General features: G+C 31.7%; 12 protein-coding genes across 12 annotated transcripts; 3 read left to right on the forward strand and 9 right to left on the reverse strand.

Moving 5' to 3' along the window:
- Nucleotides 1–6,439: 6,439 nt before the first annotated feature.
- Nucleotides 6,440–6,628, reverse strand: K444DRAFT_504244 (uncharacterized protein; the record flags this gene model as incomplete). Its single annotated transcript, XM_024873377.1, has 1 exon — nucleotides 6,440–6,628. A coding segment is annotated over one exon (189 nt), but the record flags the coding sequence as incomplete, so codon positions are not given.
- A 641-nt stretch (nucleotides 6,629–7,269) lies between these two features.
- Nucleotides 7,270–12,475, reverse strand: K444DRAFT_620653 (uncharacterized protein). Its single transcript, XM_024881753.1, has one exon. The coding sequence runs from the start codon at nucleotides 12,263–12,265 to the stop codon at nucleotides 7,586–7,588; it is 4,680 nt and encodes a 1,559-aa protein (XP_024728468.1). The 5' UTR covers nucleotides 12,266–12,475; the 3' UTR covers nucleotides 7,270–7,585.
- Nucleotides 12,476–13,061: 586 nt separating this feature from the next.
- Nucleotides 13,062–15,327, forward strand: K444DRAFT_669328 (HET-domain-containing protein; the record flags this gene model as incomplete). Its single annotated transcript, XM_024887513.1, has 3 exons — nucleotides 13,062–13,350; nucleotides 13,398–14,357; nucleotides 14,456–15,327. The coding sequence occupies 3 exons, from the start codon at nucleotides 13,062–13,064 to the stop codon at nucleotides 15,325–15,327; spliced, it is 2,121 nt and encodes a 706-aa protein (XP_024728469.1).
- Nucleotides 15,328–16,136: 809 nt separating this feature from the next.
- K444DRAFT_669329 (carbohydrate esterase family 16 protein) lies at nucleotides 16,137–17,553 on the forward strand (the record flags this gene model as incomplete). The annotated part of the gene is made up of 5 exons (XM_024887514.1): nucleotides 16,137–16,243; nucleotides 16,289–16,421; nucleotides 16,473–16,600; nucleotides 16,654–16,945; nucleotides 17,004–17,553. 5 exons carry the CDS (start codon nucleotides 16,137–16,139, stop codon nucleotides 17,361–17,363), a joined length of 1,020 nt encoding a protein of 339 aa, XP_024728470.1. The 3' UTR covers nucleotides 17,364–17,553.
- Nucleotides 17,554–17,563: 10 nt separating this feature from the next.
- K444DRAFT_620655 (NAD dependent epimerase/dehydratase) lies at nucleotides 17,564–18,819 on the reverse strand. The gene is made up of 2 exons (XM_024881754.1): nucleotides 18,216–18,819; nucleotides 17,564–18,089 (listed from the first exon to the last, which is right to left on the reverse strand). Exons 1-2 carry the CDS (start codon nucleotides 18,688–18,690, stop codon nucleotides 17,623–17,625), a joined length of 942 nt encoding a protein of 313 aa, XP_024728471.1. The 5' UTR covers nucleotides 18,691–18,819; the 3' UTR covers nucleotides 17,564–17,622.
- An 11,793-nt stretch (nucleotides 18,820–30,612) lies between these two features.
- K444DRAFT_669330 (uncharacterized protein) lies at nucleotides 30,613–33,163 on the reverse strand. The gene is made up of 7 exons (XM_024887515.1): nucleotides 32,905–33,163; nucleotides 32,780–32,851; nucleotides 32,621–32,691; nucleotides 32,200–32,552; nucleotides 31,654–32,069; nucleotides 31,471–31,581; nucleotides 30,613–31,412 (listed from the first exon to the last, which is right to left on the reverse strand). The coding sequence occupies exons 1-7, from the start codon at nucleotides 33,031–33,033 to the stop codon at nucleotides 30,798–30,800; spliced, it is 1,767 nt and encodes a 588-aa protein (XP_024728472.1). The 5' UTR covers nucleotides 33,034–33,163; the 3' UTR covers nucleotides 30,613–30,797.
- A 1,710-nt stretch (nucleotides 33,164–34,873) lies between these two features.
- On the reverse strand, nucleotides 34,874–36,747 carry K444DRAFT_544572 (kinase-like protein; the record flags this gene model as incomplete). Its single annotated transcript, XM_024876060.1, has 2 exons — nucleotides 34,874–35,857; nucleotides 35,908–36,747. 2 exons carry the CDS (start codon nucleotides 36,745–36,747, stop codon nucleotides 34,874–34,876), a joined length of 1,824 nt encoding a protein of 607 aa, XP_024728473.1.
- A 225-nt stretch (nucleotides 36,748–36,972) lies between these two features.
- Nucleotides 36,973–37,860, reverse strand: K444DRAFT_480037 (HET-domain-containing protein; the record flags this gene model as incomplete). The annotated part of the gene is made up of 1 exon (XM_024872984.1): nucleotides 36,973–37,860. A coding segment is annotated over one exon (888 nt), but the record flags the coding sequence as incomplete, so codon positions are not given.
- A 4,115-nt stretch (nucleotides 37,861–41,975) lies between these two features.
- On the forward strand, nucleotides 41,976–42,271 carry K444DRAFT_545582 (uncharacterized protein; the record flags this gene model as incomplete). The annotated part of the gene is made up of 2 exons (XM_024876143.1): nucleotides 41,976–42,136; nucleotides 42,187–42,271. 2 exons carry the CDS (start codon nucleotides 41,976–41,978, stop codon nucleotides 42,269–42,271), a joined length of 246 nt encoding a protein of 81 aa, XP_024728475.1.
- Nucleotides 42,272–42,617: 346 nt separating this feature from the next.
- Nucleotides 42,618–44,187, reverse strand: K444DRAFT_545092 (uncharacterized protein; the record flags this gene model as incomplete). The annotated part of the gene is made up of 4 exons (XM_024876112.1): nucleotides 42,618–42,696; nucleotides 42,765–43,513; nucleotides 43,566–43,649; nucleotides 43,711–44,187. 4 exons carry the CDS (start codon nucleotides 44,185–44,187, stop codon nucleotides 42,618–42,620), a joined length of 1,389 nt encoding a protein of 462 aa, XP_024728476.1.
- Nucleotides 44,188–44,637: 450 nt separating this feature from the next.
- On the reverse strand, nucleotides 44,638–45,378 carry K444DRAFT_472169 (HET-domain-containing protein; the record flags this gene model as incomplete). The annotated part of the gene is made up of 1 exon (XM_024872891.1): nucleotides 44,638–45,378. A coding segment is annotated over one exon (741 nt), but the record flags the coding sequence as incomplete, so codon positions are not given.
- A 1,936-nt stretch (nucleotides 45,379–47,314) lies between these two features.
- Nucleotides 47,315–47,596, reverse strand: K444DRAFT_544980 (uncharacterized protein; the record flags this gene model as incomplete). Its single annotated transcript, XM_024876096.1, has 1 exon — nucleotides 47,315–47,596. A coding segment is annotated over one exon (282 nt), but the record flags the coding sequence as incomplete, so codon positions are not given.
- Nucleotides 47,597–72,089: the final 24,493 nt, after the last annotated feature.

Here is a 72,089-nt window from a genome sequence, read left to right on the forward strand (position 1 = left end):
CTTATAAAAAAAGCTAAATACTAGGTAAGAAAAAAAGAGCTAGACCTTAATACTCTCAAAATAGTCAAGCTACTAGACTATTCCTGCTATTTTATTAGAATAGCTATTTTCTAATTAAGTACTAAAGATCCCGGTAACTTAATTAGATTAGTTACTATTAATAAGATTAACTATATACTTGAAAAATAGAATTATAAACCAAAGAGATATTTACTATTACCCGTAATAATTAGATAACTAATACTATAGTCCGCCGGATATTATACTTAAACTAGTAACCTAATATATTTCCTGGATATAAATAAATCCGATATTCTTAGTAATATATTATCTTTTAATCCTAAAAAACTTTAAAAGCTTCGGGTATTTCTTCCTATATAGCTATATAATATAGCTAGGGCATTTTCTAAGAAAGCGGCAGATAAGCTTCCCTAGTCTTAACTCTTTAATTACAAGCTCCGTTTTAATAAACCAGATCCCTTAATAAAAACGGCCTATCTCTATAAGATAAGCTTTAGTAAACTCAAAAAAATGAGAGAATATCTTATTAAGAACCTGAAAAAGGGTTTTATTAAGCTATTTGAATCCCTTTTCTTATTACTAGTCTTATTTATTAAAAAGAAAAACAGTAGCCTATAATTTTATATTAATTATTAATAACTAAATACTATAATAAAAAAGAACTACTACTCCCTATTACTTATTACTAAGACTCTTAACTAATTAACTAAATTATTAGTATTTACTAAATTAGATATTTAATATATTTTTAATCGAATTTATATAGAACTAGTTTCTATAGTATAAATAGCTTTTAGGACGAGATATAAATTCTTTAAACCGGTAATTCTGCTATTTGAACTTTATAATAGTCTAGTAACTTTCTAGTAATATATTAATATTATCCTAATAGATTATTTAGATAACTTTTACTTGGCCTATATTAATAATATACTAATCTTTTCTAAGAATAAGAAGAAGTATTAATAATATGTTAGAACGGTTCTATAAAAGCTCTAGAATACCGGATTATAAGTTAATATTTATAAATACGAATTTAAAGTCTCTAAAATAATATTCTTAGGATTTATTATCTCGGATTAGGATATATAGGTAAAACCTACTAAAACCTCTATTATCCGAAACTAGTATTAACCTATAATAAAAAGAGAGATATAGTTATTTTTAGGCTTTTATAACTTCTACTATAGGTTTATCTAAGCCTATAGATATATCTCTCGCTTCCTAAACCGTCTAACTAAAAGAGATATTCTGCCAAAGTTTATACTTAATAAAACTTAGCTAGATATCTTTAATTAGCTTAAGAATCTGCTTTTCTTTACCCCTATATTTCTTTATTTTAAATATAATAGGGAAACCTGCCTGGAAACTAATTATTTAAACCTAGCTATTATAGGTATACTTTCTTAAAAAAGCCCAGAGAACAGATAATAATACCCAGTCTTATTTTATTCTAAAGCTCTTTAAGGAGCCAAAAGCTATTATAAAATTCATAATAAGGAATTCCTTATTATTATCTAAGGACTCCGGGAATAGTAGGCAGAACTAATTAGCTTACCTAATTTTCTAATTATTACTAACTATAAAGCTCTCGAATATTTCGGTACTAAAAGGCTCTTAAATAAATAATAAATCTAATAGATAGGTTTTCTATTATAATTCTATTACTAGATTATTTATTAGCCGGATAAAGATAATATTATTACTAATATCTTATCCCGAAAGAACAAGCTTATACTAACCTAGAAATAGGCTAAGGAGGCTGAGAAAACTAGACAAGTTATCCTATTAGACCTAATTCTCGCTTTTACCAAAATAAAAGATATAGCTCAGGCTTCTACCAAGGTAAAAAAAAATAGACGAACTATTAGTTATAATTAAAGTCCTATAAGCTAATTAGACGGATCTAGCCCTAGAGAACAAATATAAGAAAGCCCGGGAAAATATAAATCTATAGGAAATATTAAATAATTATATATTTTGTAATAAAAGACTTATTATATTAGACGGATATAATAATCTATAAACTAGGCTCTTATAATAAATTCACGGTATAATAACTACTATATATCCCGGTTGAAATAAGACAAAAATCCTAGTTTAAAGACTTTACTAGTAGCCTATTCTTTCTATAGATATTAACTACTTTATAGCAAATTATTATAAATATTAAAAGTCATATAAGCTAAGAGATAAAATATTAGGCCTATTATATTTATTACTAGTTCTCCTGAGAATATGAGACGATTTGTCTATAGACTTCTATATCCCTGGCTTTATAAGTAAAAGATATAATAATATATTTATTATAGTTAATAAATTATCTAAATAATATATAAGCCTACTAATAACCAAGAATACTATAGCCAGAACTATTACTAGCCTATTCTACTACTATATCTAGTAATTCCGAGGTTCTTTTCTTACTATTATAAGTAACCGAGAACCCTAGTTTATTTTAGACTTTATAAATAAACTATTAAGATTAACTAGAACTAAGCTAAAGCTCTCGATTATAGAATATACCCAAACCGATAGATAAATAGAAATTATTAACTAGATTATTAATACCCGATTTCGTCTCTTTATTAATTATTTCCAGAATAATTAGACAGATTTATTCCCGGTACTTAATACTATAGGCACTGCCTGCCTATATAAATTAACTAGCTTATTTCCCTTAATAGTTAACTATAGATATAAACCCTGGCTAAGCTTTAACTAAATATTACTAATAATAGAGTTTAAAATACTAAGAAAGAAACTTAATCGGGAAGAAGTATAATAGTAGGCTAAGAGAATTAATACTACTATTAATTATATCCGAGAATATATAGTAGTAGCTCAGAAGTATTAAGCCAAGTAAGCTAATAAGAAATAATAAGAACTAGATTTTGGTTCAGGAGATATAATCTATATAATTAAAAAGATATAGAAAACGGACTATTTATCTAATAAATTAGACTATTTCCTTACCGAATTATTTAAGATTAATAAAATAGTTAGCTATTTATATTAATTAGATTTTTCCCTATTATATAGGATTTAGCTAATTTTCTATATAAATAAACTTTATAAGAATCCTACTAATCTATTACCTGGCTAAACTAATAAAAAGCCTGGTTTTACTAAAGTTAATAGCAAACTTAAATAAGAAGTCGAAAAGATTCTTTTTTCTAAAATACTTTATAGTAAGCTTTACCATAAAGTTAAATAAAAGAAATAGGATATAGATAATAAATAGTACCTTATATTAACTTTAAGAACTTAGTACTTAAACTATATAAATTTCACAAGTAAAACCCCGGTAAAGCGGGATCTCCTATCCGACTAAATAAATGGATTTAGTATATTAAAGAGGACGAGTTTAATAAAGACTATTTAGATAATAATAAATCTTAATAATAAGGCCTTTATAACTAGAAAAAGAGAAGAAAAACCTAGATATTTCCCGGGTTTTATCTAAACTCTAGTATATTTTCTTTATTTTACTATATTAGTATCTACTTTCTTTTCTAGAAATCTGGGCAAAATATCTTTTTTTACTATACTAGATTATATTTTGCTATCTAGGCAAATTATAAAATAAAAAAAAGAAGTAAATTCTTAAAGCTAAACTAAAAGTAAATACTCGCCTATATTAGTTCGAAATATTATTAAAAATCGAGGGAAACCTTCTTAACTACTTTAATCTTTATAACCTTAATTATTTATACTATTACTACTGCCTTAATAAAACCATTAATAAAGACGAAATAGACAAGAAATCCCGGTAATATATTATCTATAGCCGGACTAAGTAAGATTACTCGCCAGATCCTGGGTAACTTGAGTAGTAGCGGCGGTATCTCAAGTTTAGTAGCTATTACTATTATTAATATAATTACTAGCCAAACTATCTTTATAAATAAAAATAGTAATTTCCTTACCCAAGAATAGATTAATATATAGAATATGGCCCGTACTACTTTTGAGAATATACCTGAAATTACTATAGAGGATATCTTAGCAGAAAGTTCTAAGGATAATGAAATAGAGGTTTTGGTTACTAGTAATAATAAGCCTAATAGTTTAATAGGCGGAATGGACGGTATTAATAAGGGCTTCCTTATTAACCTTACGGAGCCAAATACTAAGAAGGTTAAAAAGAGTAAGGCTAGCTTGTCTAAGAAGTATAAGGCATTAGATAATAGTAAGGATTCTAATAATAAAAAGACTAAGGACGAAAAGACTTCTAGTAATAAAGAAGACTCTGACTATAATAAAGGTGGCCAAACTAGTATTAAGATACCTGTTATGACCAGAAGACGTATAGTACTAAGTACTAGTTATTATATAAAGTACTAGTCTGAAACCAAGAGCTAGAAAATAATCCTGAATACCGAGTTAAAGGAGTAATACCCTATAGACATTAATAAATTAGTATATAACGCCGTTTAGGAAGTCGGAAAACTCCTTAGAAGCTTCTATAAGACCAAGATTATATAGCTCAAGACCCGGGGATTTGATAATAAAGTAGTTCAAGTGGCCGCCCTTAATAAATAAATCTCTATTATAGAAGGATAACTTGAGAATGTATATATTAAGCTTGAGAAGGCCCAGAAGTTAATTAAGTAGCTCAGAGACAGTATAATTAAGCCAAATATCGCTACCCTAGCTAAGAAGAAAGGCAAGCAAGCTATTATATTAAAGCCTATATTAATGAATGGACTTGATTTGCTACCCCTATTCAAAGATCGCCCGATAATAATAGTCCTAATATCGGCCATAGCCTATACGGCACTTCCAGACCATATTATTAATATAGGTACAGGCATAATACGAGTAACGGATACTGAGGACTAGCCAGAACGTACTAGGAACTAGGTTATTCTAGCGGAGTCAAGATTATGCTTTGATTATAAGTAAGCTATGGGGATTAGACGGAATAGGGTTAATGGCCGTTGTTTTCTTTTTTTTCTTTTCTATATTGCGGCTGAATAATTCCCTAAATAAGGGCATTTAGATTTCTCTTTGGAGGGGGGGAATAATGTAATGGCTGGCGTAAGGGCATGATCTGCTAAGGATAGGATATTGGAAACAGGCATAAAATAAAGCTAAGCCGGAATTACTTGGACGGAATAATACTAAAGGTCGAGGCATCCTCCCTACTTTGTTTTATAGCTTAGTATTTTCTAATACATGAGATTCTTTAAACTTTGAGCCTTTGACTATTGTATTAATCTCGCCGTTACAAGTAAAGTAACTAATATATATTCCTGACTTGTTTATATTTAGAATTTTCTTTTCTTTTATAATATAAAGCTTTTCCAGAATATTATAATATTTCTGTAACCATATTCTAATATTCTCTTTTATATAAAATTTGAGTTATATATATATAATTGGCTTTGTTTTAATTATATAAAGTATCTTGTAATTCCGTATCTATATACTAAACTAGCTAGCTAAAGGTAATAGTTTTAGAGGAGATTTAGCCTATTTATATTAGCTAAATAGTTCGATTTAGAAGATATACTTATAGCTTTTAAATATATAATTATAGCTTAAATTATCTAATATATAGCCCCTAAACCAGCCTCTTACTACTCGTAATAATACTACCTGATTTCCTGCTCCTATATCTTGTTCAGGATCTTATTATTACTATTATATGTATTATAGAGTTCTTGGGAGTTCCTCTTCTTATTATACTTACAGAATACTGATTTTCGTAAAGAAGCTTCCTTAATATAATATATTCTTGTAGTAGTAATTACTGAATTATTATTATTCTCAAGGCACTATTTGCGGGTCTTATTAAAGATATGGTAGTAATTAGCTTCTGTAGTATATAGATAATAGAAATACTCCCAGAATATCTTCCTAATTCTAGTAGAATTAAATAATAGTATATCTATTTTTGGAATCTTTATATATAAATTAAATAATAAATTGGTTAATAAGTTGGGCTAAATACGCAATTGCAAGACGCGTTTTTTGGTAAGGATCATATGTAAATTTTAGGGCCCGTATTTTCTCGATGGGATACTTGGTTAAACGAGACACTTGCTTATCCCGACCACAAGCGAAGCGCGTGGGAGAGGCACCGGCTATTAGTGGACCACACTTTTTAATATGCTCTTCTCAGAATAGAGAAACGTAGAAATAAAATTACGAAGTGGAATACCTTTAACTCTAAAGAATGAGCAACATGAGATTGTTGTACTGGTGCGTGTATTCTCGAAAATATGCTGTGCACGCACCCTCCCCTCCCCCCTCCCCCCGGCAAGAGATAAATGCTTACAGCAAAGCCTATCTTGTAGGGTATCCAGTACAGTGTTTCTCAGTGGATTGCATTGCTTGGCGTCTGTGAAGATGAAAAGGTCGATTTTCCTGAGGATGAGACACAACTCTTTCTGTCAAACACCAACTCTCTCTTATTATACAGCCAAGCAACAAACATTAACACTGTCTTTGGGGCGTCTTTAGGCAAGTCCATCTTGTTCTCAGTGCCTTCGACGCAACCGTCATTGAAAGCTTTCTCGAAGAAGTGCGAGACGGAGCATATCAGATTACTGTGCACTTGGAAAGCCTGTTTTTCTGGACCAACGAATATTTGGACGATTTCGAAGCCAAGAGCATCCCTATAGGAAGTTGGTTCGATTGGGACAGTTAAATCCTAGAAGAAATGGATATACTAACTTACAATACTTGTGCGCTGGGTCTGAGCCTGAGGTCTTCATAGTGAATGCTTCGTTGCGTATTTGAGACTTAACTCGGTCCCGACGTTGAGGGTGTGCAAGAGATCGATTATACAATGCAAGGGCTCGATGACCTTCGACGGCAGAACGGTGCCGGTGTGGTGACAATTGCAGTCAGGGAATGGCGTTGGTTGAGGTAAAGAGGTTGTTTCCAAGACGGAACGAGCGAGCTGAGCCATCCTTCTGTCCTCCCCGAGACTTTGAAAACTCCCCGCCTGCAGTTAAAAGTTTTCCAGCGTAAATTTCTAATGTGAATGGAACAGATTCCGCCAAAGGTGGCGATGTCAAACTATAGAATGGTGTATTCCCTGGGTTTCCTACACATTTCCTCCCGGCCAGTATGTTTAAATTAGGACTGCGGTTTCTCCAACGCAAATGAATGAATCAGAACCCTTATAGACATAACATTTAGAGGTAGTTGCCGTCCTGAGCCTTACCTAGGATGGTGATTGTCCTCCCTTCACCTTTCCAGAAAATCCATTTATCTAACTTATCCCAGATTGCACGGTCAAATAAACCTTTATTTCAAGTGTCATATATAAGTTTCTATTAGTTGCCAGTTTTGTTCAAATACTGGTAGACATGATTTTCTACCAGACGATGGCGGACGGGGAAATATCACGCCTGTTGCCGGTTGTTAGGTACCTTGCTATTTGACACGCTGACCAGGTTTTCTCATAGCGCGAAGGAAAAGTCTGTATCTAGTAGTAGATATGTAAAATCATTTCCCCCTAAACAGACGCCAAACCCCATCCACATATATGTTTTCCTCCCGATCCAACTCTCAAACCAACAAAAGAAAAGCCATCACAGCACATTTATCACGAATTGTTCCCTTTCACCACACTCCCGCTCGTCTCCTTCCCACTACTCGCATTACTATGGCTCCTAAACCTACTACTCCCCAGCCTTCTAAACTCACCCCTGCCATGCGCGAGACTCCCGCCCGCGCCGAGATGTAGACCACCAGGACTCAGCACGCCACTCCCCTCCAAACTCCTGCCCCCACCACCATGCCCCTCCTCCCTCGCCCTCCGCTCATGGCTATCAACCATCTCATCAAACAACTTCTGCGTGCCCACAACCCGGGCACCGATAACGCCCAACATACTCCCATTCCGCCTCGTCTCCCGCACCCCGCCATCAAGTTCCCTTTCAACCAAGCCCTCTAACTCCTTGACCCCTTGCTCGATCCTTGGGAGCTCGAAGTCGGAAATACCCATCAGTCGTGTGTTGCTGTCGTGTAACGATTCGTCGATTTGCTCGAGTGCGGCGTCGATCTCTCGTGATGTTTTGGCGGAGCCGTCAAGGACTACGCTCTTGATTTGGGCGCCGGTCTCGAGGACAGCACGGTCTACCCGCGAGATGGCGGCGGAGTTTATACGCACGGCGGGAGTGACGGTGTTGAGTTCTGTGGAGATGGAATCTAGGGTGGTGGAGAGGGCGGAAAGTGTGTTCGTGGTGGATGCAGCGCTTGAGGCGAGGGAGGAGTTGATGGTTTCGAGGAGAGGAGTGTGGGATTGCAAGAGGTTCTGCGTTTTGGTTGAGGTTTGGGTTGATTGGGTGAGTGTGGTGTCGATGGATTGAATTGAGCTTTGTAGTTTTGTCATGCCCGTTGTTGTGGTATCGTTGGTTTGGGTGACCTTTGCGTCGATCGAGGAAATCAAGGCGTCACGACCTCTTGAAAGTTGCGTGAGCTCGTCGAGGGTGGTAGTGATGGATATGAGTTCCTTCTCCGTTGTTGCCACAGCAGTGTTCAGTTTGCTGAGGTTAATGGCTTGGATGTCGTGGCTGAGCTTTGGAAACTGCTCTGTGTGGAGGCCAGTCATATCTGCGGCTATTCTTGACGCCATGGTGTGGACATCAGACAGTTTGCTGTGGGATAATCCAATAGCCTGTTCGTTTGCTTGGACCACAGTATCGACAACTTTCATAGCTTCTCGCAGCTCATTTGTTGAGGTCGCTAAGCTGGTCTCCAGACGGCTGAGATCAGCCGCCAGAGCATCACTTTCTGTTTTCTTCGACAATTCGGCTTGCGAAACTGCGGACTGTACCTCTTGAAGTGATTTGGAAATTGCAGTTTCACTATCCTTGATCTTTCCACCAACGCCGCCCAGGCTATCATTCATTGTAAGGAGTGCATCCATGTTTTTCCTCTCAGTCTCCTTGATCGTCCCAATCTCGCTCAAGATCAAGGAGGTTGTTGGATCATCTTTGACGATCTGAATATGACTATTCATCTCCATGATTGTGCGTGCATAAGACATCATCGCATGCTCGATTGACTTTGTACCAACAAGAATTTCGGGGGTTACAGAAGCGAGATTAACGTCAATATCTTCAACCAGTGCTTTCAGGTTCGCAATACGCTCGAGAACTGGCGCTGGAGATAAAGACTCTCTGAGAGATTTAATTGAGTGCGAAGTTGCGGTCAAAGAGCTGGAGGTATTCTCGCCATTGTCGATGACGGATTTGAGCTGTGCTTGAAGTGCAGCCTCGGCAGCTTTGGCGCCGTCTTTCACATCCTGGACCAAGGCTCTGACTTCTGCCAATTCTGAAGACAACCTTGCTTCCTCCGACAAGACTCTGAGTCCTAGGATGCCTTCCATGATCGCAGTCCCTTCGGTTCTAGCCGACGATGAATGCTCCTCCATCAAAGCCTTATTCGATCTGATCTCCTCGAGCACTTCGGCCACGCTTTCCCGGACATTGTTGTTCTCGGCCATCACTTCATTTGTGAGAGACTCTTGAGCTCCCAGGAGCGGTTTCAGAGACTTGAGTTCGCTCTGTACATCGTCTGTACTGGTGGTAATGAGATCACGTGCCTCTGATATTTGCTTCGACAGCGAAGAGATGGATTCGCTTGTACTAACGCCTTCTAAAGCACTGCTATGCTTTCTCAAAATTTCTAAAACGGTGCTAATATGGGTTCGCAAAGTTTCGAGGTCTTCTTTCTTGGGAACAGAGTCGTGGAGAGCAACAAGGGCGGAGAACTGAGTCTCGGCGAAAGGGATTGACTTCTCTTGGCCATTGAGAAGTTGAGTGGAAGTAGCATGAAGCTCGTCTAAGGAGGTTGAATGCTGTTTATGTGTAGTGAGAAGTGCATCCAAAGCGGTAGCGTGCGCTGCATTTGAGATCTTTGCCACGTCCAAAGTCGTAGAAATTGAGTCGAGGCGAGCGTGTGACTCCCTGCCAACAGTTCCCAAGTTTGCAAATCCGTCTCCCAAAGCTTTCGTATGAGCATCAGCAGATGCTTTTGCTTCCTCGAATCGAGCTGAATGCTCCGCATGCGAAGCATTTGCTTTCTGCACCTCGGCCAGAATACTGGCATCCTTGTGCCGTATCTCGGACATGGTGCTTTCATGCATTTCCTGAATGCTCTTCTGGATCTCTCCCTGGTTTCCGTGTATTCCTTGGATGCTGCTCAGAATACCACCAAGAGTTCCACCCACATTCTCACTCAGAAGTTTCGTTGCAGCAGCTTGATTCGAATCGGAAGTTTCTGCCGCTGAAGTGATCTTTGCCAGTGTTGCACTGGTCTCAGATCCTTGACTGCTGACCATTGCAATGAGTTTTTGAAACTCCTCGCTCATATTGGCAATCGTGGAACTGAGCGTGTCATCTCCGAAGTCAACTTGAGACCTGATATCATCCAGCTTGGAAACGAGCAGTTTCAGAGTATCTGGGATTTCGGTGCGGAATGCCGCCAATTCCCGTGAGGTGCTTTGCAGTGTCACGGAATGGGATGAGAGGGTAGCTTGGGTTGAGGTGGAGTTGTCCAGGATCTTATCGGCCGTAATTGAGAGAGTTTCAATACCATTTGAGGTTGCTAACTTGGTGTCTTCCAGGCTTGCCAAGATAGAATCAACTTTGGCCACCTCCGGAAGCGACGATATCTTTCCATTGATGATGTCGAACGATTCGGCTTGCGTTGAAAGCTTGCCGTCGATGCTCTCTCGCATCTCTGCAATCCTTGCCTCGATTTCAAACAGTGTTTCGGAATGTGAAGAGAGAGGGGTTGTATCGACCTCCTTCAGAGCCATCTGAACGAGTGCCATGTCTGATGCAAGGTCTCCAAGTCGTTCCGAATGGGATGCGAGAGGGGCTGTATCGATAAGCTTGAGCTGCTCCTCAACTCGAGTCAGGCTTGATACTAGTTCGCCTAATTGTGTCGAATGGGATGTGAGTGCGGATGTATCCAGAGACCTGACGTGCTGCTGTACAGTCCCAACACCGCCAATCAGTTCTGCCATCTTTGACTCAAGCACCTCCAGCTTTTCGGAATGGGATGTGAGAACGGACGTATCAAGAGAATCAACATGCTTCTGGACTGAGCCAATGACACCGATTAGGTCAACCATTTTCAGGTGGAGGGACTCCAGCTTCTCCGCGTGTGACTGAGCAGCTTCGTCATCAAACACTTGTTCTTTGACGGACTCGAGCAGGAAGCCAAGCTTGGTCACATTGGATGCAACAGTGTCGAGGCGAGCATTATTGACAGACAGAAGCTTTGAATCCAGGGAGGCAAGCGTTCCTTGAGTAGCAATCTCATCCTTGATGCCCGACAATGCTCTCTCAATCCCTTCAAGTCTCCGATGATGAGACTCAAGAGACGAAGTATCCAATGAGGAGACCTTGGAACTAAGGGCGTGAATGTCTCGTCGCAGGCTGCTTTCCATGGCGTCTAATTTCGATAACGGCTTGCCCATCTTCTCAATTTTTTCAAATAAATCGTCATTGGAGACTGAGCCCTCGCCCTTCTGGGTAGATTGCAATGTTTCCAGTGCCGACATTCTCTCCTGAATTTTCCGTATTCCTTTTCCAAAGTCTTCGCCAAGTCCAACAATTCGTCGCTGTTGCCCGTCTACCTTCCCGCCCACTTCTCTTTCCAGTTCCCAAAGCCGGTCATTCAGAGTGGTGTTCCGATCCTGGAGCTCGTTCGAGATCTCCCCGAACCGGATGGCTGATCTCAAATCAGCGTTCACCACCTTCTCTTCGAGAGCTTTCATTCGTCCGTCGAAACCTTGGAGCTGTTGCTCAATCCCGCCGATTTTCTCACTGAACACTTCTAGCAAGTGGAGGCATCCATCCTGTCCTGCCGCCAGCTTTTCCAATTCCTTTTCATGGCCAGGGACTTCGATAGAGGTCATGTGATCTATAGCCGGCTGCAACAACGAAGGGAGCTCATCGAGACGTGTTTGAAGCAAGGACTCCAAATTCAAGTTCGCTAACTTCAGCTGGTTCAATTTATCGTGTTGCCTCGTGAAGGCTGGGTCAACCATCGACGCGACGGCTTCCCGGAAGTTGTCGCTACTGAACGCGGCTACGACGGCACCTTCAATGATCTTGGGCAGGGCATGATTGCGAAATTCGGCCTCTGCCTCTGAATCGACCGCAGTCGTAGGCCGAGTAATTGCAGCCGAAGCATCCGTGAGGGTCGAGGTACCTGAAGCCGAGCGTCTTTCCTTCCACCGCCTGATCATCTCATTTCGCATCGACATGCTGGCCTGGGACGTCGTGTCTCTCACAAAAAGAGCTGTCCCTCATAGCCTGTAACAGGAGTTTGCTTTGAGCAGCGGAGAGTCGAAAGTGAATGCTGGGTTGGCCATCATACGGTTTTGAAGATATGCGCGACGTCAGTTTTAAGTGTTTTTCCCTGCCGAATGATGTTTTGTTTTGAGAGCGGAGCCACGAGCCACAAGTGACGCGAGAGTGGTGGGGTGACCCTGAAACGTGGCTCAAATGGCTGCGCAGCGGGCTGTAAATGGGGACCCTCGGCCGGACTCGGTACGGTTTGATATCGAGGAAAGCATTATAGAAATCTTAATCTTGACGAAGAAATCATGCAAAAGTTAGCTGTTTATTATTAGCTTTGTTCCTCAGTCCTGGTTTGTCTTTGACAGGACTCGTTGGCCGGAGATACAAGGGGGATCCGAGTGGTGTTTCGCGTGGTCGACAGCACCATCCCTGCACCAGGCAGCTTAAACTTCCCAAATATCATCTCATCTCTTGATTGACATCAAATAACATTTGTTCGGGAATGAAGATTGAGGAAGACAGAATGCTATATCTGAGTACTGTACGTCATGTCTTGGGGTGGAGCGGCTGAGTGGCCAAGCCCCTTCGCTGTGGCTGGCGGGCGACTCAGCTGAAGCCTCGGTTTCTTCACTTTCGAGAAAGAATGAGCAAAACGAGGCTCGAGTCAAAGCTGTTTCGATTCCTCTCCCTCTATTTTCCCTCGAAGCGGGAACTGGCCGTTGAGAGAGCAAATAGAGAAGTCTCGTCCTCTCATCGGTCATGGATTCCATTCTCTGCCCTGCATGCGAAAATATTTTCGGCCACGACCCACAGCCTTGCATAGAATATCCTCACCACTCGTCCCTCGAAGAATTCCAACTCGCAAGGGACCAAGGATGCCTCCTGTGTAACACTATCTGGGATCAGATTCCAAAGGCGATGGACGAATTTCGGACGAGATGGTCAAGGAAGACGACCTACAACACCTCCCCGCGCTCAGAGTTGATGTTCAACAGCACGGGAACGATGCATGAACCGGATGTGCTTCTTTGGGTAGAAGCGTTAATGGGTAAGACTGCTGGGCCAATTTGAGACATATTTGCTGAATCAGAAAAGGAAGCGATGAACCGACGATCACTCATCAGCCATCCGTGCATAGCAATTCTCCCGAGACGTGGAAGTTAATCCGTACCTGGCTGAAGAATTGCACAGAGAAGCACGGTACAGAAGCTCCAGTTGGGCACAGAATCCTCCCAGACCGCATCATCGACGTTGGGAGTCTGGGTGACAATGCCGTCCATCTACGCCTGCACGGCGACCTCTCCGAAGAAGACCAAAGTTCTCGATATCTGACGCTCAGTCACTGCTGGGGTAATGCCCAGGTAATGAAATTGACACAGGCCGGCCTCTCCTCATTTCAAGCTGGAATCGAGGTTTTAGCGCTCCCGAAAACATTTCAAGACGCCGTTGAAGCAACCCGGCAACTGGGCGAGAGATATATCTGGGTCGACTCACTCTGCATTATTCAAGACTCGGCGCCAGATTGGAGAGACCAATCATCCAAAATGGATAAGATATACATGGATGCGTACTGCAACCTCGCAGCAACTGCATCACCAGACTCGGTCGGCGGGCTTTTCTACTTTCGTAATGCGGCTGCCATTCAATCCCTCCAAATTCCATGCAAGTGGGAATTCGGGAAAGGTGTGAAGGATCGCTATGAAATGATAGATTTCAATCGTTTCCAACGTGGGCAAGGGTCGTTCGACGAACGCTTGCAGTCATTACGCGATGAACTTTATGAACGCTATGCGGATGGACAATGTCAGGTGATGGATTACAATCGACTGCAAAGGGCGGTTGAGAAAGGACCGCTGAATTCCCGGGGATGGGTGTTCCAAGAACGCCTTCTTTCGTCAAGGGTTGTGCATTTTGGAGCAGAGCAGATCGTGTGGGAGTGCGAGCATGTCAGAGCTTGTGAGACGCATCCCGATGTTGCCCCCAACGGGCCCGCTAGTGTTACTCTGTGGACGCACTTTCTGGAGGTTAAGAACCTTGCGGCCAAGCTGAAGGAGGGTAAGGACCGTGGAACAGAGTCGAAAGTTTACCACGGTGGAGAACTATCGTGGAATTATACTCACGAATGAAGTTGACTTTCCCAACGGATGTACTAGTTGCATTGAGTGGATTGGCACAGCTCGTCCAGAATGCAACCGGAGGTGAGTATCTTGCGGGACTTTGGCGAAATGATATCGCTCATCAGTTGCTCTGGGAGCGTATTGGCGCCACAGATCTGCGTGGCATCTCGACTTGCGAGAAGTTCGTCGCTCCCAGCTGGAGTTGGGCTTCTACGGGATGCACGGTGATGTGGGATCCGTTCCAGTTATGGGCAGAAGATATCCACCTCCAGTACCTAGGATCCTCCATCGACATGGCCGGGTATCAGGCTTCCCACCAACGGGAAAAGATTCTTCTACGCCTCAAAGCACGGATCTTCACCGTCCCATGTACAGCCAACAAACACTTTGGACAAGCAGGGAAGGAGTTGATTCCTGCTGACGCACCCTCGGATTGGTTGGCAATTGACCCTTATCCAAAACGTCCTCCAAAGGACAATGTGCTTGAAGTCTTCATCAAAGGCAAGAGGTATCCCGGTTGGCTCACATTCGACGATCCAGAGTACGAACAAATTTTCTTCAAACATCGACGGGAGTTCCCGATCTTATTTGGAGAATTGATATTCATGCCCGCTGCATTTTGCAGCGTTAAAGCGTATGGCCAGAGGTGGTATGGGCTTGTTTTGCAAGAGTGCGAAGGAGCGAAAACGTACAAGCGGCGAGGCCGGCTAGAGATTCAGATCGAACAGGCGGATGTTCTGAAGGCCCTTAAAGATTCTGATGAAGGGGTTCAAGAGCCTTTTGCCATTGATCTCATTCCTTACTATGTCACGAAGCTCAGTATAGAGGCCCGGCAGGGCGATATCGACTTCACTGTGGGTTTCCACGGACTAGACGATGGGAAGGAGCGCGAAATCATCCTTATCTAAAGGGATATCCATAAAGCAAACCAGACCTTTGCATTGGGTCAAAGAATTCTTTTTCCCATCGATGATGGCCCCAAACTTCTGGATCCCCTTGACATCTCAACAAACACTGTCTATTTATCAGATTATTTTTCATGAGAGAACTGGCAACACCAAGCTTGACGATACTTGGAACTTACATTACCGACACCACAGCATGAGTCAAAAGCTGCGGGCTATTAAATTCTTCGCTTTTGCACTATTTCAAAGCGGGTAGTCACTCGCGAATTTTCCCACCCTCCACAACCAGGCATAATTCGACCGCGTCACTACGGTGACTTCTCGCCCAATCTACGACGGCGCTCATCTCCGGTGAGCAAGCTCTACAGACAAGACGGCGGCGCAAAGTTTTACCTCGTAGGCTCAGCAAGGTCTGAGTCGGGCGTTCTAGGTTGCAATACTTCAATAGAAAGTCACGTGCGACTTAGCCAAAATCCAAATTCTTCGATATCAATCACAGAGGAGATATGTAGCTTACTCTTCTGATTAGTAGTCAATACTTTATGGGGGAAACTTGTTGTTTGTCGGGGTCATCAAATATGCCATCTTCCCAGTGTTCCCGGACAGGAATAGCCTTTTCCCCGGCGGGGAAGATCTGGAAGATCGACACTGCCTGCGGAAATGAATTTCTCCGCAGCACATAAACGTCACCCCCGCATTGTAGGCTAAATTATGGATAGAACATACAAGATCAGCTGTAGAACAGGGGATAATTCTTGATAGATTTTCGTGGAGTTTTGAACAGCTGCATTTCAAAACTTAATTGCGCCGTCATGAAGCTTGTTCTTGGTATAGTTCTCTGCTATTGGCTTCAGCTTAGCAAGGCTTTGCCAAGGCATCAACCTTCATCGAGCTTCAAGTGGGGCGAGGTAAACTTTCTGTAAGCGTATTCGTCCGATCCCTTGTACATAATTGACACTGCCAGACTTGCCTTCGGCGACTCCTACACCTATGTACAAGGGACAGCCGGACGTCAGAATTACTCTTTCATTGGAGATGTTCAAAACTATTCATATAGCCCACAAACTCTCTTGACAGATGAGATTGTCCAAAACCAAGTGAGAATCTTGAAAATGGTGGATTTTGATATGCTTATCTGACGCGTGCAGACTGGTACATCAGCTGGTGGACCGAACTGGGTCGAATACCTCACAGGATGTTTCTCTGGGCTCCCTTCAAAATGTAGGAGACAGCTCTGGGACTTTGCGTTCGCCGGATCGGATGTCTCAACAACATTGTAAGACGCCGAGTTCGAGTACATTATGTGAATTTTCTTCTCACATAAAACAGTACTCCTCTTCATCACAACTTTACCGTCTCCTTCGTGAACCAAATCAAACAGTGGTCAATCTATGCCAGACCAGTGATTCCATTAGAGGTCTCCAGAGCACTGGTCGCGATTTTCATCGGCATAAACGATATAAGCGACTCTGCAAAGTACACCTTTCCTCGCAACAATGCCACAGATTTCCCATCTTTCTACAGCGAGATCATAGAAACTGAATTCGAGGCTGTTAAGCAGATATACGAAGCTAGATATCGAAATTTCTTGTTTATGAATCTCCCTCCGTTGGATAGAACGGTACGCTCCATTGAGTCCCCATATCTTTTTTCGTGGCTTCAGAATTGACATGTACCAGCCCAGCAATCAACTGAGCTCTCACCCACTTCCAAACAGCACCATGGTCCATGAATACAATAACATCATTTCCTCATCTGCAACCAAATTTGCTGCTTCCCATCCAGGGACCAAAGCAATGGTCTTTGACACATATTCTTTTCTTTCGGGTATCCTTGACAATCCTTCGGAATACGGCATCAGAAACACGAAATCATACTGTCCAAGATACGACGCGCCGGATATTGCCACCAACTATGCCGCGTATGGATGCTTGCCTATCGAGGAGTATTTCTGGTACAATTCTGGACATATTACTTGGAGAGTGCACGAATATCTTGCAGGGGCGGTGGAGAAGTTTCTTGATGATAAAAGCAGCTAGCTTGGTGGAAACGAGAAATCTTTGGCTATCAATTTTTAGTGATATGATATATTACGGTCTTCGAAACACATGGATTGGATGATTTCGATGGGGTCAATGATACTAGACAATGTTTTCGGAATTCACGGCAAGGTTACGCTACGAAGCAGCTCGGTATATAGAACAATGAAACACAAGACAGTAAGTGGATGAAAAGGATCGTGAAGTTGTTTTTCTGTAATTGGACATCTCCTGTCTATCAGCACCCAAATAAAAATGCTCATCCCTTCACCCCCAACGTCTCCAGCAACTTCCCCTTGTCCTTCAGCAAATACTCCTCCAGGCTCTCCAACGTAATCCCAAACCTTTCCAACTCCTTAGGATCATACTCGTTGTACGTTACCTCCCTCGACAAAAGTTGCTGTTCCAACACTGGGAACTTTCCACTCTCATTCAACTCCCTCGTCTCATCGTCAGTCCTATACCTAACTTTCACCTCGACCCCAGAAACTCTACTCAAAATGGCTGCAACCTCATCGAACGTCAGTCCCTGGCCGGCAAGCTCAATGACCTCTCCATTATATCCATCCTTCCCCAGCAAAGCAGCAGCAGCGAACTTGCCTACATCTCGAGGGCTGAAATGCCGTTTTTTATACGTTGACTCGTAACTCACTGTCAGCTCATGCTCTTCCCGGTAAGTTGGGAAATGGACAGCGCATGCAGGAGCGAGGTACTGGTAATTCAGCCCTAGATAACGGGAGAGTCAGCAAGTGCTCGATCTAGATTGTCTCAAAACTCTGGGGACCTCATCTCGAGGGAGAAACATAAAACCATCAAGAAAGGTATGAAAGAAAATTCTCGCCCAGCACCCACAGTCCGGTCTCAATACTGTCCAGTTCTCAAACCCGGCCTCCATAACAACCCGTTCCACGCCCGCTTTCCGAGCATAGTAGTACTTCAAGAACGGATACTCAGGTTTGGGAGCAGTGAGTTCAGCTGATTCGGCAGCTTTATGCACAGTCGAAACAACAACCGTCTTCACAGTTTTTGCAGCTTTTGCGGCATCGACAATATTCTGTGCTTGGCGTGCTTCGCCATCTGGGTCCTTGAAGTCGGGGAATGTGTTTAGGAAGACACCGTCAACGCCTTCTATTGCGGCGGCGATGGAGGGGGCGTCGTTGAAATCGCCCTTAAAGAGGATGGCGCCGTGGGTTTGAAGAGCGATTGCAGCCGCGGAGGAGGAGTCCCGGACGAGGGCGTGGATTTTGTGCCCTTGTTTGAGGAGCTCACGGGCTGTGGAGCCGCCTTGAGAGCCACTTGCGGAGGTGACGAGGAATGTTTTGGACATTTTGGGGGAAAGGAGATGTGATTTGGTAGGTATGTATTTATGTTCGAAGTGGATGAAAATATTGTCCCCAAGATTCAAGGATAATATCAGGGCAGGAGAGCAGCTTTTATATGTCCCTCAAGAACTGTGCCTCTGACCCCTCCCAAGCACAAACCAATGATAGATGAAGAATAGGACGAAGCGGTGTTCGGTCCTTGGCAACGAACCGGAGAGAGTTGTACCGATCAATTAGTATATATGTTTGACGATAATGCATCATTTTCAGGGCTTCAAGAGAAAATTGTGCAGTGTTATACTCAAGCAACTCGGATGTCTTTTCATCCGGCTTCCGGGTGTGCAAATTAGCCATGTTAAACGAGCCCCCTCCGCCCGACAGAGCCCACACCTGGGTTAGCGGACAAAACGTGGAAGCGAGATTTAATTTTCTAATTTCTGATTTTTTGATTTTTTGATTTCGCGATTTTAGCCAGGCCTAAAGTGTATAGCTTAGCTATCGCCCCGGCAGAATTCCTAATTAGGAAATTAAAGGCAATTTTGGCAATAAATAAATGGTATATCGCTTTTAAACTTATCTTAATAAAGAATTATTAATTTTGCTATTAATAGTACTTATATATAACTTTTGGCTTAAATAATATAATAATAATAAAACTAATTACTTCATTAATAAATAAAATAAGAACTTATATTATTATATAAAATAGTACTAGAATTGGGCCGGATAATATAATATAGAATTAGGCATTTATTATAAATTATTATAGTTATATAATTATAAGTTATAGCTCTTTTAAAATAACTAAATTAATAAGATCTAATAACTTTTCTTTTATATTTCCGAAATTAAGAAATAAGAAAAATAATTACTTAAAAAATTAAAAAGCTAGCTATTTACTTTTTTTTATAATTAATAAAATTATATAAGAGGTAAAATAAAATAATTTAATATTTATAATATAAATATAAATTAGTAATAAACTTTATTTTAATTATTAATTAAATATAGGCTTTTATAAAAGAAAATTAATTATTAATATTTTTTAAATTAATTAAATTTTAATACTTTTTAATATCTTTTATTTTAAGATATATTATATTATTACTCGAATAATTTATTACTAATATTATTAAAAGTATATTATAATAATAAAGTATATTCTAAATTTAATAATATTATTAATCTTTATTAAAATAATAATATAACTTTTTGAAAATTTATTATTATATTATAAAGCTATTATTAAATAAGCTTATATAAATATTATTTAAAAAAAAACCTTATATAGAATTTTAATTAATTTATATGAGGTATTTATTAATAAATAATAAAACTAATTTCTATTTCTTTTATAAGGTTTAGAAAAACCTCTTCTAAATAAGAACTCTTTATAATATATATATATATATATATTTAGTAATTTATAAATCCAAAGCCTATAATATAAATAGTAATATAATATTATATAAGAGAAGTAAATTAAGTAAAGTATAAAAGATAATTAATTACTATATAAGGGAAGCGCTATTTCTAAGATATTGCTTATATCATATTATACTAACATAACCTTTATTATTTATTATCCACGATATAATAATTACCGCCACTGAAGATACTAGTAATATCCTCGTTATAATTAAAAAAACAAAACAAATACTAAGAAAAAGTAGCTAATTAAATAAAAAGAATTACTATAATAAGTTCCGCTATTCTCCCGATTACTCAAGACTAGAGCCTAGCTATTACGGGTATTATATAATTACGCCCCTAAGATTACTAAAGACTAGAGACATAACCAGGTATTATAAATATATTCGTCTAATTACTAAAGACTAGGGATATAAGGTTATAAGTTACTAGTATACTCTAATTACCAAAGACTAGAGGAAGTTTTATATAGTATATATGCAAATTATAAATATAAAGGTATTATAGTAATTTCCTAAAAAGAGGTTTGGGATAACTTAATAAGGTATATATATACTTATTTCTCCTCTCCCGAATTCTCTATAAATAAGCCTTCTTATATTAATATAAAGCCCGGGGAAATATCATATACTTTCTTTATGATTTCATTCTTAAACTTGCCCTTTACTATCTTAATATATCCTGATAGTACTTTAAAACGTTTATGCTTTAGGACAATGACTTTTATATCCTTAACTATCTTAATAGTTTCTTGCTCTATATCTTTAATAGCCTTTTACTCTATATCCTTAATAGCGGTACTATATCGGGCTCATTAACTAGACAATCGCTTCTTAGCTAGGATATTCTTATTATTATTATAGTTATTATTATTACTTTCTTTAGGGATTAAAGGGGAATAGTATGGCTTATTAGGGGTTAATAGGAAATAATATAATATAACTTTAATTATGTTTTAATAATATAGTATAACCTATTAATTTTCCGTAATTATATCTCGCTACTTTACTAAAACCTTATTATCCTGCTTAAGTATAAGTTTATATAAAGTCTAATCGCATATCTTAATAGCAGTCTTATTATTAATACTAAGCTAAATAAATAAGGGTTTATATAGAGAAAGAAGTCCGTCTCTCTTTATAAAAAGAAATATAATACTATTAATAGTAGTATTATAACAAGTCTTTCGGATTTTGCAGATAAGCTCCTTAATATTATTATTATATTCTCTATTCTCTACTATACTAATAAGATTATTCATATTATTAGCTAGTATATTATAGATAGATAGTATATTCTGGCTAACCCGAAATACCTCTTTTATATAAGTGGCGAGTTGCATATTTATATTAAGGATTTATTAAGCCATTTGCTTTGTCTTTTAAAGTAGTTCGTTATTAACCTTGGTCCTAGCCTTTAGGGGTCGGCCTGGTCCCCGCTTCTTGGGGTTCAGTTACTTAATGTTAACGTGACCGCTCTCCTTACATTTGTTTAATCTCGTTACCGGGGTATTATATGTGGGTGCCGGTACCGGATTCATTACGGTGAGAGCATTTATTATAGCGGGAGTGTTTATTATAGCGGGAGCGTTTATTATAGTAGAAGCGTATAAGTATTCGCGGATTCAGTCAAGTTGGGCCTTTATATTAGCGTTTAGCTTATAATACTTGCCGAGGGAAATGTACTTAATGGGGTTACTATAAAGGCTAAAGTACTCTTTAATATCCGCCGACTTGGGTATAAGACCGGACTTTAATTTATTATTAATATAATAGTATAGTACTAATAATAAGAGCTTGGCCGGGATTAGCGAGTTTTATATAATAGCTAGGCTACTATTTATATTTGCGGTTAGGGTATAATTATATTATTATTCGGAATTATATAGGGTTCTAGTTTAATAATAGAAGGAAAGAGTATTAGGATATGCTCGTGAGTTGCAATATATAAGGTAAGTTAGTAAATAGTAAAAATTACTCATATAAATGGCCTTGTTTTCGCAAGGGGTTATAACAGATTACCGAATTGGGCCTAGTTATCTCGTAATAAGAATAGTAATATTATATAGTATTTGCAAGGAAAAGAATATTTAATAATAATATATATCTTACTATTATTATTATTTTCTGGTATAACCATAATAACGAGGGACTGGCTTTATTACTAGTCTAGTCTCGTACTCCTGGACTAGTTCTTTCGCGTTTCCTAATAGCTCGACGGGAAACTACTAGTTATGTTCATTACCCTAACCCAGGTACTTAACGAGATATTCCAGATTCTCCTTGCTACTATAATAAGTATATCTCTTATTAACTATATGTTTTAGCTCCTAGCTTTTCCAGTCTTCATTATCTCTTTTAATGCTTTTTATAGGTTATATACCCTTAACGGGTTCTCTACTAAATAGGTTAGGGCCCTTTAGTACTAGTTATAAGTATACTACCGAGATAACGGGATAAATTTTCTAGCTAATTAGTAATTCCAATTCATATATAAGCTTTCCTACTTAATAGAGGATATAAAACGGTCCTATTCTTTATTCTAATAGTTTCCTATTCGGGTTACTAGAAAGATAGTATCCTTAATAAAGTCTTAAGAATACCTAGTTACTAATATCTATTATAATTAGCTTATATTTCGTATTATAGTACTTCCTAGTTATATTATTTGCGAAGTTAATAGTAATTTTAGTATCCCGTTAATATAGCTTGCAAATAATCTCGGGTAGTTCCTATTAGGTCTCGGCCATAAGTAATATTAGATTTATTACTAGTTTAAAGCCCCTAACGAACTTATTTAAAGATATCTAAATAGCTACTATATATATATTATTTAATCCGGCTTAGAACAGGATTATAAAACTTAACTATTCTAGGAACGGATATATTATAATCTAATATTAAAAGCTAATCTTAATAGTTTAATTCTTTTATTCCGAAATCCTATCTATCTAGGGATATTAAGTAATTAATATAAGTAGTTTTATATCTAGTATTATAAAAGTATGTTTCTAGAAATTAGAGATAAATTTCCTATTATAGTCTAATATTAAGCCCTTAGGAATTCCCTAGTTATAAAGTAATTATATTATTATAAAGATAGTAGCCTATTTCTCTATTCCGTACTTATTATTCCCTAGTATTAATAACGTTTTCTTACTAGCTTTATATAATTATATTATTATATAATTAAAGATATTAAAACCATTAATTTTCTAAAAACTAATAACTAGGATAACGGGAAGTACTAGGATAAAGTTTATTATTATAATATAGTACGGAATCAGGAGTATCCGAATTAGCTATAGTTCTCTATAGGGACATTATCTTAATATTCTATTAAGAAAACAAGCTAGATAATATATAATATAATCTTTAAGGTATTTTATTAATTATAGAATACAGAACTTGTCTAGCTTATATAAGGTTTATTTCATACCGAAATAGAACTTATTATAGGCTAGATATAAGATATCTTTTACTATTTCTTTAGGTATATAAAGTCGGAATTAGTTACTAATAATATAATAAAGAAAGCCTTCTTTTATTTAGAAAAAAATATTAACTTTTAATAGTTTTTCTAATATATTATTCTTTTTTATATCTAGTATCTCTAAGGCTCTTGCGAATTTCGAATTCTCCCAGAGGCTAGTAATAAGCTTTTATTTAAATTCCGGGTTAATTACTATTTCGGTAGTAAATATAATATATTTAAGCTTATTATTATTTGAGATATTAGCCTTCTTAGTAATATTAAGATATAATAGTATATCTGGTATAATATTTAAGTATCCCGAATAATAACGGATATTTAAGTTAAACTAACTAAAATATACCGAAATATAAACTAATCTTATATTAGCTTTTATTATATTAGAAATATTTAAGCTTATTTAATTATAAATTTCTCTTATAGTCCTATAATTAGTAAGAATAATTACTAGGTTCGTACTAGATTAGATTATAAATCGGAGCTTATAATAAGTTTATACTAGATATATAATTTCTAATTCCGTTATATAATATTATTTCTCTATTATACTTAATACCTCATTTATTAAAAAAATTAGCTAAATATATAATACTAATAGCTTCTTAATAATATCTACTAGTACTAATCCGGGTATTAAATAAAAAGCCATAATAGAAAACCCTTATTTCTATAATATATCTAAATTAAATAAAAGGATTTTATTAGGTAAGAAATAAACTAGAAATCTAGGAACTATAAATATATTTTATAGCTTTTCGAATACTATAAGTTCCTGGATTATGAGCTTATATTTCATTCTAATATAATAGCCTTTTTGCTTTTTTCCTATAGTACCGATTTTCCGTCTAGCTTCTAGTAATTAAGTTTTTTGCTTTTATATTAGTTTAATTATATAAGTATAGCTTAGAAAATATACTTATAACTATCCGGTTATTCCAATATACTATTTCAGGGCTTGTAATATAATAGGAAAAGTAAGTTCCTTAAATACTAAAACTCGCTTCTATATTATTACTATTTCAAATATATTTACTAAATAGCCTAATAATTTCACAGACAGGTATCTTATAAAGAACTTTTTTACTAATAGGAATAATTATAATTTAGTAAATAGCTCGAGAATAATATAAAGATATTAGAGGTACTATTTTATTATATCTAAAAAAATAATAATATTATTAATAAAGTTTTTAGTAAAGCTAGTATAGTTATATAGCTACTTATCTATAAATTATTAAATATATTAGATAAAGTTTTAGAAACCTATAAATATAACTTTTAAGTATTTCAAGCCATAATAGCTAATAATTATAAAATAATCTTAATACTTTCTTATAATAAGAAATTAGTAAAAGAATTAGGAGTTATTAATAATAGAAATTACCCTCTTTTCTTATAATACTTTAATTAAATCTAATTATAATAATAATAAGTATATATTCGGGATAGCTAATTTATTTATAATACGGAAGTTAATAATAGAATATTTCTTTATAATAATAAATATTAGTAAAGTAAAGAAAATTAGTCTATAAACCCATTTTATTTAATCTTATTAGTATAATTTGTTAAAAACATTATTAATAATTTTCTTATATTTATAACTTAAGAAAAACTTTTTTAATATAATTTTCTTATTTTACTAGCCTTTAATAAGGGAAATCCTTATATAGTTCTTCTCTAATATATTAATTAGGCCTCTATTAGTCTAATATTCCCGGAATTTAGTAATAATATTATATAAAATATATATTATCTATATATTTCTATTATAAATATATATACTATTCTTATATATAATCTCTAATATATCTTATAGCTTATTAATACTAAACTTGTATTACTTATTTTACTAAGGCTCTTCTAAGTTCGGGTTAGTTTCTTATAGAATTATTAGCTCTGTTTCTTCTTAATTACTCAGGGCTCTAAAAAAGGCTTAGTTCTTAATATTTATTAATTAGCCCAGATTTATATTTACTAAGATTATTATTATAATATCTATATTATTAATTATACTAATAAAGTTAGTATAATTCAGAATTATATCTTTTATATTTATATAGCTTCTTTAGAAGAAATATATTCCGTTTTCGGGAACTAGTATATACTAGACTAGAATTATTACTCTTAATTTCAGGGAAATAATAATTTTTCTAGCTATAAGAATATAATATATTATTTTGGGAATATAATAAAGAACTATAATATTTATAATAAGGTTATTATATATATTTACTATAATTATAGAGTTCTAGTAATTAATAATTAAGGATATCTATTAAAGAAATTTATTACCGAGAAATAGGCCCGGTTCTAGTTAGTCTATAACCTATATTATAATAAAAATCTTGCCTAAATATCTCTAGCTACTTACTATACCGAATATATATATAAGAAAGATTACTTGCTTTATAAATATAACTTTATTTAGGATTTCTTTAAAGAATATAAATTAGGAAATATTATATAAAACTTTTTTATAGCCTTCTAGTTATTTCCGGCTTATAACGGGGCATATATATCCCGTATTAATATAAATTAATTTTATAGGCTTCCCTAGTCCAAATTATATATATATTTTTATATATATATAAGAAATCTTATCTATTTTATATCTGACTTTATAAGAGATTACTTTAATAACCTTTATTATAATAGGCTCTATAGCTTTAGAAGTTATTATAGTTCCGGCTTCTATTTTATTATAAGTATTAGTATAAATATATTTAAATATTTAAGAATAGAATAAGAAAATATTATTATATTTTCTATAAATATAAGACTTAATATTATTAGAGATAGCTAAGTAAAATTTGTCTTATAGAAATTATATATTATTTACCGGGAAGTCTGAGAAAATAAACTTTTCTATAGTAATATATTTATTATTTTCTAATTTCTTTTTATACTTATTTTTATAATCTTCTCGTATATTAATATAATTAGATACTAGATTAGCTTTCTTATTTTAGTAATATTAATAAAACTATTACCTATTATATTCTTACTTAGAATATCCTTTATTAAAGCAAGTCTTATTCTTTTTATCTTTTTTATATATTATAGTAAGGAGATATCTGGGTTTTAGTAATAAGAGAAATCTTATATTCTACTTATAATTAGTACTATTTCTTTATTAAAACTGGTATGGCTATTATTATAGCCGGGATTAGTAAGGGCGAAATCCGGAAGTAATACTCTAATAGTTACTATTTTACGGATATCTGGGATTTATATCTCTAGTATTAAAATATAAGACTAATTAAGTTAAGATATTATAAGAATATCTTATTATAATTATATCTTATTATACTTCCTACTTATTAGCCAAGTTCTTAAGCTATTCTAATACTAGTATTTTCTTATCTAGGGCAGAGATATATAGTTATAGCTCCGGGTCAAGATTATTATATATATAAGAGAGCTATTAATATAGCTTATCTATTTCTATAGCTTTTATATATCTTATAATTATTATTATATATCTGCAAATATTATAATCTTTCTTTATATCTTCTATAGTATATTTTTCGTCTTAGAGCTTTTTTATTACTTTAGGTATAAAGTCTTTAAAGCGGTTTACTAAATGCTTTGCCTATAATATAACTTTTTCTAGTATAAATTAAAAGGCAAGTTTTATTATTTCTTTAATTTTCTCTATATATTATCTCTAAGCTATTCTATATAGGTAAGTATATAAGTTTATATATATAATACTGTTATATTCTTTTTATATATTAAATTAAAAGATATTAATAAAAAGATATATATTTCTTTAGATAATAGCCTTTTCTTAATATTTATAATCTTCTATATTTACGGAATTATTAGGTTTAAAAAAACTAATATCTTCTGAATTCTATCTCAAGGAAATCCCGCTTATATTAATTATATTATATTTATTACCAAAGCTCTGGTTCCTATTATTAAAATTATTATTTTCTCTATTATTTCTATTATTCGCTCTAGCTCTATTACTGCCAAGTGACTGGCATCTCTAGTATCTATTACGTTTATCTAGTACTTATATAATAAATACGGCTATTTTAGTAGCCATTTCTGGGGAAAGAAGGTACTCTTATACTAGGGCTATACTAGCCGTATTACTGCCATTATTATTTATTCTAGGAATCTCTTTAGTCCTATTACTATTCGGTTCCAAAGATTAGCGGCTTAATTAAGGCTCTGTACTAGTTTCGGTATAGTAATTATTATTTTTAATACTTCTTCCGGTTTTAGCTATATCTTTATTCTGCGGCAGGAAGTATTTGTCTATAAAGAGAGCGAATTTCTTAATAGCAGTATTAAATACGGATCTATTAATAGCCAATATACTCAGTGGGGCTAGGTAAGAAAGTTATTATATAGTTACGAGTTCATTAATTAAGGCTAACTAGTTATAGTAACTATTTTATATTATATTCGGGACTATAGCAAGATATTATAGAACCAGGCAATTAATAATATTATTAATAGTTTGTATTCTCTCTATAAATTAATAGCCGGTTACTCGAAACTAATTAAATTAATAAGCGAGGTTAATAAAGTCCTATAGGAAGGTCGAACTCGTTATTAAATACGGCTCGTACTTTTTAGGGTTATTGGATTATAGGCGGAAACACTACTAAAATAAAGAGGTTCCCAGGTTATATCGTAATATATACGAATCCGATAATTACTACTACTTATTATATAAGAGGAATGAATTAAGTAAAGTATAAAAAATAATTAATTACTATATAAGGAAAGTACTACTTCTAAGATATTACTTATGTTATATTATACTAATATAACCTTTATTATTTATTATCTATAATTAGTATATTAAAAAAAATCAAGGCTAGTTAATTATAATTTGATTTAATAGATTTTGACTTGATTTGATTTAATTATAATTATAATTAATTATAATTAACTATAATTATTACGTAATACTAAGAAAACTTGAATTTCTCAAGTAACTTAAATAATTATTAAATAACTAACAGCTATATTAATAAGATATAAACAAAGCTTATAATATATATATAAGAGTATAAAGCTAGTCTAAATCTGGTATAAAAAACTAGTTATCCTCCTTAGAAACCTCTTCTTTATCTTTTTTATTCTTATTTTCTGCTTTTTTTATTCCTCCCTACTTTGAGGGATATTAAGATTAATTAAAGATTATTGAGACATTTTCGAATATATCGAGTAAAAATAAGTAAGTTTATAGTCAAAAGCTTCTTAATTGGAGCTATAGTTATTGAGATATTTATATATAAAATAAGAAGAAAGGAAATAACTTGAGGAAAATCACTTATTTATATATAAAACCTCTAGAATCTAGAAGATTCTTTAATAAGCGTCTAATTAGATATAACCCCCTAATATTAAAGCGCCCATTTATAGAAGGGCCTATTTTTAACTATTTTATTTATAATAATAAGATTTATAAAGTAGCGAGAAATTACGAGAAAATCGAGGAGGTTTTAGCGCTTTCGGCTAGTACCGCTTCGCTTGCCAAGCGGCACGATACCCGATTTAGTAAGGAGCACCTTAAGCAATACCGGATACAGGCTAGCCTAAGCCTTATTTTAGCCTTATTTCGCTTTTCTAATCTCCGAGCGTACGTGCACGGTCACGTGACTAAATAATCAACTATAATTAACTATAGTTAATTATGATTTGATTAAGTAGATTTTGACTTGATTTGATTTGATTCAGAGGCAATAATTAAATCAAGCTAAATCATTTAATACACTATCTATAATATAATATATAATTATAATATTAAAGGGCTATTAATTTCCTTAATTAATACCCGTAATATCCGAGATTTATTATATGCCTTTAAATTATATATATATTATAATTTATATATATTCTAATAATAATTATATATTTTTTAAATTTATACTTAAATAATAAATAAGTTTTAAGTTTTAAATATGATTTTATTTTAATTTGAAAGTTAAAACCTTATTTATTAATATATTTTATTATTTATAAGAAAAGCTTATTTATAATATTATAACTTTTTAATTTCGAAGTAATTATATTATAAATATTATAAATATAATAAGCTATTATTATTTGAAAACGAGATATATATTTATATTAATATTATTTAGATATATATTATAATCTTTAATTAAACTTTATATTTTATTATATAATAATATTTTTTAATTTATATTTAAATAAATTATTACTTTATTTTTAATAAAAAAGTATTAAGAATTAGCGAGTTAAATTCTAGTAATAAGAGCTTTAAAAAAGCTAGTTATTTTAATAATACATAAGTATTTTTATTTTCTTATATATATATTTCGTTTTTATTATTATTAGAAATATTAAATATTAATTATTATATTACTTTTTATTAAAGCTATTAAGTCTAATATTATATAACTAATTCTAATTAGTATATATAAAATTATTTCTAAGTACTAGCTTATATTAGGGGTTATAATTACTAATACTTATAAATACAAAATATTAAAGTTTATATACTTCGAACAGGAATTATGAAGTCGGTTTATTTCATCCCTAGAATGTGGAAAAGCCTCGTAATAACCCTTCGACGCAGTTGCTTCTGACTGCGCGATCTAAATCACCGCCATTACATTGGCCACGGCACTCAGTCCGTGACCTTTGCTGGTGTCGTGCAGCTTGGGAAAGATGGGGCTTGTCCGTCCTACCTCGATGGATGACAGGGGAAGTGGGTATTTCTTGGACGCGATTTAAATGGCAAATATTTGAAACTTAACTAAGCTGCAAAGGCTAGTCCTTATTTGGTGCAGTAACATAGACTCTAATGAGGATAATGGCGATGGGCAGCTCTTGGTGTGTGCCACAGAAACCATATAGATTACGGGCAGTGTAATCTAATTGAAATATTCCAAGCAAATAAATTCTTGAGGCAACTTAGTAGATCAAGAGATTCAAGAAAGATAATGGAATTTTAATACCTGAAAAACACTTATTGAATCAAGAGTTAATACAGAAGATTTAAGTCATGTCTAATTTGATATAAGGCCGATAAACTCCTCTAATAAAAGCCCTGGCGGATGTTCTCCCGAGGAGTAGGTACCGATCTCCTAAACAGACCTTTTGAGAGGTTATTAAAAAGTATCACCTGATACCGAGAGAATAGCCCAAAAACTGGGTTCGGCCCTGACCACAGCCGGTATTGTAATAAATAAAACTAGACAATGCCAGATGGAAGAGAATCCTCGGCGTGAGCTGCATTTTCTCTCCGGAATTCGCTCATACCGTCTGCAGGTCGCACAGTGCTAGATACTCCAAATGTTGAAGCACGGGCTGGCATCGCGTCAACAACTTGGCGGGGGTTTGCGAGGTTGGAAGTGGAAGCCGAAAGTCCAGGCGGGATAATGCGCCGTCGGACTGCTGTCTGATGTCCTGTATGACCACCACCACCGGTGCTCCTTGTAGCGGTCGAGCTAGCTTGTGATCGAATAGTTGTAGAGGAAACCAGCGTTTGGATTGGTTGCGTGATCGTGGTCGTGGTTATAGGTGTTAGTGGGTTTGCTGCCGGAGCTTTGCCAGCATTTCGAGTTCCGCCGCCCGGGCTTTTAGGCCATATTATGTCACGAATGCAGCAAAGAAAAATCCCCAAGGTGACCAAAGTGATAACGACTGCTATGATGAGATAGACCCATAAGTATCCAGAAACCACGGGCAGCTTGGGGGCATTGTTGGAACCTGAATTAGAGGACGAAGTATTATCCTGTTTGATGGGATGGAAGGACAGATCAATCCAGTCGTTAGTCCATCCAAATATAGGCATAGCAAATATGGTCTAGTGTTGCTTGTCAGCAGCCGTCCTTCTGAGGAGACTCGTAAAAGAAAAGTCTTACAGCAATGGCCGTCGCGGGGAGAAAAACCAAAGCTACAAAGGAGATTGCAGCCCCAAATTTTGTGTTTTGCGTGCTTATATTGGCTTCTTGTCTCGCTAGTTCGCTTCTGATCTGAAGCATTATCAACAATCTTTCCAATCGACTAGCTGTGGTTCAAGCTATATTCCATGAGGTAAAACTTACTATATCTGTAGTAAATGATATTCCCTCTACATATATCCTGCATTTTGCGCTCAGACCGTCAAATCTGGACAAGATATCATTAAATCGTTCCGAGAAAAGATTTGTAATTTCAACAAATGTTTCGCGATTTTGTCTAATGGCAATAGGAGTTGGAGTAGCGGTAGTAGCAGCAGGTGTGGTGGCAGCAGGCGTAGCGGCAGCAGGAGGTCTAGCATCAAGATTCTCACCTCCTCTCGAGGTACCATCATTGGTATATTGGGCCAAAAGTGTCGCAATTCCCGGCAAAATAGCTTTGGACAGCTGAAGTTTCGTCGTTTCGGTTTCTTCTTCGACTGTCTTGCTCTCATCTCGAATCGACCGAACTTCTTTTATGAGCTCCCAACTAAATCGATCGTGACCAATACTGACTGCGTCATCTTCGATCTTTTCAAATCAAATTCTCGTAGGCGCGCCTTTGCTTGCCTATTAGATTTTCCAGGCGGTTAAGTTCGAGCTCGGCGCATATCCCTAGCATCAGGAGCGGATGTCCGCTCGCGTCTTGCCAACCTGCAACCAGCCGTTTGACGTTGTTAATCTGGTCGTCAGTGCAACCAACCATGATCGAAAAAGTAAACTGGCATGACTCGAAGTGTGTGGCAGCCACAGCGAATGCCTGATGGCTCTTCGGATTGATCGTGAACGTGTGCATCCAGAGCTTCTCCCTAACTTGTGAGAACTCGCAGGTGCGATATATCGTGATTATGGATGTCAACCGTCTTGTGGCGACCTTTGTAAAGTGTCCGGGTAAGTGAAATGCGTTTGCGACCTTCTCCCAGTGGTCCTTACTCATAGGAAGATCTGTGAATCCAGATGCTATCGTAGACTCGGTGAGTTCCGCGTCCGCAGCTCTTGGGATGAAACTACAGCAAGAATTTTGCGTAAATATACAACGCCGGCAAAGTTTAAAGGATCTAGGAAGGAGGCTTACAGGATACAAAATCCATTTTGTGGAATACTTGCTAATGTTAATGTCGCGTCGTCTGGGACGAATACCTGAGACTAGTACATGACGATGCTTAGACCATAACGTATGTGAAGCAACGATTGCATGACGGAAGCATTTAAAAAGGAGCAGTGGAGGACCTACCGTGAACCAATCGTTCCAATCCTGTACATCCAAAAGCATGATCTCGTTATTAACAATCGTGCCTTGGCCGGCCTATAGTTTCGTAAGCATTTAGACTTGGCAACCATGGCGAGACTCAATCTTACAGCGTTCACCACGCTGTAGCTCTGAACGACCTTGCAACACTGTCCTGCATTTTTAACATCCAACTCGCAATCAAATTCATCAATGCGATTAGGGGCTACGAAGAGGTCGGAATTGGGTACCCAATCCATTCTGATGAGGCAGGGTCCACGGCATTTCAGCCGTACGAAGTACGTCCGGAGAAAACCCAAGCTTAGCGGGTTCTGGGGGTCGGCCCCTTTTGTAACGTTGTCTTCAGTCGAAAGGGTTGGAGGGGCGCTGAAGTGCAGCAAGGCCAGGCTTTCATCATTTCGCCAAACGACGCCGGCCGCTCAGGTAAGGACGCCCTCCGTGCCGAACCGTACAGAAACCGGACGTAGCCCGCTGGAAGTGTCTCCATTAGGAGGGCGGGAAGCAGGGGTCTTCAAGAGCTGAAAAGCAACGACGAATGGGTGCCGCACGATAACCTCGATTGGTCACGGGATAGAGTAGCCAAGCCAATGATCAGGCGGTGGTGACAGGGGCCTGATCACTAACATTCGGGTCTCAGCCAACATCACCTATGACTCCTACCCATGGAGGCTGTGTTAAAACAGCGCAGCCCGAAATCACGTGTGCTGAGGATAACCACGTCACGCATAGATAAAATCGCCTGAGGCGGCCCTCTGATGCCTTTGCTTTTAAACGGCGATTCCTATTCCTGTGGCAAACCCCAACGTCAAAGTTTACCTGGTGTCGCCGCACTCACTTCAGTCAGAGGATTTACCACCCGTTTCACCTTAGAGCAACCAATTTCAGACACCCTTTATTCGCCAAAGCTTCCGAACCCCAACTCAAACCCGCATCGCCACGCATTTTGAGGATGGAAGGATCTTGCGAGCAGCAGGTGATTTTGATGAGATATATCAACCCGAGGAGACTGATGAAGTATCTCAACGAGGAATTGGGGCCAGGCAAATTTACAGTTGATGTAGGTAGACCTGATTTGCTCGTGGGAACGATCGTGGCTCATCTCACGTTCCATAGAACAAGTTCGACCAATACATCATCACGACAAAGGAAGGACTTAGCCCGGTATGTTTGCCGATTAAATATGATCTTGCTAAGCTTACTAAACTGATAGAAACAATTGGAGGAGATCAGAGATCTGGCGCATACATTCCGCAAGCGCGCCAAAGACCTGGCAGCTGCTGAGGCTAGGAACAGAGATGGCGGCCAGGCGCCGAACCTCAACACGATCCATGAAAATCAACCCGCGCCGCCAACGACGACGACGGCATCTGTAGCTGAGCAGGAAGACGTCGCAGAAACAAGTAGAGACTCAGAACCTAAGTTCCAACAGCCGGTCCGAAGGTCCACAGCGTCCAGCCTATCAAGTATTATGAAAAGGTGGAGAGAGAAGTGAGCCTACGTAATCGATGGGAACTCGGAAAGGAATAAAAATTCTCTCTCCGGGAGTAAGAGACGCGAAGTTTATCTTACTGGAAACTAGCCCCTTGCTACTGCACCTTCTCCTCACTTCATTTGAGAGCCGTAAGAATTCCCAACAAAGGATACCTCGTTGCATTGAATGGGTAGGCGTTAGGTTTATATTATGCGAGTAAAACATGAGGGAATGTTACCACGAACGTATCGAGGCATCAATGTAATTTATGAAAACGTTTCTGGGATTCAAGCTCCAATGCATGGAAATGTACCAGTGACTCTATTCCAATCCGGCTCCGAATGTAAAAATATGACAATCTAACCGAGAATGCCGTGTCAAAGGTCCAGTGATGACTACTTGAAATATAGCGGCTCAGGAGCCCTGTCTTCATATCTATCTACTCGTGAGAATTACAGTACCTTGCTCAAAATCGATTATGGCGGCCCAAAGGACTCCATAAGCTAAAAATGTCCTGAGAAACAACCGCGACGACGCACTGTGGCTATTGTTGCTGGCTCCCTTAGCTTGCATTGACTGAGAAAATGCATCGCCCGACGATGTTTCAACTACTTAAAACCTTCCTTGATAGTACCGGGCATCCATTGCGCACGGCGACGGAATACAAGTAGCCTCTCCGCCACATCAGTGCCGGTGATTCGTGATTTTGGCTCCACGTCTAGCATCCGCTCGATGAGAGCCAAGAAGTCTCGGATATACAGGCTGCAATTGTGATTCCTGGACAGGCGCAGACACCAGGCGCTTACTTCAGGCTTAACCCTCGAAATGTGTCCATCCCCTGGGTCATCCAAAGAGCCAATAACCTCAAAGAACGTGTCGGACCTAATTCCAAAAACATCCGCGGTAGCACGAAACTCGGGAAATTCTTCGTTGACAGCATGCGCACCTTCAAGATACCAAGTGATGAATTCTAGGAAGATGCACCCTAGCGCCCATATGTCTGTGGCTCGTGAAACTTTCTCTCTCGTGACAAACTCGGGGGCTGAATAAGTCATTGACCGGGGGATATTAGTGGAGGTCAAATTCGATCGTGAGTCCCTTCGGTGGAAGGCCGCCAGCCCGAAATCCCCAAGAATTAGCTGACCCAAGTTCGCCTCCTTGTCCTTCTGGAGAGGTGGAAACCATAGGATATTTGTCGGTTTTATATCCCCATGCCTTCCAAATACGTGTTGAGGCTCCCCTGGATAATCTTCACTAGAGGTCGAATAGCCCTCGTGGATAGCTGCTACGGCTGTGGCGAGTTGATAACACTGTTCTGAGAGCCACGGAATAATGCTCGGGTCGCCAACATATCTTTTCTCGGCACTCCAAAAAGATCGAAGATCTCCATCTGCCCATGGAAATATCAAGTGATAAGTTGACGGAGAGCCTTCCTGCAAATCGTTTCCAACCTCGTATGTCGCTAGAAGTTGGATGATTTGAGGGGGGTGCGGCCGACGGAAATGAGCCAAAGCCTTCGTTTCCAATTGAAAGCTCGTGTGGTCGACTGCCCGGAGCTGCTTGATGGCAAATAAATGGTTTGGATTGCTGATCTGGGTAGTAATAAGCGGACGCCATTTAGTTCGCGAACATCAAGACTTACTCCATAATCCCCAAAGTCATAATGATCTGGGTGGATTTTTACTCGTCTCACCTCGCTAAATGAACCGTATCTCAATTGCTCTTCTAAGAAATCGGAGTCTATCTCCGATAGACCACTTGTCTGAGACTCGCTGGGTAGGAAAGGCAAGATGTGGTTAGGAGTGAACAAATAGTGCAGCACTTTGTCCCTGCCGCGAATGAAAGGTGCTAGAACGCGCCATTGCGCAAAGAAGAACCTTTCGACGTAGCTTGGCCGGCCAAACACCTCTGAGACAGTTTTCCATTTCTCCCAATGCTCCTTCTCTTCTTCCTTTTGAATGGAACGGGGCAATTTGCCAGAAAGGAGCTGCGGATCTGGCATGGGAAGTAGAGAGTCAACGACCCCAATTCTATAAAGAACCGGTTCAATGAATTTGAGCAGATCTGCGAGCAGCAGAATGACGAAAATTTTCTTGCGGGACTGCAACTCGTCTGAATTTTGGCTTCGAATCAGAGGTGAAGTTAGAAAGACTCGCAGCGTCTGACCAATAATGGCCTCATCTAGGATTTGCTCTATTGTACCTTCTGGGATAAAGGTTCTGCCACTAATGTTCCTTACTTGACGTCTGTAGAGTTCCATTTCGAGGTAGGTGATAGCCTGGCTTGTTGTCGGGCTCTCGAAAACGATCGGATTTCCACTCTCATGTTTCGGTAAGGGAGTCTTGTAAGTCCTTGGACTTAATTCCAGCTGATTTATTTCTGGAACTACCCCCGCGCCTGAGAAACACTCCAAGCCGCGTGCCTGTAGCCGTTCGAAGCTTAGAGGGTTACGCTGGATGAGTGATTCTTCCAACCGATTCATAATATATATGTCTTTTATCTCTGCGTCAATTTTTGGCCCATACTGTGGTAAAGGGAGATTGCAACGGTAGTAGAAATTCGAAGATTTCTTCTGAGGCTCCGAAATGAGGTAGATCATCACGAGATGTTGGGTATCTTTCCCGCAATTTAAGGAAGCTTGAAAGACGTTTGTTCCTTCGGGGATACCCGGAAGTAATGAATCGTCGGGAGTTATTAGCTTCAAAGGAAGAGAAATGTGGAGACCAATGTTCGTCATGGCAGTAGGTCTCCTGATATCCGGAGATACGACCTGGATGTCTCCAAAGCCGTAGAAGTCAGCAGGTGATTTGGCAAGCACGCTCGTCAACATCCCATGATGCTGTATGGTGTCTCGTGTGGCCCAAGCAAGAAGCGATTGATCATCGGTGGTCTGTAATATCTCCAACTGTAAGCGGCTGAACGCTTTCGAGCCTCCTTCCCCGTACAGGAGGGGCATGTTGACCCCAAACAAGCCCATAAGACAATATGCAATATCCTCTCCACGTGTACATTGCCGCAATGACGCCCATGACATTCTAGCAGCCACACTAAACTCAGAGGGTCGGGCAGAACCTAATAGGCAGGACAACGGAATATGGGTCACCTTGGAGATCAAGTGGGCCAGGCCAGTCTTCGTTCCGATGGGCGTCCAATTTGCATCAAAGAAAATAACTTGAGGGGGCGCGATCAACTCTTGAAGAGTCCAGCCCCGAGTAAACCAGCGAGTGCTCTGAATGTGATCATGCAAGCCGCCGCCGTCATTATTAGGAGCGATAACATCGCCGAGGTATGCGTAACACAACGAAGCTTGCGAGTACCAATGGTACATCGAGTTAATGGCTTCGCTCAACTCGGCGCTGCTAGTTTTGTCGATGCAGCATGTGTCGATCCATACCCACTCCAGGCCATCACGGAGAGCCCGTCGGCATGCGGACTGGATCTTGCGGAAGCCAAGTAAATGCGTCGCGCCGCCCCTTTGGAAGTCTTGAAAGCTGACCTCCTCGACGCCCCAGGTGTGGGAGAGAATGGCGTAAGGTGCCTTGTCAAGCCCATAGGACTCTCTGACCTCGAAGGTTTGAACATTTATGAGCCGCATGGTTGAGCTGCCGAGCTCTTGATCGTGAATGAGGATGTCGTGAGGTCAAGGCGAAACGAGCCTGCTTACCGGAATTTTGTAGGCAGCCGGCGAAACTAAGGGCGGTCTGTGAACCGACCAATTACAGCCCGGGGCTACAGCGGCAAGTGAAACTAGTTCCAAAACTCGATTTCAGACAGCCAGCGCATAATTACTCAACAACCACATGTCCAAATTCAAAGGCGAGTACCTCAAAGTGACGTAGCGAAGACTTAGAGCAACTGAACAATGATCCTTATTTGGTGAAGCTAATACTTGCCGATCTGTCTCGACATCACGATAATCGCCGAATTGAGGATGCATGACGCCACCCCGGTCCCGTGTTGGATAGCCAGTGTGACGACCCGTACAAGACATAGGCACCGATAAGTCAGAATGCGACGTTATATCTGGATTTTATAGGAGAATACCCTTTATAGGAGGATCTAAAGGTAAGGAGAGAAGAAGAGAAGACTCAGAAGAGGGGACGAAAGACGACTGGTCAGCTATATGTGACGAGGCACTCAAGACTAACAATATCAAGGCAGTACTCTCATTCTTAGAACAATAGTTACAGAAGCAAGAGGAGGCAAGAATTAAGCTGCCCCTATATCTAACACTGGAAACACTGGTGCGAGAACACGTGACAACCAGCGTTGCAGCCGTCTCCTGGCAGAACCGTCACATCCAACCCCCCTTTGGAAAAGAGCTTGCCCCGAGCGTCAAAGGTACTTGCACCAATCCAGTCTATCTACTCCTTTCATGTTCCTTGAGGTCAATGAAGAACCCAAGCCCTCTAACCATGCATCGTCATTATCGTATGCGTCGTCATCTAAAGCATCTATTGTCACCCGGCCCGTCTTTGGTTTTGTCCCTTGCGCTAGGTAAAATGGGCGTAGAGAGCAATTATTAACCCAGTGATTATGAAAGCCGCATCGTATATACCGACCTTTAGACCTGTATTATTGTCGACGCTTTAGAGAAACCGAGCTAGCGCGTGGTAGCGTCCGAATGGAATCAATAGCATTAATACTAATAACATTCAAATCCGTCAGTTCGCCGAAGTGGTGTCCGTTGCCATTACTGGAACAGGAGTGAGGGGGTGGGGTATAAAAGACGAAGAGCGATCTGCTAGCTATTGCAAGGTATAGACGAAGTCGGTATATGTGAAAGAGAGGTTAAGTTACTATATAAGTCAATTATATAGCATAGAATTAGTATACGAAAAAAATCAATTATATTAATTAATTAATTACAAATATTTATAAATAAGTTAATTAGAATATAATTAATATAATACTTAAATTTTTTGATTAGATTAGAATAATTAATTATGAATACTTTATTTAATATATATATATAATTATATTAAATAATAAACTAGCTTAATTAAATAAGGTTCTTGCTTTAGTATTACCTTAGTATAATAGCGGGATCGAGGCAATAGCCAGGGCTCAAAGATCCAAGAATCTCATATATTAAAAATACTAAGCTAAAGAGAAGAAGGAGAGAGAGAGAAGGAAAGGGAATAAAAGAAGAGAAGTATTAGCTAAAACCAATGAAACGCCGGCTAGCTAGGTAAAACCAGTTATATAATAGCCACTCTCCTTTGGCCCCTAGCCAGTACTATTATATTATTCCCCCGGAAACCAAATCTGAATACCCTTATTCAGATATATAAAGGAAATAGGGTTTTAATAAAATCCCTAAAACGGCCAGCTTTTAATAGTTACTATCTAACTAATAGTTACCTCTATTTTTACCTAAGGCTCTAGAACTAGCCTCAGACCCAAAATCGTCCATAGAACCGTCTATAGAACCGTCTATAGAGCCTAAATCATCTATAGAGTCCAAATCGTTCCCAGAACTGTCTGCAGAACCAAGCCTGTTTAGGAAACCGTCTAGAGAACTAAACTTGTCCAGGAAGCCGTCCAGAGAGCCGAGCTCGTCTAGGAAATCGTCTATAGAACCGTCTATAGAGCCAGAATTATCTACAGAACTATTAGTAGAACCCAAATTATCTATAGAGCCAGACTCTTCCGTTTTTCCGTTATTAGAACAGGATAACTTACTAGCAGGAGAATACTATATATAAGCCTCTAGGGCAGAATTATTCGAATTAGAGAAGTAATATTATATAAGGGGCGGCTATACGAGAGGCGAATAAGGGAGGGGCAAATAAAGAAGAGGCGAATAAGGAAGAGGCAAATAAAGAAAGAGCAAATATAAAATAATTGCTTCTATTTTAAATTAGTAAACTGGAACTAATTACCGGGTTTCTTCCGTTTTAAATCAGGAACCCGAAACCGATTAGTATATCTCTTGTTTTAAATCAGAGAATTACTAATTCTTAAGAGAGAATACTAGTTCTTTTACTCTTATTAATATTAAGAAAAATATGCTATCTGCTCTAGTTAAGGGCTAGATTCCGAGGTTAACTAAATTATAGAGGATAAGGGTATTATCTGCTCTAGTTAAGGGCCGAATTCCGAGATTAACTAGATTATAGAAAATAGAAGTCTTTTTTTTTAAATTAGTAAAGAACCGACTATCGGAATATTATCTATTCTAGTTAAAGGCTAAACTTCGAGATTAACCGGGTTTTAGAGGATATATTTTCCTTCTTTAAGTTCGGGAGAATTATTAAATATTAGAAGCGGTATTTTGCCTTTACTTTCTAAGAATAAGTACAGGTCCTTTACTAGTAGTATTATATTACCTCTATAGGCCAAATTAAGTAAGCTTAGTATAATATAATAATAGGGTTAAGATAATAGCCAGGGCTTAAAGATCTAAGAATCTTATATATTAAAAATACTAAGCTAAAGAGAAAAAGGAAAGAGAGAGAAGGAAAGGGAATAAAAGAAGGGAAGTATTAGCTAAAACTAATAAAACGCCGGCTAGCTAGGTAAAACTAGTTATATAATAGCTATTTCTCTTTAGCCCCTAGCTAGTACTATTATACTTAGCAGGCTTTTTTTCTTAGAAGCAAGATAATACTAGAGCTAGATCCTTATTTAAAAAAGTTAGCTTATTATATATTATAGTTATATATATATTAATTAAGGTATTATAAATAAATTTGATTAATAGCTATTAATCTAATCTAATCTATTTATTTCTTATATTATATAAAATAAGAATATTATAATAAGTAAAGAATTTATTAATATTTGGCTAGTTTTAATTATAAGTTTTATATATAAGAAGAATTAATATTTTACTTAAAAATATATAATTTATTTATTATTTTTTATAATTTAATTAAGTTATTATAAATACGGCATTTAAGGCTTAAAAAGTAAAATAGAAGATTTTTTATAAAAATAATTTAAAATTAAAAGAAAGAGAGCTAGAATATAGAAAGTTATAAGAATATAAATATACTTGTAATATACTAGCTTATATAAGACTTAGTATTCTAAATTTCCTATATATATTTCTATATTACTTATTAAATAATTATATTAAATAACTAGAATATTAAAACCTGAATTATAATATTACTTTTCTCTTTAAAATAAACTTATTCCCGAGCTTTTAAAAATCCTTGTATTATTTCTAAATAAAAGCCTCTAAAAATATTAATAAGGCATTCGAATTATATAGGGTTATTAATAAGATAATTTAATCTAATAAAAGCTTATAAATCTTTTATTTTCTATAATATAGCCAAAGATGCCAAAGCATACTCACCTTCTGGTCATATACCATGGCATGCAACTCCTTCAGTGCGTATAAACAACAAAAGTGCCGTCTTGGTGGTGCAGGGAATTCAGGTTGACGTGGTGGGACGAGTGGGCCAACTTCTTGCACATGAGACCGACGAATCTGCCGGGGCTGGAGCTTTTCGGACTGTCATAAGCGATTGGAAAGACGTTGCTGGAATCTCGAACGATATTAATTCCATGGGCTCTATACAGCAATTGAACTTTTGGTCAACAATTTTATGTGGCATGGAAACTTTTGAGTTTAGGGAAGATCAAATCTTTGAGCTGGACCCGCCGCGAAGAATACAGGGAGCCCTTGAATATTTACCCCCAGCTACCCCGGAGATCGAGTCACGAATTACGACCGTCATTGGTGAGGAGACAGGTATGCTAAGCGGAAGAAGATTCATGATAACCTCCGCTGGTAGAATGGGTGTGGGGCCACAAATAACCAAGCCTGGGGATCTCCTTTGCGTCCTTCTCGGCAGCTATGTTGCTTTTATACTTCGCTCTTGTGGCGACAACTTCTATAAGTTGATTGGGGATTGGTAAGTCCGCCAGAGATCCCTAAGTCAATAAACATACTTAGTTTTGATAGTGATGTGCACGGAATTATGGATGGCGAGATCATCGAGACAGAAAAAGAAGGACAATACGTCTACCAAGACTTTTACTTGATTTAGCTATAGCGCTGTCCCAAACGCCTCAGAGGGAGCGCTTTGAGGAGAAACGGACATTTTCTGGTCTTCAGGTTGGACGATGGGGAGAAGCCATTACACGGCGACGCCGGTCCTTACCCATGAGTTCCTGAGGCATAATAAGAGCTGGTCTTGGAAGGAGGGTTGTAGACCTGGTTGATGCGAGAAATGGTGTTGTCGATACTTCCAGAATTTTTGGGCGTCCGTCTTCTTGGTCCTTTCCCAGATTGGCATTTTCACCAAAGCGCAGAATTGGGGTGCGATTATTTTCAGCTTGATATTGCAGCTTGAAGCTTGATTCATATGATACTTCATAGGATACACATCGAGATCAGTCTCGATTCTGGTCGCCAGGCCAGACATTCTGGTCATCCGGATAGAAGTACATTGTCAGAGCAATCATGAAATATCTGTTTGGCAAGAATTAGTCAAATGATACATCCCTCACTATAGCAGAGAAAAGAATTCCAAAACTCACATCGCAATGCAAACGGCGCCTCCTAAGTAGTTGATCTTCCTATCGTGAACTAGGAGGCTGACCACAAATACACCCAAAAAGAAGCACAATGTCTCCAGAAACCCGAATTCCAACTGCATAGGCTGATCGATAGCCCATCCCAGCAGTACCACCGATGGCATGACGAACAACGTGATTTGCATGACATTGGTGATCACAACGTCGATCGCCCGATCGAGTCTATTATTGTAGGCAGTAATAACAGCTTTGGATGGTGCTGCTGTGCTGCCGACCATGGGAAGAAAAACAAAACCAATAAATCCTTGAGTGATCCGAGTCCTTTGCAGAACGGAGTCGATAGAGCCGACAAGGTTGTCGGCACAAACCGACATCATTCCGATGAGGATTGTGATGAGGAATATAAAAGCAATCATAGCGACAAAATACTTGAGGTCCATCATTTTTGCTGATTGTAGCTCACCTTGCTCTTCGGGCTGTTCAACATCGAAAAAATTGGTTGGCGACTTTTGTTGGAAATACTGGTAAATGCAGAAGAGAACGAGAAGGATGATGGCGACACCGCGAGATAACCCGAGAATAGCATCCGCGGTATCCGCCGCAGACTTTTGTAAGACCGTGTACAAAGTTGCGGGAAGAATCAAGGATGCTAATGCCACAGCCATCAATGAAAGCATCGTCGAGGCAGCTGTAAAGTTGAGAGTCTGCTCTAATTGAAGCATGCCGCTCACACCGAAACAGCATCTAAGGACCTAAAGCTCAATCAATAATAGAACAGTTTAGTCGGGCAGTGGTTAGGCTTACAAGCAAGATATATGAGGTTATGCTCCCCACTATGCTCCACTGTATGATATCCACTTGCCCAATTCTCAATGCCGCAATGCAAATCTGTAAAATAAAACGCTCTGTTAGCGTAAACCAAAGAACCACAAAATGGTTTGAAGCTTACAATCATCTCCATAGCATTTCCGAGTACTGCATTTATTAGCTGGCCAAGAGTAAAACATACGTTTGACGACAGTTTCTTGGTAGCAAATGCCAACAAGGGTGCAAGTGCCATGATACCCAAGAAATTAAGTACGAGCACAAGTGTCGGATCCGAAGGGAGTGAACCAGCTAAGAGCCCCAAGGGAACGAAGATAATAAGAAGTTTGGTGCCGTTGCGGATCAGGAAGGTTTGAACTTTCCGAAAGGTTCTCAAAGGCCACCTTGCGCAACCTTGGACGACCTTCCTCAGCCTTTGACTCCATCGGTCATGCCTAAAGTCTGATTGGTCTTGAAGGACATTGCCAACGGAGCTGGGTAATAGAGGGGCATTCTCGTGGTTAGAAAGTTCTCGTTTGATCCAAATGTCCCATGGCCAAAGGCCATGGAGCGCACGCAGAGCCCAACTCACGCCACCTATTTTGCTAGGGCGAGAGGGCATCGAGTCTGTGGACGGAGTCTCGGAGGTAATTGTAGATCTAGACATCGAGTAGAGCAGAGGATCTGGGCGGTTTCGCGCAATATACATCGGTGTCATTCGAGCCGAATAGTGCCGCTCCCAGATTGTCCTCTCTGCTGTCGCAACCCGATAGAATTGTGAGTGACCAATATATCTCAGAGCAAGGCATATCCGTTCTAAATCATCATTGGGCTGGTCGGAGCTTCTTCGATAGCAGTCCAGAAACCCGTAGTATTCTCTAGATCCGGTGCTACGGTCTACGACAGTGGGCAGCGTGATACTGAGACCGATGTTTGCCATCCAGTGTGAGGAAGAGGAAACTTCCCGACTTCGAACGATGTTGGCGCAATCTCTAAATGCTTCCACCGAAGGTGCGAGTAAGGTTTCAGTAGTGCGAGGAAGTTGTCTTTGTACATGCCCGTCTCCAGCAAAAGACCATGCAAGGATAGTGTGGTCGCTCGATACATCGAGTAACTTCTCCTGAAGCCGTGTGAATGCTTTTTCGCCTTCCCCATATAAGAGAGGCATATTGACGTTGAAGATACCAAGAAGACAATACGCAATGTCTTCTGGCCTCGTAGTCTTCCTTCCCGATGCCCATGACATCCTTTGTGCAATGCTTGCCTTGAAGATCCCTTCGCTGCATTTGAGAATGTTGGCATCGATCTTCGTGATATTTGATACAACATTCCGTAGATCGTCCTTTGTTCCCAAAAAGAACCAGTCCCCTTTATCATCCTCGCCGAAGAAGTCGACGTGCTTCGGGGCAACGAGTTCTTGGAGGGTCCACCCTCTCGTAAACCAGTTGCTAACTCTGAGTTGAGATTCTCGTCGCGTAGGATCCCTATCCTTCACATCACTCAGATATGCATAACACCTGTCCGCATGTTTGTACCACTCATACATCGAATTTATGGCCTCCGAGAGCTCTGAGCTGCTTCGCTTGTCGATGCAGCATGTGTCCACCCACACGAAGTTGTAATTATCAATTGCGGCCTGTTTGCAGAAATTTTCGATCTTTCGGAGTCCTCTCTTGTTATTTGCTGTTGGTGTCCCCATTTCCTCGAAGGCTACTTCTTGGTTCTCTTCCCATGTGTGCGACAAGATAGCATACTTTTGTGGTTTGGATGGGACCTCCTCCAGCTGGAACGTTTTTGTATTGAGCAGCCTCATTATAAGTGCTATAATACGTGCTGTTTGGATTTGAATTTCCGCGAAACTAGTTAGCAGCAAGGTTCGAAAAATTAGGGATCAAGACATACCGGTACGAGAAAAGATACGTAGATCCAACCGCCAGCCTCTTGAAGTGCTCCATATATGATGGATATCTCCTTATCAGAGGAGCTCGATTGCTTTAAGATTGAAATAAAACCCCCCACTCGACTACCCGTCTTTCGAGGGTGGCTGCATTGGAGACTTGGAACTCATGTCGAGTTGCCTTCTCGCTAATTACAAACGCCGCAGAAGCTGGGCAAGGGACTTAAAACCGAAGTCCTACGAACTAATAAACCGCGTGGGATATTGTTTCAAGCTTGTAGCCAAGGCAGATTTGCTTATGGTAGGTATGTTGGTTGTTGGTTGCGCAGCGCCTCGTGGCTTGGCACAGCCTCCACTTCCCGCCCTTAACGTCAAGCGCCCATTACAAATGCCTCTCCCCTGTCCAATGAAAACACTAATGGAAATTAAGAACATCTTTGAGAAACTCCTCTAGGTTACCAAAACATACACCGAAAGAAAAGCAAATACTAGACATGGGGTTACGAAATTATTCGATAATTCCTTATCCCCAGCCTCGGGAGTATGAATGAAGGAACCTTTGGCGAGAATATAAACAATATCCCGTGCGTGATAGACATGCTGCTAGAAGCGGGGAACAGGTTTGATATCACTCGTGGAGAAAGTAAGAGCACGACTGCAGAGAAGACAAGTCAACCTCTTCTTTACACACCTTGCTGCATCGAGATTCTTATTGCTGACCTTCCTCAACTATTTTACACCTGGAGATGCTCCACCGCAAAGCAGAAGTTGGAGTAACTCAGCAGCTCGTTAATTGCCAAATATCCACTTCCCAGGGCGCTCCTTCTTCAATCGCCTGCCACTAACGGTGAAGTACTTCTTCTTGGGATTATCAAGCTTCCAATCGAGAAAATCCACAAGATCACCCTTCTTCCTCTGAAACTCTTTCTCAGGCAACTTCAGCATATTTCTGATGCTAAGCTTGCCGTCCAATAGCCATTCCAACATGCCAAAGTTCATTGCTTCGAGGGTATCCATTGCTTGAGATCGAGTCGCAGTTCTGATCTGGCCCATTTTATTAAAAAGGAAGATTATTCTTTCGAGGCTGTAGTCGTCAATACTTAGTGTTCCGAAAGACGTTGGGACTGAACGGCCACTTCCGGGATACTCGAATAGAATACGGAGCGCCTCATATTCTTTCCACCTCCGTTCATGCGTCGGAGTATGGGGAGGTTATTAGCACCTGCCGAGATCGTAGTGACATCCTTTTACTAGCTGCGATACGGCCACGGAGTCCACGTTAGGGCCACTATTGCAAATGTTTTCGTTCATGCGTCGGTACGAATAACTGAATTCGATCACCGATCCATGTTTAAATAGCATAAATACTATCCTTCCTGCTACCCCAGGCGTTATAGCGGAGCCATAATAATAGCATAAAAGGTGAGGCAGACTCGTAGCCGTGGAAAAGCTGACGGAGGGGGTTTGAAATCATATAGTAGCGGATTAGTACTATAGATAATGTATTAGCTTAGCTATTTTATGCCTTTAAAGAGCTAAGAATACAGGCTAATACAGTGTGTCAAAAAAATATTCAAGGTATTCAAGGTATTCATGAATATTCATGAATATCTTGAATAGAATATGAGTAGCGTAATTCAAAAAATAATAATAAAAAATTAGAGTAGAGTAGAGTAGAATATATATTCATGAATACTGGTGATTACTAGATCACGTGACATCACGTGACCTTAGAAAACTACAGTTTACTTAATAATTATTAAGTAAATAAGGTACCTATTAAGCAGCCCTAGTTAAGCTTAGATAAAACTTATATAAACCTAATTAAATACTAATTTTCTATAATAACAAACTAATTATTCTCTTCCAAATCTTGATTTTTCTCCTTTATTCCTTCTCTTTTATCCTCCTTTTTAGCCTCTTCTAATTCATCTTTAAATAACCCCCAGCTTTTTAAACAACCTATTATCTCAAAAGTACTCTTATTAAGTCTATTTCGTAATTTAGTTATAATAAGAGCACCCTGAGAGAAGAATCTCTTACTAGAAGTCAAAGAAGCCGGGATTCTTAAATATTTCCTAGCTATTAAAGCTAAAACGGGAAATCTAGCGGCATTAGACTTCCAATAATCTAAAGGCTTAGTCTATATATAAATTAGTACTAATATATTAAAAAATATTAAGAGAATATCGGGCAGATATTTAATATAATATAAGTGAATTTTACTTACTTTTTTATTTTCTCTCTTTTCTTCTAAATAAGTTATTAATTCGTCTTCTATATTAGAAGACAAATTAGTAATATATATATCTAAATCGTTAGAGTCGGAATCAGATCTAGCTTGAGATATATTATAATTGTATTTATATATAAATTAAAAAATTAGTTATTAATTAATTAAAAGATAATAAAAGAAATCACTTATATATTATAATTAGTCTTTAATCTATTATATATATCTAAAGATATATTACTAGATAAGCCAATACTAGTTAATTCTTCTTGTTTAATTCGAGAATCAAGAATAAGAACTAAATATAAAGCTTTACTTTTATTATCTAAAACGCTTGTTTTAGGATAATATTTTCGAAGCTTAGCTATACCCTTATTAATAGTATCTGTAAATGCTTTATCTTATTAAAAATTAGTATAATATTATTAATAATATAAGAAGAATTTAGGAAAAAACTTACTTTAAATTTCTTTTTTAAAATTTTTAAGTTTATTATATATTTTATATACCTCAGATATAATATAATATATAATAAGGTAATTTTCGGCTTGTAATTTAGTTATAGCTTTAATAAATATTGAAATTATATTTAAAATATTATTTAAATAAGTAATTTCAATATTAGTTAAAACTAGACTTTTATTTTTAAAAGTCTTTAAATTAGAACTATTAATAACTACTTTAATAGCTTTATATATATATATATATAAAGTTCTTTAATATATAATAAACCAAAGACTACTATATTTTTTAATCTATAAATAATTAGTATTAATTAATAATTAAAAATTAAAAAAATTAATTATTTACTAAGTTAAGGAAATCGAGTATTTTCTATATTAAAAGCTTTAATTTAAGCTTCTAATAGCCGCCCGTTTTCTTGGTTATATTTAAGACCTATAATAGTCTTTCTAACCTTTCTTTAAATTAATAAATCTATAATTATTAATAAATCTCTTATAAATTATATAGGAAATTTACTTATTACTTATTTTCTTTCTTTATCTTCTTCTCTATTTTCAAGTTCTTCTATTTCTTGCTCGTATAAATTAGTAGAATAAGAAGTATTATAATTATTTTTAATAAGAGCTTTTAAAATATCTTAAATTACTAAGTTTAATATATAAGCTATATAAGGAATATCACAGTTCAGGTTCTGACGTTCTGGTCACCTGATACAGTCACCTGACAGCTAGCATGGGAATGCGCATGGAGATATTTAGGACGCTAGGCCCCTTAGGGGCTAGTGCATTGTGGGTGCACTTAAGCTCGCAGCCTCCTGTATTCTAGTTTTCCCTTCCTTAGCTTTGAATCGTCTTCGTAAGGGGCCTTCTACCTTGCTTTCCAAGCCCTGAATGCCGTACCCGTAACAAGGAATACCTCCTTGAAATTTAATGCCTTCCTTATTATAATGCTTTATAAAAGCCTTTAATAAGGTATTATTTGAGCTAGTATTATCTCGAATTAAAATAAAATATATTAGTAATTATTTTTTAAAAACCAAGATTTAAATTACTTATCTAGTAATATTATATTCGATATTATATTATTTTAAAGATTCTAATAAAACAGAAAGCATATAAATACCAAAGTATATATTATTTAAATCTTTTATAATTTTTATCTCTAAAATATAATAATTTTACTAATTTAATATATTAGATATTTTATAATATTATATAATAATATTATATATTATTAGTAAACTAATAATAATTCTTTTAAATAAAAATAGAAATAATAAATAAAGCTTAAAGGTTTTATAACTAACTTTTAATATAAAAATAATAGATTTATTTTAATTTTATATATAACTAATTCTAGTATTATAAATTATTTATTTTAAAATAGCTTTATATTATATAATTTAGAAAGTCTAAGCTTTATAATTAGAATTTTATAATTTCTAATTATATTTTTATATATAAATTATCTTTTTAGTATTTAGTTAATTTAATTAGGCTTAAAATAAAACCTTATATTTTTTTAAATTTTTTCTAATTATAATTTATTAAACTTTAATATAAAAGAACTTTCTAAATTATTTATTTAATAAAAACTAAATTAGTTCTTTTATTTATATATATCTTTTTATAGTTTAATATATAAAATAAATAAATATTAGAGAAAACTATATAATATAATATAATATAATATATTAATTAAATATTTGTTTTAATAATAATATAAAAAAAGTATATAAGAAGTTTAAATATATTTTTTAATTTTTTTAATATAATTAAAAAAGAATTATTATATAAAAGTAAATACTATAGATTTATATTTAGTTTTAATAAATAAATTAAAGCTATTTAAATAAGTTTTCTATAATTCAATTATTATATATATTAATATTATATAAATAAAATATATTAGAATTTAAATTTATAATAAAAGAAAAAAGCTATAAAATAATTAGAAAAAAAAATAATTAGAAAGCTTATATTATTTAATATTTTAATTTAAATTATCTTATTTTAATTATAATTCTAAAAAGATAAAATTATTATATAATTAAAATAGTTTAGGTTAAAAATAAATAAGCTTTTTCTTTTTATATAAATAAGTAATAGCTCAAGCTATTAATATAATTTTAAAAGTATATAATAATAAATATATAATTTAGTATTAAAAATATAATAATTATAAATATATAAATAAAATAAAAGTATTATAAAAATAATTATAAAAGTATTATTATATATATTTATAATACTTGTTTCCTAAAAAAAATAAAAATAAAAGACTTCTTTTATTTAAAAAAACAAATTCCCTAATAAAAGCCTTAATTTATAATAATATATATAAATTCTTAATTAGATTTAAAAATATAATTCATTTATTTAAATTATTTATTTAATATTTTCTTTTTACTTTTTTTAACTTTATTAAATTATTTAAATATCTTTATAATAAAATCTAGCTTATAATAAATATCTATAATTTTCTAATTACTAACTAATTATAGCTATTATATATTAAGAATAAATCCTATAATAAGTTTAAATTTGTAAATATTAATAAGATATTATTAATTATTACTAAAAATAAATTCTAATAATATATAAGTTAATATTTCTTTATTAAAAGATATTAGTTTAATAATATATTAAATAAAATATCTAAAGTTATAAATTTTAGTTTAATATCTTTTATTAAAGAAAATATTTTCGGCTTTAATATTAAAATAAATAATACAATTTATATAAAGATATTTTATATTATTATTAATATTTATTTATTTTTAATATTTTATATTTTCTAATAATTATAATATTTTCTATTAGTTAATAAATTTAGAAAAGTTTTATTTAAAATATAAGTTTCGAATATTATAATTTATAAGTTTAATAATAAATATTTATTAAAATATAAACTAAATAATAAAATATATTTTATTATTTTATTTATATAATTTAAATACTTTAAATTTTTAAATTATTTTTTTATATATTAATAGATTTCTTAATTCTAGGCTTTTTATAAACTTTAATTACTATTATAATACTTTTATAAATAGTTTTAAAAATAAGAATTTATTTAGTTTTATTAATAAGTTTATTTATAATATAAAATTTATATATAAGAAATATTAATAAAATAAAATAAGTTTATATTATTATATTAAAAATCTTAATTATATATAAGCTTATCTAAATATTTTATAAATAAAAAACATATTACTAAAAGAAAATTAAGTATTTAATTATAATATATTTCTTTTATAATTTATAATAAAATCTTAATCTCGAAATCTAATCTATTATTAAATATTATTTATTAATAACTATATTTAAGTATAGCTTCTTTTTCTAATATTATATTAGTTTTAGTTTAAGGAATTATAAGAAATTATATATAAAATATTAAAATTAAACTATTAAAGAATATTAAAGAATTATAGTTTAGATTTAAATATAAATATATATAAAAAAATTAATATAATATAATTTTTTATTAGTAAAATAAAAATATTTAAGAATTATTTTATTATTTAATAATTTATTAAAAATAAACTTTTTTATATTCTTTAATTACTTATAAGCCTATATTTATTAGTTTATATATATAGGGTATTTTTTTTTAAGTATTTTTAGACTTTATAAAAACGCTTTTAGGCCTTAAAAACTAAAAGTTACGACTTTTACTTTAAGAGTTTATAATTTCTATTAATTATAATAATTTATAATTTATAATTTATAAAAAAATAAAAAAATAACTAAATTATATTTTATAAAATTAAAACTTTAACTTTAGAAAAATTTAGATTTTTATTTATATATAAAATATCTTATATATATAAACTAGTAAATATAGGCTTATTAAATAAAATAATATTTTTATTTAATTATATTTTTATTTAATTATATTTTTATTTAATTATATTTTTATTTAATTATATTTTTATTTAATTATATTTTTATTTAATATAAAGCTTTTTTTATTTTTAAAGAAATTAATATTAAATAATAATAAATAATAATTTTTTTAATTAGAAAAAGTATATTATTATTATTTTATAAAAAAAATAAAATAGAATATTAATTCTAATATTAGGAAAAGAATTATTTAAATATTAGTATTAGTTTATTAGTAATATATAATACTATTATATAATATATATAAAATATTAATATATTAAATTAGTAAAGTAATTAATATTTAGAAATAAGAATTATAGTATTATAATATTAATATATAATTTCTAAATTTATTAAATCTAATAGAATCGAGTTTATTAATTAAGTTATTTATAAAATATAAAATTATATAATTATATTTTATTATTTATAATTCGTTTTTCGAATCCCGTAATTATATATATAACTTTTAAAGAAATAGTTATATTAATACTAGAAACTTTTTAAAAAAACGCAAAAAATAATATATCTCTCTAATTATATACTAATTTCCTAATCTGGCCTGGTATTAGACTTCCTAAACGTTTTATATATCTATATTATTTTTAAGGTTTTAGTTATATATTAAAGACTATAGCCTTTTATATATAACTTTTCCTTTTATAATATTTTCTTATTTTATATATTTATTTTTCTTTATTTTATATATTTATTTCTTATTCTATTTATATTTAATTTATTTCTTTATATTTAATTATATTATATTTATATTAATTAGATATTTAAAAGTATTTAATAATTTTAATTTTATTATAAAATTAATAGAATTTAATTCTTTCTTAATTTATTTAATTTTTATAATTTCTTATTATTTATATATCTAATAAAAGTATATTATATTAATTATTATATATTTCTCTTAAATAGTATTTAATTTAATAAGGTATTTATATAATAATTTTAAATTTATATAAATAATTAATAGAAGTTCTATTTCTAATATTTTATTAATTATTAATTTAATAGAAGTGCCTATATTAAAACTATAAGCTATATTATATAATTCTAAAACTAGAATACTTCTAGTAACTCTTTTATATTTAATAGAGAACTAGTAAATAATATTAGTATATCTAATTCTATTTATTAGAACTAAAATACATTTAATTTAAAAAAAGAGATTTTAATTATTTATAAATAAAATATTTGTAAAAATAATTAAATATAAGAACTTTTTTATTAATTTTATGAATTTTAGTTTTTTAATAATATTCTTAATTTATTATTAAATATATTCATTAAATACTTTAATATTAGTTTCTAAGGATTTAATAGCTTAAATAATAATTAATAAATTATATAAAGCTTTTAGTTAATAGACTAATATAATATATATTTTTCTAATATATTTTTCTAATATATTAATTTTTAATAAAAAGATCTTAATATATAATATTTCTATTACTTATAATAATAATATTTTTAATTAATATAATTTTAAGGTTTTTATATTAATATTCTTATATAAAAGTAATTCTAGTAGTTTCTATATAAATAATACCTTTATTAAACTTGAAATCATAATTAAAAATAAAATATTTATATTTTTTAGCTAAGAATTCAGTTTCTTAAAACTTTAATTATTTTACTTTTATAAAATTATTATTTCTAATAAATAAAATATTATTGGTTTAAAGGCTAATAATTCCGAATAGTTATTTATTATAAAAAAAAAAAAGTTATAAATTAATTACTTTATAAAAAGCTTATTAATATAATAGAAATAATAAATCTTAAACTAGTAATTTCTAGCCTCTAATATATTATATAATAGTATTAGTATAGCTATTTCTCTGGGAATTATATATATAATTACGGAATACGAGATATGAGATATAAGTAATAGAATATAAGTAATAGGATATAAGATACGAGATATAGTTATATAACCTTATATTCTATTAATAACTTAACTAGTAAACTAGATTTCTTTAGGCTTAGCAGATTTAGGAATTATATATTAATACTATAATACTATAATTCTTACTTCTAAATAATAATAATAACTTTACTAACTAATATAACTAGTATTTCTATACTTATATAATAATATTATATATTACTAGTAAACTAATACTAATTAGTTTATATATATAGATTAGAGAAGATTTTAGATTAGTTCTAAAAGTATTTAGTAGCCTAAGATAAATCTAGTTTATTCTATATTAAAGAAGGGAACTACTTATTAATTTTATAAAAGCATTTAATAGCCTATAGAGAAGATATCTAGCTCTTACTAATTAGTAAGCAGTTAGCTATTTAACTATTTATCTATTTAACTTCTATTATTCTTTAAAACCAATTTCTTTTAGCCCTAAGACTATCTTCTTAGAAATTATCTTTTCTATTTATATAATACCCGTATTTATAGAATTCTCTTTCCGGAATATATATCTTATATATACCCTTAAAGCTCTTTAACTACTATTTCGATTTTACTATTAAATTAAGTTCTTTGAGCTTTAGACCCTCCCGGAATCGTAATATTTTATTTCCTAAATTTCTCGTTACGAATGAAATATTTAAGGGCGAAATATTTACTTTAATATCCCACTAGGCATCTGGTATCTTAACTACTAGGCATCTGGTATCTCAATAACCAGATATCTGGTATCTCAACTACCAGGTATCTGGCATCTCAATAACTAGGTATCTGGTATCTTAACCAGGTATCTAAACTAGGTATCTGGCATTTTAACTAGATATCTAAACTAGGTATCTGGTATTTGAACCAGGTATCTGAACCAGGTATCTGAATACCTTTACTACTAAACCCTTTTTACGAACCTACTATAAACTACCTTACCTTTGAACTTCTCCTGCTATAAACTATATATATATATATTAGAGAGAACCTGAACTCGGTTTAGTATAGATACTAATAAGGGAAAGGAACTAATTAAGAAATAAGAGAATAGTATTAATCTGGTAATTATAATAAAGACTAAACTTCAGGAATATATAATTACTAAGATATATTAGTATATCTTATATAAGAAAAGTAATAATAATTTATAGGATCTATTCCAGAATAACTTCAAAAACTTTAATACTATAATATATAGTCTAATTAACTATATACTTATATAAAATCTTCGAGTTTAACTTTACTATAATAATATTTATATTAAATAAAATTATAAAAACCTTACTATTATATAATTATTTATTAATCTTACCTAAAAAGAAATAAAAAGTATATAAAACAAAGCTAATATTATTAATAATAATCTAATTAGAATAGATTCTTTTTAGAGACCTATTATATTAGTTTATTTTATTCTAAATAGAACTAGATATAAAAGAACTAGATAATCTTAATTAAGAAATCAAGCTATTTATTTATCTTTTCTAAATTAAGGCTATTTACTACTTCTATTTTTATTACTACTAGTATTATTACTAAACCCGAATTATTATTAATTAGTACCTATTATTTCTACTAAGAAGCTTATTAGGGAAAGAATAAAAATATATTCTAAAATATAAAAGTATAACGGAACTAATAATAGTTTTAATTATAAACTTATTATTTTTCTTAATATTTACTAATATATAGAACTTCTAGAAAAGATACTAGTAAGAGCTTTTCCTACTATATTAAAGAAACTAATATAAGATTACTTTTATAATAACTAGCTTTCGAATTATATATATAAAGAGGCCTATATAAATATTTATAGCTTCTTTAAAGGCCCCGGTTTCTATTATTAAAATTTAGATAAATAAAATACTATTATTTTAGTAATTATAATAATAAAGAATCTTAAAAAAATAATATTTAAACTTATTTAAATACTAATTAATAACTTATATAAATTATAGTATAGCTTTACTCTTGCCTTATAAAGTACTAAATTCCTATATAATAAGATTATTACTTTCTATTAAGGCTTATTAGTATACTAATATATAGTTTCTATTATAGGTATAGTATTTAGGGCTTGGAAAGCAAGATAGAAGGTCTCTTATAAAGATAATTTAAAGCTAAGGAAAGAAAAACTAGAATATAGGAGGCTATAAGGGAATATATATACCTTATAGTATACTAGTCCCGAAGGGGCTTAGTTTTCTAAATATCTCTAGTATATTCTAAGTATATTTCTCTAGTAAGGCGGCCGTATTACATATATCTAGAAGGCATCTGGTATCTGGTAAGATATCTCAGATACCGGGTATCTGGAAATTATAATATTACTTTCCTCTTTATAATAAGCTCGTCCCCGAGCTTTATAAAAGCCATTAATCTATCCAATTTTATATTATACTTCTTTCTAAAGTAAAACTAGTATCTCGGATATAGAAGTTATATATAAAAGACTAGTGCCTTTACTATATAACCTAGAAGGATTTATTATTATTTCTATATAATTCTAGATATATATTATTTTTTATATAGTTTAGCTAGTATTATAGGTTTAATAAAGGTCCTAGTATATTAATATTATTATTATAGAAACTCTATAAAACCAGGGGGCTATTACTTAGTACTAAAGCTAGATATTATACTAGATCTTTATTCTAACTAACTTACTAAATTCTATACTTTAGCCTATTTCTTACTAGCTTAACTATAATAACCCGTTTAATGCCATATTCTTATTTACTATTCTCTAGTATTAATAAGGGTAGTTCCGGGTTTACTTAACCTGGCAAAGAATTCTGGGAGTCTTTTTATAGCTTCTATATATAGAAAACTAGATATATCTTTATAGTTTCCGGTAGTTTTAGAAAGAATAAGTAACTATACTATTCTAGAATCTTAAATAGGCCCTCTATTTAGTTCTCTAGCTTCTGGCTCAAATAATTAGATTTCTAGTACTTTATAGTAATTCATACTTTATTTCCGACTTTAAAATTAATTAGATAGTAATACTTATTAGCTTATATTATATATTATTCCTATACTTGTTTTATATAGCCTTAGGCAAGTTACTATAATTTATATAATTAATTTATTAATACTTTAGCTTTATTTCTATTTAGCTTCTTTTTAGGTAAGTTAGCTTTAATAAGAAAGTTCTAGTCTAAAGAAATACAAGGCTTATAGCCCTTTTTAATTATAAATAAGAACTAGCTAATAGTTTTATACTAAAAAGAGGCTTATTAATAATTAATTATAATAACTTATTTATTCTAGTTATCCTAATAATAATTAATATATAAATATAATCTCTAATTAAAGTACTAATTAATAATCTCTATTTATTTATTTATTTAGAAGTAATTAGCTATAAAAAGCTTAAGCTTTATACTAATTCTTATATAGAATTTGCTCTAAAAATCAAATATAAATTAGGGTCTCTAATCTAATATAATTATTTCTGAAATACCTACTTAATATATTATATAAAGTAAGAATAAAGATATTAGCTACTTGGCTATAATTATATCTTATACTAGAATTATAATTAGGTACTTAAATAAGTAATCTATAAATATAGTAATTATATTATAGCCTGATTTGCTTTCTAGATAGCTCTTAAAATCTATAATAATATATTACTAGAAATAATTAGGAACTAAAAAGAAATAAAATAAACCAGGCTTCTTATTTCTAGATATATATAATTTCCTATAAATATAGTAATTATTATAGTATTAATTAATATCCTTATTTATAAATAGCTAGTAATATTACTTCTTTAATAGCTAATAAAGCTTTATATATCCAGGATATCTAAAAAGAAATTTATTATATATTTTATAAATTAGAGTAATTTATAAAAGTAATCCGGGAATTATTTTATTCTTTATAATATAGAGTTTTCTATAATATAAAAGGAAGCTGTCTTATAATATTCAGATATTACTTTTAGCTTAGGCAATTATATATAGCTTTTCTAGATCCGGTAATATATAATTATTTTATAGGATCCTATTTACAAGTTATAAACTACTATATTTAGTAGAAGCTTCTAATAATACTTTATAGAGGCTACTATAATAAAGTTTACTAATAAAGCTTCTAAGAAAATATCTTTTTCTAGGGAAATTATATTTCTAATAAAAGTATTTTCTTCCGGAAAGTCTTTAGTATATACTTGGTTTTTAGAGCCAAATTCCGGATTAAGTAAGCCAATTTTATAAAGTATTATTATAAGCTATAAGTTATAAATAATCTCCGAATTAATCTTATTTTTAGAGAAAAGTATTTGGGTTTATAGCTTTTTCTTAATCTGGTCCTAAGTATTTATTTTATTTTATTTTTATAATAAAGTATTTACTTACTTATTTAATTTTCCAGAATAATATATAAGTTTAAAATAATAATAAGATAAGAGCTTAGCTTATTTAGCTTATTAAGAAGAAAGCTTCTTAGTAATTATAAAGTATTCTAAGATATAGTAATTAGAATAGATCTTAAAAAAAGTATTCTAAAGGCCCTCTAGCTTAGCTTTTTATTTCTCTAGTACTTATACTATAATAAGTATTTTCTTATTATATATATTATAATTAAGCTTTATTAGAAATATAATTTTGGAAAAATAAGCTATAGGATACTAAAGGCCTATTTCTGAATCTTATTAAGAGAATAGACTAGTTATTATTTCTTTAAATATATTTATTTCTATTATTATAAGTAGATCTAAATTATAGTATTATAGAACTAGAATAGAAATTATAGCTTTTTTTTAGATAAATAAAAGCCTCTTAATATTATTCGGATTACTTAAAAGAAATTTCCTTTTTTATAAATAAGATAAGAAATCTAGTAATTCGTTTATATTCTTTAATAAAGTATTTATAAAAGTTATAGAAGCCAAAAAAGAACTATATATTTTTAATTATTTTTGGAAATTACTAGTTATATATTACTTTAACTTTATTAAAATCTACTTTAATACTAGATATAGAAATAATAAAGCTCAAGTATTTTATATATATAATTTTAAATTCCGATTTCTTAATATTTATTTAGAGGCTAATAAGATATAAATAATCTAATATCTTTTATATATACTATTTATACTTTACTAGATTTTTTAAATAAATAAGGATATTATTAAGATATATTATATAAAAGTTATCTAGATATTTAAAGAATATATTATTTATATAATATTAATATATAGCCGGGCTATTTATAAGGCCTTTCTAGAAAATATTATATTTATATATTCTATATTAGGTATAAAATATTATTAGCTTTTAAGAATTCGGGTCTATAGCTATATAATAGAAAGCTTAGTAAATATCTAATTTAATATAAATCTTAGCCTTAAATAATTAACTTAAAGTTTTATTAATAAGTAAAAAAAAATATTAATTCTTCCGGGTAATATTATTTAGATAACAGAAATTAATATAGAAGCATAAACCTTTATTAGCTTTCTTTATAAAAAGAACTAGTAAAGTAAAAAGAGCCTAACTAGCTTTAATAAAACCTTTAGCCAGATTATTTTCTAAGAAATACTTAATTTCTAGAAGCTTTTAAATAAACTATTACTAGAAGAATTAATATCTAATACTCTCGGTTTCTTTTAGGCCTTTAATCTAGATCTTATAATTATATAATCTATAGAAAGAAAGAATATTAGATTTCTTTTTAGAGAAAATAGAGATATATTTCTTAAGTTCTGGAAGTAATATTTTCTATAATTACTAAAGCTTTATTTCTCCCGGTTATTAATTCTTTAAACCAGGAATAGCTTCTTTTTTCTGAGCTTTAAGCTTCTTATTAATCTTATAAATAAAGATTTAACTAATAATATTATTTTCTTTTTTAGCTATATAATTAAATATTATAAAAATAAGAATAACTAGATCTAATATTTGCTTTTTATTAAAAATCTCTTCTTATTTCTTTGGCTTTTACTTGAATATTATATCTTAATTAGGCTATAAAAGCTCCTTTTTTATAGTTTTATATAATTCTCTCTAATTAATTTAAAAAAAGAAAAATTACTTTAGAATAAAAAGTTTTTAGAAATAGCTTATAATAGAATCTTATTAATTAGTATTCTTTTAATATTTCTTATTAAATTACTTCTCTAGCTATTATTATAAAATACTAATAATATAACCAAATTATATAGATTTAGGCTTATTTTTTTTTTTTAGCTATATAAGCCTATATCTTTTATAATTAACTAGAATATTAATATATATTACTTATTTTCTACTAAGAATAATATTATAATCTCTAAGATTTAGAATAATTATAGATATATTAATATTTTATTTATTAATTAGAAATAAGACTTTAATATATTTTTTAGTAAACTTAGCTAGCTTTCTATTAAAACTATATATAATATAGGATAAGAGAAAGAGTTATAGTTCTATTTCTAAGAATTACTTTATAAGCTAAATAAGCTTTATATTAATAAAAATATAACTATTAGTTCTAGTATTAATAAAGAAAGAAAACTTAATTCCTAATCTATTTATATTAATAATATAAGATATTATAAGAATATTTCCTCTTATTAAATAAGTTAAATTAATTTCTACTAAATTTATACTATAAGTCTTTAAAATAGAAACTTTCTTTAGAGATACTTGTTTCCTGGTTCTATACTAGAATTAAAGCTTGAATTCTTTAAATACTTTACTAAAATAATATATTTTAGTAAAATAAGAACTAAGTCCGGCTTAATTCTTAATAAAGCTACCTTAGTTTTCTTATTATATAGAACTAAATAATATCTAATATAGTAGCTAACTTATTATAATTAAAGTATTTAATAATTAAGAGATCCTTAGTTTTTATAAGATATTACTTATACTTATAAGAGAATATATACTTAATAATTATAATAGATATAGGCTTCTTAGGCTTCTTTTTAGAAATATACTTCTTAGAAATATAAGGAAATATAATACTAGAAGTAAACTTGGCTAGAATAGCTCCTGTTTTCTTATATTCCTTAATCTTCTTATATATAGCTTTAATTTATTAATTATTAGTAATATAATACTAAGTAAAGCAAGTAATATTAATAAAAGAATTATTATAATATATATATACTAATTTCTAAAGCTTTAGTAAGAGCTTCTTATTTAGTTTATACTTAATATTTTAAAGACTAATATTATTTTCTATAAATAATTATAAGAAAAGAATATAAAATTCCTAAAATACTTAATTAGAATATATTTAAAGTTTACTAAAATTATAGCAAGTATTCTATATCTTATTAGGATTAGAGAATAGCTTCTTTAGATAAAAGTAGAACTCTAAAAGCTAATAGTACTAATTTGGACTATTTTTATTTATATAAGAATTAGTTAGGGCAAGAATATTACTAGTAAGTTTACTAAAAATATAAATAATCTTGAAATTTTCTAAGAAATATAAATTAATATTTCCTTATAGCTTATTTTTAATCTAAACTAGCTAGTTATTAAAGATAATATAATCTCTAGTAAAGAAGGTTAGATCTAGGAGCTTAGTAATTCTAGTATTTCTAAAGAAAGTATAAGATATAGGGAATCCTAGATAGAAATAAGCAAGAGATAGTTTAGAATTCTTTTAAGAGAAATTCGGAGTAATTAAAGCAAATAGAGCAGAAGTAGTTAGAGCTATTATAAGCCAATTTACTATAGCTATATAATATTTAATATTATTCTCGAGCTTAGTATTATAAAGCTTAATATTCTTAAAAATAGCTTTATTATAATTATAGGTATTTTTATATAAAATAGCTTTTTAAATATTTTTCTAATAGCTTTTTATAATAATATTAATATCTAAGAATAAGGTATTAGATTTCTTAGCCTATTTATATAACTTTCTAGTAATAATATAATTATTAGTTTTTAGAAGCTTTATAATAAAAGTAAAGAATTCTATTTCTATAAACTTATTTATAAATTTTCTAGAAATGCTAATAAGATATTTAGTTCGAGAAGGGCTACTAACGGGATAACCTAAACTAGTAAGAGCTTTACTAGAAGCCTTAGTAAAAGTTAATATAATTTCTAGTTATATAATATTCTAAGAAATTAACTTATTATACTTTTTCTTTATTATATTTTCTCTAGTAGTCTTATTACTAATATATATATAGGGCCTATAAGGTTATAAGATAAGGCTTGAGAATAATAATTAGGTTACTAGCCTATAAGTGCCTATTACTCTAGAACTTAATTAAAGAGTAGTTTTTATTTAAAATTCTTTAATTTTCGGGTTTTTAGAAAGGATTTCTAATATATTATTAGTATATATTTATAAAGATATAAATACCTGATTTCTCTAAAGATTCTAAAGCTTTTTACTTTTATTATTCTAGAGTTTATTACTTATATTTCTAAGGTTCTATTATCTTAATAGTACCTATATTACTAATAATTCTAAATTAGTTTATTTAAAATTCTTTATAGGATTAAAGGAAGTAAGCTTTAAATACTATTATAAATATAGTATTTAGGACTTAGAAAACAAAATAGAAAATCTCTTATAAAGATAATTTAAAGCTAAGAAAAGGAAAACTAGAATATAAGAGGCTATAAGGAAATATATATATCCTATAGTATACTAGTTCCGAAGAGGCTTAGCTTTCTAAATATTTCTAGTATATTTCAAGTATATTTCCCTAGTAAGGCAGCTGTATTATATATATCTAGAAGGTATCTAATATCTAGTAAAATATCTCAGATACCGGATATCTAGTAAGGTATCTCAGATATTAGATATCTGGGAATTATAATAGTTTCGGATTCTTTTAATAAGCTCTAATTATCTATTACTACTTATAAGAAGAAGTAATAAATTACTACTAAAACTTATTTTACTAATTAATAATACTATTTTTAAAATTCTTTAAATTACTATTTATTTAGAAATTATTAATATAAATCTAGCTATAATTTTAGAAACTATAATAACTATTTCAAGCCCTATAATTATAATAATTATATTCCGAAGTTATATTTTATATATAAGAAACCCGAATACTATTTATAGAAATATATACTAGAGAAATAAGAGATTAAGAAAACTCGATTTAAGAGTAGAAATATTTACTAATTTAGATCTCGAAATACCTATGATTTTAATAAATGCTTTAGTAGTACTTATATATAGTATATTACTAAATTCGAAGAAAAAAATAATAATAAAAGTAGTAAGAATAAACTAGTAACTAATATTTTTAAAGCCTTACTAGTAAAAATAAATAAAAGAGAGAAATATTACTTTAATTTCTATTTTATTTCTATTAAGAGCTTTCTAGCTATTCCTATAGCCCCTATTTCTATTATTTCTATAACTAATACCTTTATAAATAACCTTATTTCTCTTTTTTTTTATATACTAGATAATAGGCAAAAACTATACCCTAAAGCCTATTAAATAAATAGAGAATATCTAGATATTTATAATTAATAATATATTAAAATATAATACTTATTATTTTTATAAAATTATAATTAATACTAGAGCCTCTAGATTTTTAACTACTAGTTCTAACTAATTCCAAGCTTTATAGTAAACTAATAATAGTATTAAACTTAATAAAACTACTAAAGATTAAGTTAATATTTAGTTTAGTATTAGATCTATATTCTTTATTATATCTATAATAATAAGAATACTAATTAGGTAAGTATAATTCTATATTATACCTATAAAGATTCTATTTTTACTTAGCTTAGCTCATATAAATAAGCTAGGAATTTACTTTAATAATCTTGCTAATTATCTTATTACTTTTACTAAATACTTTATATCTATAATATAATATTTTAAATACTTTTTCCTGCTTTGAAATACTATTCTATAAAGCTTTATTTCTGAATTCTTTATTTATAATTCTTGCTTTTTTATAGAAATTAAATTATAATATCTATATTATTATTTTAGTTTTTTATTTATTAGTAAGCTCCGAAATATACTAGAATAAGCAGGCTATAATATTAATATAAAAGCTTTTAAGTATTTTATAAAGTATTATAAGTAATACTAGAAATTCGAATAATTACTAGAATAATTTAAGTTTAACTTAAGAAATAATATTAGCTTTAATTACTTTATTATTATTAATATTTTCTATATTTCTAGTAAGCTTATATTTTATATTATTAATAAAGATATTAGATATTAAGCCGGCTAATAGCTTTAAAATATTAATATATTATATACTTGAAATACCCTAAAATAATATTAAATTAAAATTTATTTAGGCTCTTCTAATTAGATTATAACAGATACTAGAAAGTAGTTTACTAGTAAAGAATTCGCTTAGCTTATAAATACTATAGGAACTAAGATTAAAATTATTTCTATAGAAGCTTATAATTCCGTTAGAATTATAGAATACTACTATAACCTAATTTAATATATTTATCTTATTATTATAATTGAAATTAATAGAATTAATAAGAATACTATATTTTAAATAGCTTTTAAGGCTATTAATAATTCTACTAGACCTAATAGTATTATTCTAACTTTTTTAGTTTATAATACTTTATCCTAAATAACTAAATATAATATCTTATTACTAATTATATTATAGTAATTAGTAGTATTTAAAAAAGTAATAGTAGAAATTCAGAAGCTTTAAGCTAAATATTAGATTACGAATGCCCTAAATACTCGAAATAGTTCTAATATTATTAATATTTATAAACTTTTCTTAAATTCGAATATTTTTATATAATATAAAGGAAATACTAATTAATCTAGTAATTAGGATAGGCTATATAAGCTAGTAGCTATTAATGGAAAGAACTATATACTAGCTTTATTATATAATAATAATATTTTTTATTTAATTTCTATAATATTCTTTTATATAGGAAATATTAAGGTTATTATTAATAGCCCCAAATCTGAATTTATTCTCGAATTTTATAATAAGATTAAAGATAATATAAATAAAATTTCTTTTACTATTCCTGCTATTTTACTAAAGTATAATAAAGAATACTCTTATAAGAACCCAGATATTATAGTATTTCTATAGAATAATAACTTATATAAGAACTCTTATTAAGTTAAAGTTACTAGTTTTCTAAAAAATAATATATTTGAGGTTATTTTTAGATCTCAGGTACTAAAAAAGAAATATATTTTTAACTTCCGGTTTATTAATAAGATTAAGAATAAGAATATAGAAAGAGAGTTTAAGAAATCGAGACCAGTTATCTAGACTTATAATAATAATAAATATATAATATTAATATAATTATTTATTATTTAATATATTAGCTAGAGAATTATTCTTAGTATTATTACTATAATAATAAATATTATAAAACTATATTTATATAATATCTTATAAGCTTATATCTAATTAATAACCTTATTTAACTATAATTTTTATATTAACTTACCTTATAAGCTTACTAGAAAGCTAAATCTAAATAATAATTCGGTTCTAAAAATTATAAAACTATTATATAGTATACCAGAAGCTAGAAACTACTAGTTTAAGACTTACTATTTCTATTATATTAATGAGCTTTTTATAAAATAGTTAACTTATAATTCTTGCTTTTTTTATAATAAGTAATTCTTTAAAATTATTAGCTTTTAAACTAATAATAATTTTATAAAGGCAGAATAACTAAAGCTTTATAAAACTAAGTTCTTAGCTAAGAAATATAAATGCCTTATTATTAACTATAATCTCAAGTTTAATAAAGGTATTATTTATATAGATATTACTAGAATTACTCTTATATAGGAATATTAATATAAAAACCTCCGAACTATTTCTATAAAAAATATTACTATTATAAGTAATAGAAGTACTATTTATTAAGATCTTTTTATTAAGAACTAATATATTATCTAATATACTAGAGAAGTATATATTATATTAGTCTATTAATTAGAAGCTTTATATAACCTATTAATTACTACTTAAGCTATTAAATTCTTGGAAATTAATATAAAAATATTTAATAAGTATATTTAATAGCAAATTAAGAATATTACTAGAAAACTAAAATTTATAAAGCTAGTAAAGAAATCCTTATATTTAATCGTTTTTATAAATACTTTATTTATAAATAATAGAGATTTCTTTTTCTAAATTAAATATATTCTAGTTCTAGTAAATAGAACTAGATATACTAATATTATTTACTAGTTCTTTACTAAATATAAAAGAATTACTAGAAGTATTCTAGCTACAGAATTCTATAATATAACTTATGGTTTTAATATAAGTACTTTAGTTAAATCTATAATTAATAAAGTATTAGAAATAGAACTATTATTAGTAATCTATATAAATTCGAAGTTATTATATAAATATTATAATTCAGCTTTCGACCTTATTAGCTAATATAATTACTTATATCTTATTACTCATATCCTATTACTTATATCCTATTACTTTCTAGATATATATAATGCGGCCGCCTTACTAAGGAAATATACTTGGAATATACTAGAGATATTTAGAAGGCTAAGCCCTTTATAGACTAGTATATTATAGGATATATATATTCTCTTATAGCCTCCTATATTCTAGTTTTCTCTTCTTTAGTTTTAAATTATCTTTATAAGGGATTTTCTATCTTACTTTCTAAGCCCTAAATACTATACCTATAATAGTATTTAAAGCTTATTTCCTTTAATTTTATAGAGGATTTTAAATAAACTAATTTAGAACTATTAGTAATATAGATATTACTAAGATAATAGAACCTCAGAAATACGAGTAATAGACTCCAGAATAATAAAAGCAAAAAGCTTTAGAACTCTTAGAGAAATCAGGTATTTATATCTTTATAAATATATACTAGTAATATATTAGAAATTTCCTCTCCCGAAAACCCGAAAATTAAAGAACCTCGAATAAAGGCTACTTTTTAACTAAGTCCTAGAGTAATAGGCACATATAGGCTAGTAACCTAACTATTACCCTTAAGCCCTATCCTATAACCTTATAGGCCCTATATATATACCGGTAATAAGACTACTGGGAAAGATATAGTAAAGGAAAAATATAATAGGTTAATTTCCCAAAATACTATATAACCAGGAACTATATTAACTTCTGCTAAGGCTTCTAGTAAAGCTTTTACTAGTTCAGGTTATCTCATTAGTAGCTCTTCCCGAACCAAATGTCTCGTTAATATTTCTAGAGAATTTATAGATAAGTCTATAGAAATAGAACTCTCTACTTTTATTATAAAGCTCTTAGAGACTAATAACTATATTATTACCAGAGAGTTATATAAATAGGCCAAGAAATCTAATACCTTATTTTCAGATATTAATATTATTATAAAGAGCTACTAAGAAAATATCTAAAGAGCTATTTTATATAAGAATACTTATAGTTATAATAAAGCTATTCTCGAGAATACTAAGCTTTATAATACTAAGCTCGAGAATAAAATCAAATACTATATGGCTATAGTAAATTGGCTTATAGTAGCTCTAACTACTTTTATTTTACCTATTTTAATTACTCCGAATTTTTCTTAAAAGAATTCCGAACTATTTCTTACTTATTTCTATTCAGAATCCCTTATATCTTATATTTTCTTTAGAAATACTAGAATTACTAAGCTTCTAGACCTAATCTTCTTTATTAGAGATTATACTATTTTTAATAACTAGCTAGTTCAAATTAAAAACAAGCTATAAGGAAATACTAATTTATATTTCTTAGAGAATCTCAAGATTATTTATATTTCTAGTAAACTTACTAGTAATACTCTTGCCCTAACTAACTCTTATATAAATAAAGATAGTTTGAATTAGTACTATTAGCTTTTAGAGTTCTATTCTCACCTAAAAAAGCTATTCTCTAACTCTAATAAAATATAGAATACTTACTATAACTTTAGTAAGCTTTAAATATATTCTAGTTAAATATTTCAGGAATTTTATATTTTCTTCTTATAACTATCTATAAAAGATAGTATTAGTCTTTAAGATATTAAGTATAAACTAAATAAGAAGCTCTTACTAAAGCTTTAGAAATTAGTATATATATACTATAAAAATTCTTCTATTAATACTACTTGCTTTATTTAGTATTATATTATTAATAATTAGTAGATTAAGGCTATATATAAAAAGACTAAGGAATATAAGAAAATAAGAACTATCCTAATCAAGTTTACTTCTAGTACTATATTCCTATATATTTCTAAAAAGTATATTTCTAAGAAAGAGCCCAAGAAGCCTATATTAATTATTCTTATTAAATATATATTTCTTTATAAGTATAAGTAATATTCTATAAAGACTAAAGATCTCTTGACTATTAAGTGCTTTAATTATAACGAGTTTGGCTATTATACTAGATATTATCTGCTTTTATATAATAAGGAAATCAAGGTAGCTTTTTCTAGAATTAAGCCAGGCTTAGTTCCTATTTTACCGGAATATATTATTTTAGTAAAATATTTAGAGAATTTAAACTCTAATTCTAGTATAAAACTAGGAAATAACTACTTCTAAAAAAAGTCTTTATTTTAGGGGCTTATAATATGGATTTAGTAGAAATTAACTTGACTTATTTAATAAGAGGAAATACTTTTATAATACCCTATATTATTAGTATAAATAAATTAGGAATTAAGTCTTTTTCCTTTATTAATACTAAAGCTAATAGTTATGCTTTTATTAATATAAAGCTTACTTAGCTTATAAAATAATTCTTAGAAATAGAACTATAACTCTTTCCTTTATACTATACTATATATAGTTTTAATAGAAAGCTAGCTAAGTTTACTAAGAAATATATAGAAGTCTTACTTCTAATTAATAAATAAAGCATTAATATATTTATAATTATCCTGAATTTTAGAAATTATAATATTATCCTTAGTAAAAAATAAATAGTATATATTAATATTCTAGTTAATTATAGAAGATATAGGCTTATATAACTAAGAAATAAGCCTAAATCTATATGATTTAGTTATATTATTAGTATTTCTTAGTAATAGCTAGAGAAGTAATCTAATAAGAAGTATTAAAAAGATATTAATTAATGAGATTCTATTATAAGCTATTTCTGGAAATCTTCTATTCTTAAATAGTTTTTCTTTTTTCGGACTAATTAAAGAGAATTATATAAGACTATAGAAAAGAAGCTTTTATAATCTAATTAAGATATAATACCTAAGTAAAAGCTAAAGAAATAAGAAAAGATCCTTAATAAAGAGCAAATATTAGACCTAGTTATTCTTATATCTATAATATTTAATTATATAGCTAAGAGAGAAAATAATATTATTAGTTAAATTTCTATTTATAAGATTAATAAAAAGCTTAAAGCTTGAAAAAAAGAAGCTATTTCTGGCCCGGAGAATTAATAACCGGGAGAAATAAAGCTTTAGTAGCTATAGAGAATATTATTTCTAGAACTTAAGAAATATATCTCTATTTTTTCTAAGAAAAAATCTAATATCTTTTCTTTCTATAAATTATATAATTATAAGATCTAGATTAAAGGCCTAAAGAGAACTAAAAGTATTAGATATTAATTCCTTTAGTAATAATTTATTTAAGAGCTTCTAGAAATCAAGTATTTCTTAGAAAATAATCTGGCTAAGGGCTTTATTAAAGCTAGTTAAACTCTTTTTACTTTACTAGTTCTTTTTATAAAAAAAGCAAATAGAGATTTATACTTCTATATTAATTTCTATTATCTAAATAATATTGCCCGGAAGAATTAATATTTCCTTTTACTTATTAATAAAACTTTAAGTTAATTATCTAAAACTAAGATCTATACTAAATTAGATATCTATTAAGCTTTCTATTATATAGTTATAGATCCGGATTCTTAGGAGCTAATAATATTCCGTATCTGCTATAAAGTATATAAATATAATATTTTCTGGGAAGGCCTTATAAATAGCCCGGCTATATATTAATACTATATAAATAATATACTTTTTAAGTATCTAAATAACTTTTATATAATATATTTTAATAATATTCTTATTTACTTAGAAAACCTAGTAGAATATAAATAGTATATATAAAAAGTACTAGATTACTTATATCTTACTAGCCTCTAAGTAAATATTAAGAAATTATAATTCAAAGTTATATATATAAAGTATCTAGGCTTTATTATTTTTATATCTAGTATTAAAGTAAATTCTAATAAAGTTAAGGTAATATATAACTAGTAATCCCTAAAGATAATTAAGAATATATAGTTCTTTTTCGGCTTCTATAACTTTTATAAATACTTTATTAAAGAATATAAATAAATTACTAGATTTTTTATCTTACTTATAAAAAAGAATATTTCCTTTAAATAGTTTAAGTAATATTAAGAGACTTTTACTTATCTAAAGAAAGCTATAATTTCTATTCTAGTTCTATAATACTATAATTTAGATCTGCCTATAATAATAGAAATAGATATATCTAAAGAAGTAATTACTAGCCTATTATCTTAATAAGACCCGGAAATAGGCCTTTAGTATCTTATAGCTTATTTTTCTAAAACTATACTTCTAGTAAAGCTTAATTATAATATATATAATAAGGAAATACTTGCTATAATATAAGTATTAGAGAAATAGAAAGCTAAGCTAGAGAGTCTTTAGGATACTTCTTTTAAGATCTATTCTAATTATTATATCTTAAAATACTTTATAATTATTAAGAAGCTCTCTTCTTAATAAACTAGATAAGCTAAGCTCTTATTCTACTATTATTTCAAGCTTATATATTATTCTGGGAAATTAAATAAATAAGTAAATACTTTATTATAAAAATAAGATAAAATAAATACTTAGGGCCAAATTAAAAAAAAGCTATAAACTCAAGTACTTTTCTCTAAAAATAAGATTAATTCAGAGATTATCTATAACTTATAGCTTATAATAATACTTTATAAAATTAGCTTACTTAATCCGGAATTTGGCCCTGAAAACCAAGTATATACTAAAGATTTTCCGGAGAAGAATACCCCTATTAGAGATATAATTTCTCTAGAAAAAAGTATTTTCTTAGAAGCTTTATTAGTAAATTCTATTATAGTAGCCTTTATAGAAGTATTATTAGAAGCTCCTACTAAGTATAGTAGTTTATAACTTGTAAATAGGATTCTATAGGATAATTATATATTACTGGATCTAGAAAAGCTATATATAATAGCCCAAGCCAAAAGTAATATCTGGATATTATAAAATAGCCTTCTTTTATATTATAAAAAACTCTATATTATAGAAAATAAAATAACTTCTAAACTATTTTTATGGACTGCCCTAATTTATAAAGTATATAATAAACCTCTTTCTAGATATCCTGGATATATAAAGCTCTATTAGCTATTAAAAAAATAATATTATTAGCTATTTATAAGTAAGGATATTAATTAATACTATAATAATTACTATACTTATAAGAGATTATATATATCTAGAGATAAGAAGCCTGGTTTATTTTATTTCTTTTTAGTTTCTAATTATTTCTAGTAATATATTATTATAGATTTTAAGAGCTATCTAGAAAGCAAATCGGGCTATAATATAATTACTATATTTATAGATTACTTATTTAAGTACCTAATTATAATTCTAATATAAGATATAATTATAGCCAAGTAGCTAGTATTTTTATTTTTACTTTATATAATATACTAAGTAAGTATTCTAGAAATAATTATATTAGATTTTTAAAGTAAATTCTATATAAGAATTAGTATAAAGCTTAAGCTCTTAATAGCTAATTACTTCTAAATAGACAAATAAATAGAAATTATTAATTAGTATTTTAATTAGAGATTATATTTATATATTAACTATTACTAGGATAACTAGAACGAATAGATTACTATAATTAATTATTAATAAGCCTTTCTTTAATATGAAACTATTAGCTAGTTCCTATTTATAACTAAAAAGAGCTATAAGCCTTATATTTCTCTGGACTAGAACTTCCCTATTAAAGCTAACTTATCTAAAAAGAAGCTAAATAGAAATAAAGCTAAAATATTAGTAAATTAATTATATAAATTATAGTAACTTACCTAAAGTAATATAAAGTAAGTATAAGAATAATATATAATATAAGCTAATAAATACTA

Source organism: Hyaloscypha bicolor, assembly GCF_002865645.1.
Source record: "Hyaloscypha bicolor E unplaced genomic scaffold K444scaffold_182, whole genome shotgun sequence".
Taxonomy (NCBI): domain Eukaryota; kingdom Fungi; phylum Ascomycota; class Leotiomycetes; order Helotiales; family Hyaloscyphaceae; genus Hyaloscypha; species Hyaloscypha bicolor.

Bases quoted from the DNA above. Each gene is read 5' to 3' on its own strand.
- K444DRAFT_620653 (XM_024881753.1), bottom strand. From the start codon at position 12,265: ATGTCGATGCGAAATGAGATGATCAGGCGGTGGAAGGAAAGACGCTCG.
- K444DRAFT_620655 (XM_024881754.1), bottom strand. From the start codon at position 18,690: ATGTCCAAAACATTCCTCGTCACCTCCGCAAGTGGCTCTCAAGGCGGC. The intron at 18,090-18,215 runs GTGGGTGCTGGG...CCCGTTATCTAG, and splicing joins GACAGTATTGAGACCGGACT to GGCTGAATTACCAGTACCTC.
- K444DRAFT_669330 (XM_024887515.1), bottom strand. From the start codon at position 33,033: ATGGATTGGGTACCCAATTCCGACCTCTTCGTAGCCCCTAATCGCATT. The intron at 32,852-32,904 runs GTAAGATTGAGT...ACGAAACTATAG, and splicing joins GCTACAGCGTGGTGAACGCT to GCCGGCCAAGGCACGATTGT. The intron at 31,582-31,653 runs GTAAGTTTTACC...ATAATGCTTCAG, and splicing joins TATCATTTACTACAGATATA to ATCAGAAGCGAACTAGCGAG.